The following is a 61220-nucleotide window of genomic DNA, read 5'->3' as shown; positions in this document are numbered from 1 at the left end:
CCACAAAGACTTTCCAAGAGTTTAGAATGCTACGTCAGTCCATATACATAAATAAGTATATAAAAATAACAAGCTCAGATTGTTAGGTATAGTAGGGGTTTAGCAATCAGATGCATGGGATAAAGTTAATATTGGTACAAGGTCTAATTTTTCTCTTGGACGACAGAAGACAGAATTGACTAAAGGAAATTTGAACCCTGCAGGGAGCCAATGACTTTTTGGGATCCAGGATATCATCTTTTAGTTTCAAGCACAGGGATGACTGATAGCATCCTTGACTTGCAGAAATATGTGGTAAAATCCTGCCATTGAAGTCAATGGCGTCTCTCCAACTCTCTTCAGCATGATCAGACTTCCACTGGTGAGATTAGTGCAAAATATGGACATGAGCATACATGCTGACAAGAAGAAAGGACTAGGCCTGTTGCTATTTTTACAGGACATTGTTGGAGGAAGCAAAGCCAGTCTGTCTCCATGTTCCCTAAGTTATATTTTAAATTAGAAATAAGTAGGAAAAAGCACAAACCCTACTCAAGGTACATTTTCTCTTCATAATAGGGTTAGCCACAGCCCTGTATAATAAAATCATAAATGAGGTAAAATCAGGTCATAGCTGTCCTTTTAAAATGAACATTTCTGAAGAATAAATTTAGTGAACTTGTAGGTCAGAATAACATAGCAGTTTGACTTGTTTGCATTTGTCTCCCAGTAAGGCTTGTGTTTATGCATATTACCACCTAAAAATATTACACTGGCCATCGTGTCAACAATGGAAAGAAGGATAAAAACATTGTACCCCTCAAGTGCAGATGTTGTTTTGCAGTGTGATGGGGATGTGGGTGGGAGTCCTTCACTGATGCATTCCTGTTGCATCATGGTACCAGAGGGGGTTGCCCAGAAGGAGGCTCCAGCCTGTGGAGCTACAACAAAGCCGTTGCTCTCATGGGTAAACTGCATCTTCTCTTGGCATGAGTGTTTCATGTTTCCCTTTTTACCTATGCTCAGGGTGAGGAAAGAGATGGAAAAATCTGCTGCTCTGTCTGTGGAGATTTCAACTCTCTCCAGAGGCCAGGTTTTGGGAAGGGAATTCGGCATAACTAGAATTATTTAGGATGATACAGCTCTTCAGTGAGTCCATCCCTCTTGGACTTCAGTTTCTCTGCAGTGACTATAGCAGGCCATGAAGAAAAAAGTGCTGGATGCAAAGACTTTTTATTTAAACTTCATACTGAACCATATTTAATGTGTCTTTCCCTGGATACTTGTTTGGAAGAAAGAAAGAACCCCTGGAGTCTCTCAAACTCCAATTTGAATTTGGTAATGTGCTGAAGCATCTGTATGAAACCGTATTTTTCTTGTTTATTTATTTTTATACATACACACAAGTAGGCCAGGAAAGCTGTAGTATATCACTTTGTATTCTGCATCTACTTGATCACTCTTTGCTATGGTATGAAAAACTAATGATATTTGACTTTCTTTTTTGAGGGAGGTAAGAGTACTTTTATAAGAGTGACCAGAATTTTTCAAGAATGTTTTAACCCCTCTTGCAGTCAAAACCACGTGTCCCTGAGGCCGTGGCTTGAGACCTTTTAAGCCATGCGTTACTACTGTATGCATCCTTAAAACTGAAATAATAGGAAGTCTATAACTGTTGTGGCGTGGACACATTGTTTCTGAGTATCTAAATGAAGCTGACCTTTTCCATACTAATGTTCCATTGCTGTTAATAAAAAAAGAGCATTTTTTTCAGAGATGGGAGTAGAAAGAAATATTACTATTACTTTAGTAAGATCTATGTATTCTAGCTGCAATGAAATGAGAAAGGTCAAATTTTCTCTCTCATCTTTTTTTTTCTTTGTATTCTCTTACTTCTCACCCATCTTTGTTGTACTAATGAAATTAAGATATCCTTCATGATATAACTGTGAGCTAGGGGGATCTAAATTACCTTCATCTGGCATCATTCCAGTATACTATAAATGAAGTAATTGTCCTTGACTATAAAATTTGCATTTTCAAGACTTAATTGCTATCATTACATCTTTTTGTAATTCTATTAATTTAACTGAATGGAGCATTTGGTTTTATGGTAAAAATTTGCATTAAAGCATGGTACATCTAAATAGAATTTTAATATTTGCGTCAAAACCTCAGTACAGTTGTCCCACAGGACCTAAATAATTTTGCAAGAAGAGAATAGGAAGCAGTTGCACTTTAGGTCAACAAACAGGTTTTCTTTTGGTGAATATTAATAGAACTTGCTGTAACAGGCTTCGTGTGCTGAAAATCTCTCCTGCCTGAGCTCCGTGAAAGTGTTATTAATCTATGAATTCCATACCATAATTCTTAACAGAAAATGTATTTGCCCAGATACAGAGTAGGTAGGATCTATGTTTGTTCTGTCAGGGAAGGATGTGTGCCAGTGAGCTCTGTTTTACCAAGGAATCACTCCTTCCCCCTTTGAGCCCTTCTACCCGTGTTAGGGGTCATATGTTTTACTACTGGTTGAGGAAGTACTGAATATGCAAGCAGCACTTTCTCTACAGTCTTATGTGTGCATGTAGTCACCTAGCCAGGACCCACCCTGCCATGAAACTAATTAAGTGGTCAGGATATGAGTATCTATTGCAAAAATGTTTGTCTTTGCAGTGGACCTTCTTCGGCCATTACATAGTTAATACTGCATAACCATTTAGACCTTCTTTTTTATTCTTCTTCCTTTCTTCATTCTTTTCTGACAACACAAGGTACTTTGCTCATACAAAGACAGTGGAAAAATGGTTAAAGTGGTGTGAGGAATCTGAACTGGCTGAGCACGTTGCAATTGTGAACATGCCATGTGCACATGGGGCCCAGTGGTAAGGTAAGACTGTTACTGAGTGTACATAATTTGAAACTGAGTCCATTTTTTTGCAGTGGATTTATGTGGTAGTCAGTGGACTGTGACCTCACATTAGGTCTTTGGAGGTATTTAGGCCACTAGATCCCTTGGGAATTAGATATCTTGTGTGTCCCACTCTGGAAACATACAGGCAGTCCCACTCAGGCACGTCAGGTAACCACTGACACATGTATGAGTAGAGAGTGTTTCACGTCGGTCAGAAAAGTCTATACTATTTTCCATTTTGTGTTAATAGATATCATCAAGTTGTATAACATATTTTTATGGAAGTAATCAATCCGGCTTTGATTTATATTGAATATGCATGTTTTTCTTTCAAAACCAATTTTTTTTTTGCAACATCTAAGTAATATTTCACAAGAGATAGAGTCTGCTAGTGACAGAAATCTCATTAACTACTCTTAATATATGTTGTGTTTACTGGACTTCATAATCATTGTGTAATTAAGCTTCACAACTGGTTTGTGAAGCAGAAAAGATGAAAGATGTCTCCATTAAAGAGATTTATGGGATGGTGAAATTAAAGACAAATTTCTGAAAGTATATAGGTACCCCTTTTTATTGGTTTCAGTGCCTAAATACCTCGGAGGGCCCTATGCTGTTGCAAAACTGCATAGTAAGGCTCTGGTGCCAGGTCAGGCCCAAATCTGGGAGCACGGGGTGAAGGCTCTGTATGAGATCATGACTTTTGGCCAAGTGCCACAGTCCTTGCCTTCTGCCCTTGTCTCTTGAATGGGAATCACACTTACTCACTGTGGGGACTGTGTGATGATTCAGGGTAGGCTGGAAATGCAATATAAAAGTGATAAGAGCAGTTAACCTGTTTCTTCTATAACCATCTACATATGCAATATTTCTGTATGGGTCTTGGTCTTTATTAGAAAATCTTCAACATCACAGATAGGGGGTAAAGGCTTGATAAGAGTTATAGCTCAGCCTTAAAAACATCAGCTCTACTATGCCACTGGAGTCTGCTGTGTTGTTCTAGGCATGTGCACAGAGTAAGAAGACTCACAGTGGATCTGCTCTACACAAAGACTGCATTTTTTCCACTTCAGGGAGGACCCTGTGTATGTTCTTTCTTAACGGGTAAATTCATTTGATGTGAACATTATGCTAAGGCTGAATTTCTAGGCAGATTATATGATAGTGCATTAGAAGAAAGAAAAAAACCCACCCTACCACCAACAAAAAAAGCCCAAATCCAAAACAAAACACATATTCTTTTGAAAAATCCAGGTCTAGCTGTTAGTGTCAATTATTTCAAACACCTACTGACTTTTCTGTCACATCTATCTCATTGAATCTTGGAAGTGATTTTATGTACTTTAAGCATTTGATCACATAATCAGCTTCTGCATAGCTTCAGCAAAGGATCCTGAGCATTGTCCTGGCAGATAGTCAAGTCAAACCTGACACAGAAACAAACATAAGGGAACAATTGTTGTCAAAACACATTGCATCACTTTGCATGCTAAAGCATTTGCTCTGGTAATCCACCATGCTGACGTGTCCCTCTGCTGATGCCATCTGAGCAGGGACTGCATCCTTAAAGTCGACATGTGCATCACATTATAGCAGTGATTTTGTTATATATCATTGGCATAATGGATATTCAGAAGAGATTCATAATCTTGAAAGGTGGCTTGAATCCACAGTTCTCATCCATGTTCTGGTGACTCAGAGCATTTTGGAAACTCATTTTATAATATCTCACGCTGGTTTGGGCAAAGGCAAAGTAAACAGTCGCCTAGGGCAGCAGACTTGGGAGAGATGCAGTCCAGGTCTCATTTCCTACCCACTCTCTGTTAACCATGACAGGAGTACAATCCTTTAACCTGTTTCTCCACTGTCCCTCCCACTCCCCTTTCCAGTTTAATTCTTATGGAAATCTGAAGACATCTTTTTGCCTCCTCCCCTTCTCTTTTTCTTATTCAATCTCCCTCTAAAACTCTTGCTGATTTCTCCTAGCTTTTCTCCTCCAGGGAGGTTTCACTGCTTGCTACTTGTGCTGTTCCAGGATTGTGCGAGGATTCCCTGTCTCCTCCCATCATTGCATTTCTTTCTGCAAACATCTATTTATTGCTCATTATTTGCAGCCTTTGCTGAATAGCCTCAGCCATCCTTGGGTTTTTGGTAGCATGAGTTATGGGAGCAATACAATCCTGTGATAAAGTATACCAGATAATTTGCCTGCTGATAGGCATTGTTTCAAAAGAGTTTTTTTATACTGGGGAAAAATCCAGACAGATGTAGAAAACTTTGTTATATTGCTTATGACTCATGAGATTAAATGAGACAAAAGTAAGATGGTGTCAGCATGTCACTGAATCCCTGGAAAGGTGTGGCTTGCTCTGTTGGTAATGCTATTCATGGAACATGAAATTAGATTGCAGAATTCATTGTCATGGGATGTTATAGAAGCCAAAAGGCATAATCGGCTTCAAAAGGGAATTAGGCAAATTGTTCTATCAACGACCGTCAAATGCAGTTATCTAGATGTAGCATCATGCTCAGAAAACTCCTAAAACACTGGTTGCTGGAAGATATTTGGCTATAGTAGTGCTAGGATCACCCTCTTCATGGACGGAGAGTTCCTGTTCTGTGTTAAGGCTGAACTTTCAGTCTCTCTCAGTAGTACATGCCTTGTGGTTAAGGTGAATTGCTGTGGACTTAGTCATCTGAAAGTTAACGTCATTTGAAGGTGAAGTTAAAGGAAGCCTATTCCAAGTGGCAGTTACTCCTGTCTATGTTGAAAACACTTTAGGATGAGATGAATTACCCAGATTAGGTGTCTTGTACTTATGACTTGTACTTTTTTCCATTGTGCTTGATGGCTTTTTCTGTAAAAATGAGCGGAGTTCAGAAAGGAGTTTGTTTTTCCAAGTGAGAAAGCAAGACCTCAGATAGTCTGTGTGGGTGTTGTTTGTATCTGAACTGTGTCCTTCCACACAGATATGTTTTTCCCCCATGCCAAAGGTTTGGATTGCCTTAACTTGCTCAACCTGGCCAATTCCATCTCCTTCTGGCACACATAACGTACACTCATTCCCTCAGACTACACTGAAAGAAGCTGCAGGGTTGTACCAGTTTTCTACAATGACAAAACAGCACCCTTTCTTGGAGAGTAGTGCAAGTTTCTGAAATCAGGAGACTGGCAATTTGACAAGCTATGACAGAAGTCTCTAGAAGGCTTCTTGCACATTGGTGCATGCACAAATACCATACATAAGATAGCAGCAGATCCTTCACTCATTTGATTTGTTATTTTTGCCTAAGGAAGTGGAGCTTACACATGTAGGCGTATATTTGTTTGGGGTTTTGCTGGACTCATTGTCTCATATCCCTACTGGCAGTGGTTGTTATCAAGACAATTTAGTGAAGGGAAGCAAGGAACTGTGAGTAATTTGTTAAATGTGAGGCCAAACATGATGTCTTAGCCTACTGCTCTCAAAATCTTAATTAGTGCAATACTTCCACTAAGTGTTGGGATCTCTTCAAGAGTCAAAATGGTTGTGGTGGTGGCACCTTGGCAGAAGTTTTAGAAAAGATGGGGGAAAGTTTCCAAGGTGACAAATAATACACTAACAGTTGGCAATGACCAATGGCTCTATGTTCTTTTAATGCTCTTCAGGTAGATTTCAAGGAGGCTAAGCAAGCAAAACTGAGGATAAAATTGTGGCCTGGTGTTACTGGAGCTAATAGCAGCTTCACAGTGCCTTCTGAGTACAAGGAGGATTTGGGACCAAACATGCCATTGGGGTTCTAGCAGGACCTTTGCTTGTGGCTCAGGGAGATTCAACTGGGGTTCAAGTAGACAGGGCTGCAGGGAACAAAAGTGGTACAAGGAAGCATTACCTATTTTTGATATCCAGAAACCATGCTTGCCATTTTGGAATTAGGTGAGCAGCAGGACCTTAAGGCTCAGGCAGCATCATTTAAGTTTTTTCTGTTCAACCTGAGGCTTCAGTGGGATTGGTATCTCAGATTCTTCTTTCTTATCCTTGTTCTCTATTCAATCAACTAGAAATTGGACTCCATATCTTTTCTTCCTTTAAGAAGAAAGTATCTGTAGATACAGATCTTCAAAATAAACCTCCAAATATTTGGAGGCTTATCTTTTATTTATTGTATATATATGTCTATCTTTTCTCTGTTACTTTCTAATCTCTTAAAAATTTTTCTTTTAGTGATAGGATTCATAATTCTGCAGGTAATGAATTGGACTTTGACAGACACTCAGCAAAGAGCCTCTGGATGTAAAAATGAAACTGCTGGTGTGAAAAAATTATCTGCACTAACCACTGGAAGCACACTGCAAAAATCCAGGTTGCTGAGCAATGTCTATGTTGTATAGTAAGGACACAGTCAAGTACAACAAACCCTGTGGTCCACTTGCCTTCACTCCCTACTGGAGCCTGTCAACTGCTGTAGCTGAGACTTAGATCAATTACACTACATATTGCTGAGATCGTGTGTTCTGATGACAGACAGGCTTGTATCCTACTCACTCTCATCCATCAGCCACGTTAGCAGCTTCAAAGGTATTAAAGAGTGAGTAAGCCTGACATTCTCAGCCCCAAATGACCTTGAGGAAATTTTATTATTTTTTTTTTTTTAATCTGTGTTTGTGTGTGGCAGGTGAGTCTATACGGGCACTATTCGTAAAGCTGGGTTGTTTTGAGTGCTATGCAAGAGTTGATATGTAGTCAACACTACAGTTGGCTCCACAAAAAGACATTCCGAATGAGGAAGTAGAATTTTTGAGAAGGTATTTGTAGATGCAGACTTTTCAGTCCTTGATATTGATCTGTAGAGTTTGGCTTCTCATGAGTAAATTTAAGATTTGTGGAAATGGTTAGTCTCAAACAGCATGAATGCATCCGTTATTTATTTTCTTTTTAGCTGCTTGATCTGAAATTGCTTCTCAACAAAAAAATTATATTAAATGTATTTTTCTTAATATTCTCTTCTCATACCATTCTGGTTTAACAGCTAAGGCAGAAAATTTGCACCCTTTTTGAAGTATTTAATGTTGTTACTTTAGAAAAAAAATTACTTGGCTTCTGGAAAGGTCTGTAAGTTTTCAAATTGCAGAATCACCAAACAATTATTTGTCTATCCATTTATTACTTAGCCCCATTTCCTGAAGTTTTCCTCCTATGTATGTTGGAGTTCTTTTCCATCTCTCACAGTGCTTTGTTTATTATTCTTACAGCTTAAATCTTTCCTCTTTCTTAGCCATTGGTTTGTCAGTTATGATCAAGTGTCAACATGAAAGCAAACATAAGCATCAATTATAAAAAAATTACATAGTCTGTTTGCATATTCATTTGCAGAAAGGATTTTTCTCTCAATGCATACCGGATGTGAACTGTAACTAGACATGTGAGTTGTCTTCATACTTATTCTCACATCTGAAATCTATCAGGTAGGCTTGGTAATCCTGCCAAGCATGGATTTCTTCCAGTATATAAGCAATACTTTTAAGTCTTTTAATAGTGGAGGTTATTCAAATATATTTTGAGTACCATCTTTTCCATAGGAAAAATTTTTTAGTTTCCTCCATAGGAAGACTGTTACATGATCTACTTTAAATTAATTTGCTTTTTTTTCCCTCCCCCTCCATCACTTTATTTTTTCCTGAACAAAATTATAGGCATTATGCAAAATTAAGGTTAAAAAAAAAATAAAGGCTGGAGCATCACACTGAAGAAGGTCACTTTTAATTTTGCTACCATGAAACAAAATCTTTATTATGGGGAAAAAGTAATCAAGCCTTTGACATTTTAGAATTTCTTTTTAACTTAACAGTTAAGGGAATTTTTTTTTTTTGCAATTCATCATTTTTTCTGTGTATAATCAGATTTTATTTTTCAGTATAATTACAATGAATTATAGACAAGTGTATTCTCTCTAACAGAAGAAGAAACAGTAAGTGGGGTAAACTGGCAGTTCTTCAGTTTTTTTAAGTCACTATAAATTTCAATTTGTCTGCCCCACTAATTTGTCGGGCATATGCTGCAGATGCCATTGTCGCAAAGCATTCTTAACCCTTTCTAGAAAAGCAAAGTTTCCTTCATGTTAAAATGTGCCAGCCTCTTTGATGCCCATTGGGTCTGCCCAACATAGGTTGATCTGCCCAGATGAGAGAAAAATCAAACAAAAGCGCATTTACAGGTACCCATGGGTTGTCCGTCTTCTCCTTGGCCTCTGAGACACTGAGACAATCTTAGCTGCTTAAGTAGGTCCCTGATGACCTTACTTAAGTAGGTTCACAAGATGACTTTGGAAAGTTCTTTGTGGCCGTTTCAGCATAAAAACGTGGATCTGATGGCAGGAATGTGACCTTAAACTGGTTTGGGCAATGATGCTGTTATTCTTTCACTCAATGAATGGTGGTTGAAATCATAAATGAATGCTTTCCACATAGATGGTAGAGAGAACAGCCGCTGCCTTGAGAAAAAAATAAAAATATTTCACTTCCAAAATATCTTTATAAATCCCTATAAATATATTTTTCATTTTGTGTCTCTGGGAATAGTTAAGCCCAAGCACAGTTAGGAGTAGAGTTGCTGAAATATTGCAGTGAGAGCTGTCATCAACCCCTTCTTAGTGTTTGGGTGACTTTGACACCTGCAGTCTTGAGATTCTGAAGCTTGCAAATTCAGCTCAGTCCAAATGCAGTCTGAGCCACTCCTTCAGAGATTTGCACCTCTGACAGGGAGTTCTGTTGAGACTGGCAGCAAGCCTGCTAATTTTTACCAGTTGTGGCAGATTGTTTCAATGTTTTTACCCTTAATATAAAGATGGTATGTTCGAATGCCTGGATTTTCATGTTCAAAGCCACTGAAACTTTCCTCACTAGTAAAATCATGTATTTGCTCTTTTGCTTAAATGCTTCCAGGTTGCCTGAACACACAATTGCACTGCAGCTCTGTTTAGATTCCTAATTTCCTTCTGTCTGAAAGCCGTTGAGATATCCAGCCATGCTTTTCCTTGGCCCTGAAATATCTAGAACACTCGCTGTCATCAGTGGGCTGCACGTGGACCTGGGCTCCATTTCTTATTTCGTTGCTGGTGTAAAAGGCTTGCAGAAACTCCTAGGTGTGGACAAACACGACAGCAGAATGATGGCAATCCCTGGTTGGCCAGTGGCCCCTCAGGATACTGTTACTATCCAAAAAAATACAAAACAGCCTGTAAGAACTCCTATCTCTTTTGGGTATGAAGGTAGAAGAAAGGGAACACATGACTTTCTTCTACAACTTACTGCCCCGTAAAAGGATTTTAAAGAATCTTTAGGGAAAAAATTTAGGCCTCAGATGCACACATGTGGATCTCATTGATTTCATAGGAGGCTATGCGAGTGTGTACATTAACAGACAAAATATTCCTTTTGATCTTTAAGAGCAATTAATATAACACAGGGAATTGCACTATTGTGTAATAAGATATTTTTTACTATTTCATTAAAAGTACTCCTCAAGCTCAAATACAAAACAATGTAGCATCCCAGGACATGGTCTTTTAATGGTATATCTTCACCAATGCTTATCACCTTTGGTGCTGTTTGTAAATGTGTTTGGTTGTTATGCTTTGAACTTCAGTAAAACATTTGTACTTAATAAATAACAACACCAAGCACTTTCCTATCCTCACATGTGTCCATGCTTGAGAACGGCACTGTAATTGGAAGAGATGGAGAAATAGTTGTCCTGACTATCTGCAGGGACTTCCCTGTGATCAGGTCTTTTCTGCTGCCATACAAGACACAACTGTGATGGCTAAGCACTTATTCCATAAGCCTGCAAGCACAGAGCATTTCAGCACATGCTTACACTTATGAGCATGTGGGTTGCCAAGTACCCCTTGTAGTTAATACCTTGAAGAGTGTGATGGTTTAAAAACCTCTACTGACATAGACTTTGCAGGGGTGTGCAAGACTGACAGCTTGAAGGTGGCTCCCCAGGGTCTATCTACACCTTGAAACTCCTGTAGCTGCATCTGTGAGTGGCTGGTAATGAAATGCAATGAACCTGAATTGAGGGTGTCTTTGCTTTTTTTTTGCCTACCTGAAATTCCCAGTGTGTTAAACTGACAGATGTATTTACTGTGAAATTGGAAGCAGCTTCTGACTAGAAAGGTTCCCACAAATAGATTAACAAGTCCAGGAGTGAGCAAGTGGAATTGAACAGTCCGTCTGCAACAGGTTCTTGGGTGGAACAGCAAGTGCTTCTTCACCGCAGAAACAACACAATGTGCCTTTTGAAGAAGAAACTAACATAATGTCTTTTCAGGTCTCTATTGATCTGTCAAATTGCAAATAAAAGGGAGATAAACTGTAGGAGTCACTTTGTCAAGGAAACAGTCTTGTGTGAATAGAAGGATCCTCGTTTCATCTCAGAACAAGAATTTACATGTTTCTTTTTGAAGTGAGCTGTGGTCTTGTTCCCTGCTCCCCCGTCTGTCGGTTACACAAGAGACTTTTCTCCTGAAAGGTTTCCATAAGTCTTCCCAGCCATAAGACTGGCTTTGTTCCTGCTTTCGTACTTGAGCATCTCTATCTTTTTGACTGAAGTACTCTGTATGTATTCACCTTCAGGCAGAAACTGAATCTAGAACCTTTCCATCTGATGCTCTAGCTAAGATTTTATGAAGTTGTGAACAATGGAGAGGAGGATAATAACAGTCCTGTTATGATAATGCATGCAGCCCTGGCCATAAGTGGCACTTGTATTTTAGCAATAATAAATAAGTGTCTTTGGCAGTATTTGTATGGTGCTGATTCTCTAAATCCAGTGGACTGAATATTTTTTGCTATTAAGCTTCATAGATTACAGCCGTAGTCATAGTATTCTATGAAAAGCCATTTAGCTCAATCAGTTTTGATTGTAGTTTTATTGCTTAGTTGACTATATCAGATGCTATTTATTCTATCCAGATCCACATCTATAAACATTAAATATTATTTTTGGTGACTCTAATTTGATGGGGAAAATGATTTTTTTGTCCCCTTCCCCATCTCTTCAAATAGTACTGCCGGTAAATTTTTGCTGAAAAATTGAAGCTGTAAAGATCTTGGGAAAAAAAACCACAACAACAAACAAACCAGAAAACCCACAAAAAAACAGAAGTCCAAAACAAACAAAAAACCACACCCCAAAAAACACCACAAACACCAAAACTCTGTTTTTTCATGCCTTCTTAGACTATTAGAAAATACTTATTTTGCAGAAGATTGCTACTGATGTTGAAGTGAGGAACAGAATACTATTGCTAATAGAAAAGTATTGACATAGCTGGAGATCAGGTACTCCCTAGCACCCATCCACTGTCCTCTTTGTAGTAGGGAGATATGCCTACAGTGCTTTGGAGAGGAGAGCAGCTGAAGCTAAAACACTCTCCATATAATGCTGTATTACAATGAACCTTTTCAGTGTGTTAATGCAGTAAAATCCCTGTTATCTGAATTCTATATTCTTCAATTACAGTAACTTGTGATTCAGATAAATGGGAATCACCAAGATATAAACTTGCAGAGTTTATTAACTCACTGGATATTAATATCTTCCTAGTATTATTTATATAATCTGCAGCATGATCTGGCACATAAGCACAGCAGGTTTAGTTTAGTTTATTTTACAAATTCAGTGCAAATTGCCTCTTGCACCAAAAAATGCATTCAAGTTAGACCTCAGGGTATAAATCTGAATTTATGTTAACCAGGCTTCCTATGTTCAAGTTTGTAAGTATATCCTAACAGATTCATCAGAAAGAAGGATAGTCAGTACAGAAATGCAAAAAAAAAAATATTATCTGTATTGCAGCACCCATAGAAGTGGAGATAGGATCTACTTTCATTCTTTTCCAGCTACAGGAAGATTCTAGGTAGTATTTTGGATTGCTTCTTTCTTCTGTTTATATTAGCAGAATGGAGTAGAGAAAGTCTTGGGGCAACTGATGCCCTATGGTGAATTGATTTAAGTAGGTGCAGATAGATTATTTGTGAATTTTGTTCCTGGCAGTACAAGCAAGAGAGGATGCTGAAGGTAGCTTTTCTAAGCAACAAAAGTGAAGATACAGTTTATTGTTCTGTGGGATGGCTTAGTTGGATGTAGAGCTGCTCCTTAAAGATTAGGCCAGCCTAATTAAATATGGGTGTACATTAAACACTTCAATCTACAGCTTCTACCCGTCTTTATGTGAGGCATTTGGTTGGTGCTGAATGCTTGTTTAATTTTTGGGTTTAACTTGTGCACGCAGCTGAAGTTTATCTAAGCTTATTTCCTTCTTAAGGAAAAAGTGGATACTGGAGTCCAGAATGCCTCACCCTCTTTTTGGTGCTGTGTTACCTCCTTGCTGACTGTCAGGGGTGGGAAGGGCCATAGGTATTGGCCCCCTTTAGAATAGGTGAATCAAGTATGTCTGTTTTTAGGTGGGAAAAAAAGTGTCATCCAATCCTGGTATTTATTTTGATGCTCAAAGATGACATAAAAGCGGCATGCCAGGGAGGAATGTCCATTGAGAAGGAAGAAAACAGCCCTGCACTCCTCTGTGATTGGGACTGACTGTGTTGTTGCTGGGTGGATGCTGCGTGATGCTGTTGCTGCTCCTGCTCCAGCACTGTGATGTTTCTGTTCCAGATTGTGCTGACTCACATTCAAGAAAAAACGATACATAGGCACAATGCACTGTAACTTTTTTCCTTTCCCCCAGTAACCTCGGTAAGTGTTTGATTTCTTTTTCCTCTCTTTGGCTAGGGTAGTGCTAATGTATCTTTACAGTTAGAATTAATAGGAGGGGGAAAGGCAACCTTGTAAACAAACTGGTAGCAGACAGATTAATCAAGGAGAGAGCATTTAAATGCACCCTGCTGTTTGTGGTACATCCACCTCTCTCTAAAGCTGATCAATCCTGATAACTCCTCCGTCTCTACAAACTACACTTCTTAAATGGGAGAAGTGCTTACAATGCCCATTTACAACTGTATTCTGTTTAATTAGTCAGCACAGCCAGTGCTGCAGGGACAGATCACTTGCCTTTAAAGATTTGAGAATGTTAATAGTACAGTATATCATTTTAATTATTATTGGATTAATGTTGTGTCTCAAAGAACATCTAATGCAAATCACAAGAAATGGCCTGAAGTGACCCAAGGGTTGTGCTTTATTAGAAAAGTAATAGGTCCATTGCTTAAATACAAAGAGAGGTTCTTTCTTCAAATGTCACTGCACTGGGCTTCTTCGTGTGTGTATGTAGAAATTAAATCCTTTTGCTTCCACCTTTGTCCACAGAAAGTTTCTGTAGCTCATGCACTAAATGGCTGAGACAGTAGCTGTAATACCAACAGATGAAGAGGAGATCCAAAATAATAGTGATGATGAAGATCGATTTCCTAATCATGATACTGTTACGGCGTCCCTTGGTTGCTCTACCAGCCCTTCGTTAGCCAGCCTTAATGAAGACAGGGGAAGCTCAACGGTGCCAGAAAGATTGTCTGTCCTCTCCAGCAAGGCCATGGCCCAGGTAAAAGCCCTGACTGGTCCAGAGGTGGCTAGTGGTGGCCAGGCCCAGAGGACAGCCTCTGGGTTGGCTGAGCATCATCTGACAGCTGTAGATGTATCATTAGGTGGCTTGTTGTACCCTGTGGTAGTCGGTAGCCTGCAGCCTGTGGACATTGCCGCCCTGTGCTCCAAAAGCTCGAGTTCAGAAGTGCTGCAGGTCCCAGGGGTGCTCTGTGAGGCTGGCGAACCCCCACAGGCTGGGACTGACCAAAAGGACTGCTACACACAGCAGGCAGGGAGTGGCACCAGTGGCAATACTGCCTCTTGTAGTCTGGGCCACGTGATTTGGATGAAGAGCACAACAGTAATGGAGACCTTAGAAAATAAGAAACAAGAGGAAAAGGAGAAGTACCGCCTCCAGCTAGCTATGTACCGACGGCTTCTGTTGTTGCGCTCCATCAGGAGTTTGCATAGGCAGCTGGAGCAACAGCAGGCCAGGTTGCAGGAATGCTATGGCACGGTAATAAATACCAAGAAAGAAGTGTTGAAACACATTTGCTCAGCCTCGCCCTCACCTTCGCCGTAATCATGTTGCTGCACGCAAAAATGAGCTTTGCAACGCCACCGGAGCCGCCAGCAAGCTTGCATGCTACAGGGGCGGTGTCCTCATACCCAAGGGTATGTGCCCATGTGCGCTCAGAGTAGAGAGGAAACAGCAATAGCAGCAGAGCAAGGAGAGATGAGAGAAGGTAAAGTGTGGGCCCCTGAATTTATCTGGAGGAAACCAGAGCAAGATTGAACCTGTGCAAGAAGTTGACTCCTGATGCACACTCAAAGCCTCAAGCTGAAATAGAATTTTTTTGGCATATAGGTTTGTAAAAAGAAAAAAATCATCACAAAACTGGGAACTTAGTCTGACATCTGATCCATAAAGGTGGTCAGATACAGGGTTGCTGCTTGCTGAATATGTGGTATGATGCATCTCCCTTCTACTTTCAGTGTAACAAAATTTGAACAGAATGAGGGTTTGTTTTCCTGCAAGAATACCTGAATCTAGAAAGCCAGGATATTTGGCTTTCTAAATTCAGGTATCCTTGCAGGAAACTCAGACTTGATCTACCTACCTAGCTGCCTGTTTTTCACAAAACTGCTAAGGCCATTGTACATTTGCAACCTCTACTTTCCTTTAAAATTTATTCGAACTGATCAGAAATTATCGTGGGAGGGTAGGACAGTCATACGCACAGGGAAACAGTACAACTGTCTAAGCCAGATTTCCTCAGGAGAGCAAGGTAAAAACAAAGGCCTTGTAATCTGACGTGGCATTGGAAACCCAGGCTGGCAGCACCAGGGGAATGTTTGAGGTCTGCACAATTATTAATCTACTGCTAACTCCCAGTAGCACTAGCATCTGCAAATCAAGCATATTTTGTGCCTTACTGCTGTCATTTAATGGAAGTTGGTGACAATTAGCACTTTCTATCCAGGTGTATTAGACATGTGGAAAACCCTGTAGCACTGTTTCTCCAATTGCAAAGTTAGGATGCCTGCAGGGAATTTGATGTCAGTATGCAACAAACACAGGGAAAATGAAAGCAAAAATATGCAACTTTTTTTTATGCATTTAAAAGGCAATATGAGTCCCTATTATTGAACAACAAATTGAATAGTTTTAAGATCTGAAGCAAAATATGATTCAAGAAGAAAAGGTACAAAAAATTTTCTCTTTCTAGGATTTAAAGTGGCATAGAAAAATCTCATTCTTCAGATGTTTATTTCTGATCATGCCACCTTTTCTTTTGCGGGTGTTTTTCTCTTTTAATAACTGTTTAAGTAGATGAACAATCAAAGAGTTTTTTGGTGGTTTTTGTTTTTTTTTTTCTGCATTGAAAGACAAGTCTATTATTAATACTCCTATCTTTCTAGAATTTCACATATATTCTAGAATATATGTGCTATATATAGGAAACTTTTTATTCTCACCTTTTTTTTTTTTGGTGCATATGGGAAAGGGGTGTTGGTCTGTGCATGCACACACACCTCCCTGTATTCAAGAGGTTATGAAAGGCTGGTGCTTCTTTTTTTTCTGTAGCAGAAGAAGGAATAATGTCTTAAAATAATCTCTGCTGTCTATGAGGAGTTTGGTTGATTAGATTCACATACACACATCTGTGAGCAAGGTATTGAAGTAATTCAACAAATGAAGTGCAGCACAACATTGTCATTATTCCGTCTTAGTATTTCTGTGCACCCAAAATTATGGAAGCCCCCTGGGTATGCGCAACCTTAGATAGGTTCATTCATCTCCTTGGGCCCTTATGTAGCTTCTCACGCAGCATGAACTAGTAACTTTGAATGCAGAATTACCATAGAAACATCCTTGGCATCAAGGAGATATTTGAAGGAGCATCCTCTCTGCCTCATTTGGGGAATTCAGGTTGCCAGAGGCCTTTAGTGGGCTACGGAAGAGAGCTGGGGGTCGCATGAGACTGAGAAACATTACTCCTGAGCTCTGACCCCATCTAGCTCTCTGCTCAGCCTTGGGAAAGCTGTTCTCTCTCAGCAGTGCAGGTTTCCCAAAGAGTGCTTAAATACCAAACTCATCTCAGAGGTAACCTGTTCTTTCTCGACGTACCTCTCAAAAAAGAACGTTGATCATGGCCAACAGGGCTATGTAAAAATTCTTTTATTTCCACATTTATCCCACCCCCCCACTATTTCGTGAACTGCAAAAGCCTTTCTGCCATTGGTTAAGAGTGAGTGTTATGTGAACCGAACACAAGCAAACCACTATTATGTCATCTCTCCTGGGGAAAGAAGTGTTGGAGAAGGATCATAACTCAAAAATATTACTGCATTTTGAAACAAAATATCAAATTGTTTCCTTTAGGAAGACAGTCAAAATGAATATTGTTGTTAATCTTGGTCAACTTCTTTTGGACTGAAAAAAATTATCTTCTAAATTACATTCAGGTTGACTAATACTATCATGTAACTTTCCACTGAAATAAAATAGATGAACAAAAATATATTAAAAAACCCGAACAAACAAAACTACAAAAACCTCTGATAAGACAGAGTAACTGCTGTGCCTCAGTAGCTGCTGAAGTACAGTATTGTCCTGCATTTGATTTAAGAATGCCCTACATTACTGCTTAGAGCTACCTAGAGTGTCATTTGCATTTAAGAGTAGCTAGAATAACATTAAAGAATACTTCTCACATAATACCCACTGCAGCAACAGTTAGTCTATCAACCTGTCCAATTGTAAATTCTTTGTGGCAAAACTGTGACAATCTTTGTTTTGTACATTTCATGAAATTTCTTGATCATAACTAGGATCAGTAGATGCTTCAGCATTATGAATATTAAATACTGAAAGATTTGTGCATGAGCAATGCTGTCTGATAGCTGGTAGGAAAATGAAGCCAAGACTTATTCTGTGCATGCTCATTCTTTCCATCTAGTACATTTATGGATACATGCAAAATAAATGTTAACTGAGGAAATAGCATCAGTCTTTGCAACAATTTGCTGTTTAGCTTGTGCTTCTGGTGTGGCTACTAATAAGTGAAGTTGGACAAACCAATTAAACACAATATGATTTTTAAAATGAGTTTGTTTTAGAAACTTGGAAAATGTGGCTTCACAGCTATGTTTTTTCCTTAGATATTTTTGTATGTTTTGGAAGTTGAAGGCCAGTGAGAAAGTGACAGAATGCCATGGGTAACTCATGGAGGTGGTTTCAGGCACACCAGGCAGAGCAACAGTCTTAGATTTGATGAAAGTCTGTCCTTCCAAATTGTTCAACCTCCTTATGTGTTTAAGAGGTTTGGTAGTTTGGATGAAGTTCAACTAAATTTCTCAAAATTTGTATATTTATCTAAACTCAACTCACATAGGTCTCACAGGTCTTGGGTACTGATGACAAAATAAGTAGTTTTGGAAGGGCCTTTCTCCCCATTATCTTTCCTGTCTTCCAGAGCCTTTCAAAACAACGATGTCCATGAAAAATCTTTTCTGCAATTTGACAGTTATGCTACCTACTTTTATAGCAAGCTTGAAGTTAAAGGCCTGAGCCTTAAAGTCTTGCTGCTCACCTAATTCTCAAATGGTAGAAAATAATAATGGGTTTACTATGAAAGAGTGGGATATTTAAAAGGTGTCAACTCTCTTGGAATACTTGCTACCACTAAAAAAGTTGTAGCTTGTGCCTACCTAAAACCAGAAATCTTCAAGAACAGAATGGAGTTATGGACAATTAAGTGATGAAATGCATTACTGATGTGTTCTTCCGCATCTCCAGCATTTCAGTTAGCCAAACTAAACTGCTGCCCTGGAGACTCTTCAGAACTGTGGTTTTGCTGTTTTTGTTGTTGACAGTTACGAGTCAGACAAGATCAATGGCCCACCTTAAAATGTTCAATTATTACCTCTTGTGATGGAGCTGTGCAAGGGATTAGTTCAGTTCCTCCTTCCTGAGATTTTCTTGTGTGTCTATCACATTCCCTTATTAGGACAGTGAAGATTTTACCAATTTATAGTAAATTTATGATATTGTGGCAAACTTATGAGCCATGCAATATTAAATGCGGATCACCCTGCATTGTTCTTTAAACATTGAAAATTATGGACTCTGGGCATAAGCGTACAAAAGATAGATTTAAAGATGAGGTTGTTTAAATCACCCCTGGATCAAGTAGGCTTGGAAAACCCTTTAGAGTCCTTGTTACAGTTTATTTCTATAAATGTTGTAAATCTAGAATATAAATGCATTGGAGAGCACCTTTTGTTTATGACTGTTGAAAGAAGTGCAGTAATGCAAAGGTGGACTTGGGATATGCTTGAATGGGACCCTGCTCCAAATGCAATGAGTAAGGAGTAAATGTTCCTTATTCTTAAAGCTCACAGATTTGGATGAGCATGATTGCCAAAAACCTGGAGGCTGATTGGATAATGGGAGTGACTGGAACTACAGGAAAAGATGTCTCAGAGTTTGATTTTTAGTGCAGCATGGAGAATTACACACTGCACAGGTTTTTTTCTTCAGTTAAAGATGACCTTTTCTTTTTCTCGCTCCTGAAAAAAGGCCTTTTGGATCATTAGGTTAGATGGTGCTAAAAGTTGTTTGTGTAGCTGCAGTACATAGGAGTTGACACCTATCTCTGAAGTTGAGTGGCATTAGTTATTGTTGCCAAAATTCACACGTACAACTTACTCCTAGACCTGGTTTCTATCTAAATTGTAACATACTGAAGTTGAGTGTCCTGCTGACTTTCAGTGACACTTGAACCAAGGTCAAGAGTTTGAGGTGGTATGCCTTGTTCAAGTCCCTTCTCAATTTTGATTAATTTTTATCTCCTGGTGTCTTCAAACAATGCCTTGTGTGGTACTAATCTTTGTCTTTCTGGCAAAATGTTTGGAAGACTTGAGAGAAGAGGAAAAAGGCCTTCCTATCAGTCTCTTGTGCTATTGAAGAAAGGGGAGGTAGGTTTGTTTTTTTTTAATTTAGTGAAAACTTAAAGCAGGGGAGGCTGTCCTGTGAAAACACTTTTGGAGGTTTCACTTAAATGTCTTGAAAATAACATTTCCTACAGCTGCAAGTAAGTTTCCTTAATTGTATTGTTCATCTTTTCACACAATTTTAGCCAAGTCTACAAAACAAACAAAAAAGTTGCCTCCATCTCTGACAAATCAAGTCTCTAAGTCCCCAGCCCAAATTGACTTCTGTGTGCATGAGTGGCAAGGCATTCTTGAGAATCTCAATAAAAGTTACATTTTCCCTTTGATGGGTGGGGGTTGGAAAGGAAAGGGAATGTGTGACCATTCATCACAGCTCCAGGCTCGTTAGTACCCAGGAACTTTCTACTCTAAATGACAAAGAGTTTCACTGTCACCAAAGAGAAATTGCTGCTGACCTTAGACCTCTTTTTGGAAAGTAAAATAATGGAGCACAGGAGCAGAGTTTGATATTTGACCGAATTCTACACAATTATCATGCATGTGTATATAATAAAATTAATTCTGTGTCTCTGCATTGTAGCCTCCGGCAAGCAGCGTACAATCAGTTTTGTATGTATAATAGATCACAGAGTTGTTCATGAATAATACAAATGCATTGAGCAGATACTAGTGAGTGAGGATGTTTGTCTTTGCATGGAATCGAAGTGAACATGTAATATTGTGATAATATATATTTGATGAATTCAGGTCTGACTTGCCTTTGCCATAGCCTGCTAATTCCCCGACAAGGGTTGCCACAATAATTGAGTTTCCAATAACATTATGATTATTTCCACATGATAATTTAATTGTAGGTATTTTTTAATATTGTAATAATGTAGATTTGTGATTATTATGCATTTGCATGCAGATTTTCATGGTGTCTTGGAGCACATCCCTACATTTATAACTTAATTTCCTATATTATTGCATATATATTTTGGGATGAACTCATTAATGCAAACAAAAAAAAGCAGGTCTTTTTGGTCATTTTGCCTTTATTATAAATGGCTGAAAGCTTTGCTCATTTTTTTAGACCAGTCTAAACAAGTGAATAAACAAAAGACAACTCTAATTCATGGATGGATTAATTTGAAATAATAATGTAATTACAAATCATGGCAGATTTGTCTGAGGCAATTGGGGTGTAGACTAGTACAAATTTTGCTTTACTGAAAAAAAGCTTGTTTAAATGAATCACCAAGTTTAGTAGAGGCTGTTTTCCATTCTTCCAAATCCCCTATATTAGGTGATGGCAAAGTAACACTGGCTCAAAATTCATGAGTGCCTGTTCAAATAGGTATAACAACATGGAAGCTGGAACATCTGTACCTAGTTAGGTATTATTTTGGCAAACAAAGTAAGAATAGAATTGTGTATACAGTCATGACACTGGTAGGGATTTTAATGAGTTAAATTGTCCACTCTGGAAAGAAGTTGGTTGCTTGCCTGATAACCACCTTCAAACTACATTAGAAAACCTTGCCTGAAATTTGGTGGGACAAAGGGAGGTAGAAATGAACTGTGTTCCCATTAATTGGGGCACACATTCGTATGATCTTGTGAGCATTCTGCTTCAAATCAGAGAGCTCTCTTCCGGGGATGTGGAAAATTCAAAGAGGAGAAAATGTCTTTAGCTAAATACTTCTGTTTTGAAGAGAAAATTTTCAGAGAAAGTGACACGGGCTTTGTGTATTGTTCATTCTTCTGGTACCTGTAGTTGGAGGAATGTTCACCTTTATCTGTAAAATCTCAGCTCTGCAAATTGAACTGGGGTCACAACAGATTTCTTCGTCTATCTGTAGCTGTCAGGTTGGTTTTCCATTGCCTTCATGACAGGAACATGCAACAGGAACTAGGCGAACAGGCCTGGTCCAAATCTTCAGACATGGAAGTTTAAAACCGGGGGCTGGAATATATAACTCTCTGCTATCCTTTCAGATTGCTCTTCAGTGAACATTGGTGCTATTGCTTCCAGAGTAGTTTGGTGCCTGGTTTCTGCTTTCAAACATATTCCTCTAAATTAACAACAGAAAAGACACAGTGAGATTAAGTCCCTTCTCTTTCATCTTTACTTGTTCTGTGGACTGAAGCAGAAAAGTGGAAGCCTGATTTAGGCAGTCAAGAGAGCAGTTATGATTCTGCAGTATAAGATGGTCTCTCTAGGTTTTGAAGCAGAATGACTTCTTGTATAGGTAAATTAGATTCTGTCCTGAAACCCATTTGATCCAAGTCTTTTGTAAACTCCATATCTTACTAAGAAGCACCTTGGCAACTGACTTCACTAGAAGCTGTAAAAGTATCAAAACATGAAGGTGGTCCCACCGGCAGAAGTTCACTAATCTGTACCCGTGCCTTGCTGAGATCAGGTGATAGTTCAACACAGGGGATCTGGAAGGTCAGTCTGTTATTTTTTTTCGTAAGGAGCCACCAGCATAAAATTAAGGATATGTTTTACCCTGTGGAAATAGATCTTAAATGATCTCAGGTGTTATTTGTCACAGGTAAAGTACCATAGACTATAAATGTATCATTCTCTCTGTAAGTCCTCGATGCAATTTATAATCCTTCTTGTCATGGAGAAACTTAAGGTTGTTTCAGATACGAGGTTATTTATACTTGGATGATTGTCTCCATTACTCTATGTTCCTGATGTTACTCATACAGATATGATAGGTGGGTACATAGAATTAGAAACAAGCCCGTTGAAAAGCACTGATTCATGTTATGTTCATAAGTAATTTTCCCTGATGAAATAAATTGAGACTAAAATTTTATAATACAGACAATGTAGCTGTCCTGGCCTCTCAACCATTCCAACATCACAGAGGTTAGGCCTTGGAAGAGCTCAGTTACTTTTCTACCTTTACCTGATGGGTTTTGAACTTGAGTCAGAATTGCTCTAACATTTTAAATTGGGGAAAGTGGTGTGGAGTTCCTCAGACTTTCCTATTAGTGCTGCTTCTCATTATGTAAAAAACCTGAATGATAGATAAGGTCCCTTCCAATCCAAACCGTTCTATGATTCCATGTCTTTTGCTTTTCTCACAATATGTGACAAGAAAATGTTTAATTTCAGGTCACTTGGAAGGAAGGTTTCTTTTGACACAAAATCATTTGTTATTGCTGCTTTGTTCTTCAGCTGAAGGGGAAAAAAACCCCACCTTCAGTTTTCTTGCAATTGTTTTTTTCCATTTGTGCAATTGTTTTTTTCCATTTTCCATCTGTGAAGCAGTGAGACTGTGGAATTTCTGCATGAGGCAGGGGATATGTTCTCTCGTGCACAGACCAACATTTCCCAGCTTATTCTTAAGGAAAGCATTCTTCAAAAATAATTTAAGTAAGGAGGTATTTATGTATTGCCCATCTTCTCTAGTGCTTGAAAAATGCGTGGTTCATGGCCACTAGTGGTTCTTCTCATAGTGGGGAAGGTTTATTGGCCATAATCCTGGAAGTCTGGCAGTCCCCTGTGTGTCAAATGATCACTGATTGTATTGGAAAAGGATGCTTCAGTGACAGCAGGCAGCCCCTGGGCAGAAAGAGGTGTCCCTTGTCCCTGAGCAATAACCTGTATGGATGATTGAGACTTGTTGATAGACCTCCATGGAAGTCTTACCTAGTAGTAAGAGCTTAGCAGTGTCTGACTTAGTGAAGGATCTCTCAGTACAGGATGCTTGAACTTGATTTGTTACTCTCATCAAGAGGGTATAAAGGTAGGCAAAAACTGAACATGCCTTGAGGCCCAGGCAGATGCAGTTTTTCCACAGCCTCTGTCTTATGGGAGGGAAAGAAAGAAAAGGCTGCTAGAATTTACAAAATATAGTTATTGACTAATTTCTTCATCAGCAAGAGCTGTAAGAAATCAGTGAGGTCTCTCCTGAGAGACCAGTGGTGTCACCTCACGTGTCCTCAGGGTGCCAAATGGTATAAAACACTCACTTTGAAAGTACTGCACTGTGATAAGCTTTAACACCCAAGGGATGCATTGTGTGTACATTTTGTTATATGTAATGACACACTGAAAGGGCAGTGAAGCTGTTAAGGGAACACTGCATGTCTAAAAAGAACTTATTTTTCTTTCAACCAATAAAAGAAGGAAAGACTCTTTCAGAAAAGCAGTTAAAATAATATCATTTAAACGTAAGAAGTGATAAAATACCAGAGAGAATTCACCTGTCAGATGAAGAAATTCAAAACATGAAGTCTTCTGTGTAACATACACATTTCAAATTGGACCATTTTCCTGATAAAGCAATAGAACTCTACCAAAAGCTTTTAAAATAGTTGATATATATACAAAATTTTAAGGCTGACACAACCATCAGAACAGCAACAATTATTTAAAACAGATTTGAAGAATAAGGAAAAAGAATGTAATTTCTTGTAGTCATTCTAGACAATGTATAAGAGGCTGTGATATTCAACAAGACCAAAGTTGGATGTGAGATTCTGGGAGTTTTTCAGCAAAGATGATTTTGTGGAAATACAGTTCAGTGCATATAAAAAATACCCCTAGAGGTGACTACAATGCTAACAACAATATTTTGAAACAAAGCTAAAAAAGACTCATATTCCCTTCAATGTAATTCCATGTGGACATATTCAAAAATTCTGTACAACCTCAGTGTGCTGGGGCCCATTTTCCACTAGAAATACTTTTATCTACAAAACTTATGGAAATGTATGTGAATGTTTTCATGTATTTCCAATACAAAAGCCTTCCTTAAACTTGACACAGAATGATATCTGACTATATGAAATCCCAGTCAGCAAGGTGACAAAACAATTGGGCAAATGCATTTCTGATGAACTTTAAATGTGAAATTTAAATTGGACAAATAATACATTTTATATTATTTAGAAATAAACCAAGGCTCATAAAAAATAGAAAAATGAATTGGGTAGGATGGTGCAGTTGCATCTACTCTTACCTCAGTTCCATCAATCACTGTCAGTTAATTATCATTAAGATTGCATAAAAAAAGGCCCCTGTGGGAGTAGGATAGGCTGTGAGTGTCATTCTTTCATTAAAAACAAGATAAACAATATAAGCCTTGTTTTAATTTTTGGTTTTGTTTGTTTTGTTTTTTTCATTTGGGTTTTTTTGTATTCAAAGAAATTATGTGAAAAGATGAATCTTGAATAATTGTGATGAGAGTTACCATATGGATTGCAGAGACAAGGCAATAGAACAAGGGATTCAAAATAAAGTTGGTTCTTGTCAGGAAAATTTTAAAGATTTTAAATTTCTTTCATTTTTTCTTTTTTCTTTCCTTCCAAAATTCAATAGGATTTCCCTTTCTAAGGTGCAAAACTTGCAGGATTTTTAAAAGAAATGCTTGCTTTTTAATGAGCTGTGCTGTTTTTACATCACATGGGTTTATACACGTAGTTTAGAAACCTTCTTTTTCAAAAAAAGTGTCTAAAATTTAAAGTCACATGACTCCAAAAGGTGATTCTTCAACAGAACACGAGCCAGCATGAAACTCACTATGAGTTGAGAATGCAGAAATTTTTGGAGCTTATGAGCTGATCTGTGGGGCTCAGCTCATGAGCACTTAACTAATGACAGAAATAGGAACGCAGTAGTGGGCAGGAGAAGATACTACTATTTCCAGGGTGCATCCCTGCACTGCTAAATAGCAGTTCACATTGTTAAAAGAGTCAAGGTTTATTGATAGTGCTCACCAGTATCCCAAACACGGGCTGGTACCTGAGCTCTGTGAAACTTCTGCCTTTGATATAAAATTGTTTCTGTCAGCTTGTGCTTACTCAGCCTGAGGATCACAAGACTCTCCTGGCCAAACATCTTCTCTGCAGAAGGTGGCTGCAGAGATTCAACTAAGATAAACTAGCTATGATTTTATATACTTACATAAATTTATATAACTAGAACATATATATATCTTATAAATTATAATTTGTTTATTGGCATTATTTTGACCAATTTATATAGATATATAAATTTATACAAATTTATATAAATACAATAACATGCATTTTTTGCATCTTTGAATAGTTATTTGTCATGGGAAAACATTTGTGTTATAGGTAATATCTTTTGTTTGTTTGCTGGGCTTTGGATTTAGTTTTTTTTTGAAGTCAGGCTTCACTGTTAACTCTTTTTTTCCTCCTAAATGACAGAAGTGCCTTAAGAACAAGAACAATTTAAAGTTTGAAGCCTTCAGGGCCAAAGGCTTCTCCGTTAATCAAAACAATGATTAAAACATCCCAAAACCTTGCACTTGGAATTAGCCACATTTTGGGCAATTGCTCAAATGAACCTCAGAGCTGGAGTCACGTAAATGCAAGTTTTCCCACACAGATGTCAAAGAAACAAAAGGCCTGTAAATGTCACCACCTCAAACCAAAATGAAGTCTTTAACACTGCTGAGTAATGGTTTCTAATGAGGACAAATGACTGACTTAAACTAGAGCAAAGCTACCCTATTTAGGGCTCTTCAGGCTGAAGGCAGCCCTTCAGGACAATTCATCTGCTCCCTGTCGACCTCCTCGTCCTCCTGGGAAAGCCTCTTTGCCCAGACCCTGACTGTAGACTGTACTTAGGGTGTGATGGGCAGCCAGATGGTCACAAGTTAGAGAGACCTGTGTGCAGATCAGGTCAGGCAACTCACGTTGTCCATGCACCCTATTTTATTTTATTGGGTATGTTCTGACATGTCAGGAAAGATTATGCTTTGGATAAAACCTTATCAAGTAAGCTCATTTTTACTCCCATATCATTGCTCCGTCCTGAGTGGAGTTTCTTCATTATTTAGTTGTTGGAGAAGGAAGGTCCTCCAATGCCAATTTCATTTTACAAGGTTGGGCCAATGTTAGCATGTCTGTAAACTAGAAGAAAAGGGAATTAGGCCATAGCAGAAAGGGACAGTGCATCTTGAAAGAAAACTAAGACTGAAACCCTAACCTCTCCTAATTTACATATGGTGACATTTTGCAGAAATATTGTAACATTAGCAGTGGCATAATGAAATTCTGCCTATCAGCCGTGGAAGGAATAATGTTACTGTAAAGGTAACCTGTCCACAGTTTGTTATCAAGGAAATATTCATGGCAAGAAACATACATATACCAATGAGTGTTAAGAACAGTAGTTTTTCCTTATATTTTTTCCTCATGGGCTATCCATCTTCCCCTCCAGATTTACTGCATGATCACTCCCTTTACATGCTAATTATGTGCAGCTCTGGTGAATTTGTTAGTAGTGACACTTTGGGCACCCAGTGGGACTGCAACTCATTATGTGGCAATGTCCAGATATATCAGATATTATTAGCTGTCATTAATCTGCTGTGGAAACATTGAGTGCACAGCCAAGAGAGAGACCAGGAAATAGAGTAAAAATGAAGTCTGCAGCCACCCTGGCCCCCAGAAGGTCAGAGGGCAAATCAGCAGGGGAGAAGAATACACCTTAAAATGGCCAGTGCTTAGCAGTAGATTTTTAACCCATTGTAAACCAGCATTTTTAAGAAGAGGAAAGACAAAAAGAAACTATACTGTTTGTAGTGTCTGTTTGGCTATGCTTTACTGATGGAAAAAGGAATACCACATCTCAAACTGTCTTTTTTATAAGCTATTTTCTACAACTGAATCACAGCAATAAAAGTGCGTGAATAGGAAGAAGAGTGAGCAACATGCAGTATCTCTCTCAGTGTGGATAGCCCTCAGGCATAAAGCTTTGAAATTAGGCACGTGTAACTTTGAATAGGATTAGGTTCCCCCTCCATTTGAAGGTCATATTTTATAGAACTGGATCTGGTAGTAGAGAAAATCCCACAGAAATGGAGAGGTTGCTCTCACTGTTCATCCAGTCCTGGAATTTGCCCGTATAGGTGCAGCAGTTTGCCTCTAGACTGCAAATGCAGAGCTGATCGACCTCTGTTACGCAGCTTAAAAACACAAATCACAGTAGGTTGCATTTTTGGCACCACTCCTGAAAAACAGTCACTGGTAAAAGTTACATATATTTGTGCTTGTGCAGCATTTATTACATCTGCTTGGAGTGCAGAAATAAAAACGAAAGATTCTTCCCAGAAAACTCCATAGTCTTTGCGATCTCCAAGATGACTTGCAGAGTACTGCCCAGGACTATAAGAAGAAGCATTTTCTTTCTTTACATCAACTAGAGAGGCTGGAAGAATCCAGTCAGGTTTCAAGATGAGTCTTCTCTGGTCTGAAATTAAACAGAAAACAGCAAAGTAGAGATTAGGAATCTCTGAGTTTAATGGTGATATATTTATTACCTAGACAATTTCCAGAGCAGAGGAAAGGTAATAGGTTGGTTAGTCTGCGTGTGTCCGTAACTTACATGTGCCTTTTGCTACTGTCAAAGGGCACTCTGAAAACTCAGTGACCTTAAAATAAAAATAAATAATAAGATAGGGGGATTTGAGATAGAAAAAACTACATCTTATCAAAGGAAGTAAAAGTAATCTTTTGTTTCCAAGGTTACAAGGACCTACGCTCCCTTATCTAGAAGCTGCAGTGCTTTTGTTAGAAGGTTTATACAAAAATTAAAGAAAAGAAATCACCCTAAAATTCTTCAAAAAATGACAGCTTATACTTGTTCAGGGAAGCTGGAGTGAAGTTCTTTATCCAGTTGCTTGGAAATTTCTCAGTGAGCCACCCATCTGAATTTCCTGAAGGAATTTGGGAAGTACCGGTTTTATTCCCATTAAAGTGGTCTAATCTTATGCTTCACAATTTTTCACACAATTCACAATGAGGGTAATAACAGGAAAAAAAAGGCCTGATGTTTTATTTATGGACCTATCTTCAATTTGACAGACTCTGATAAACCCATGCAAAAACAACTACCATGGTTAAGCTTTAGGTTGTCTTAAATTCTGCACGATCCCATGAAATAGAAAGTAGCATTAGTATTTGGTGAAATGGTTCCCATTAATACTTCTCAAACTAACAGCCATTCACGAACTCAAGTTCTAGGAAAAGATTCAAAAGTCATTTTGGTGTAATTGTGGGGTTTGCAGAAATACCCTGAAGTGCTAGGAAGAGCAGTGTTAGCAATGGGGCAGGTGGCGAGTACCTAGGGAAATAAAGAAGAAGCACTTTTATCCTTGGTCTTGAACCTTTGCAATTTTGGTGTTCAGGAGGATTGGTTTATTTTTATGTGAGAACGATGTAATATCAAAGAAGAGTTACAATTCAATGGCACTAATGTGGACAAAAAAAAAAGGCATGAGACATTCGAAGTGCTGTATGAATACATTCAATAAGTTGGTGATTCTTTTTTAGTCTTTTTCTAGTGTTTATAAAATTCTACAAATACAGCATACCTTGCCCTTTTTCCAGTGGAGGGGAATAAAAATTTATTCCACTTTCTTTTTCCTTTGAGTTCTTTGGATAACTGAACATGAGGTGAATACTGTTTTAGCAGTAGGTTAACGAGTGTTAGGTCAGGCTTACAGTGGAAAAATTGCAGTCAGCCTCTGTAGTTCTGTGTTTGCCAAATTTACACTGATGTTATGGTAGGCTCACCTTCCCCCCCCCTTCCCCTGTAGAGGAACATATTTGTTATTTGCCCATCAAGATTATGCTGTCTTTTCAGTGCCTATGTTGCTCCTTAAGATCCTGCAGGCACTTATTTTCACATTTAACATGATTCGCACGAGTAAGCCTCACTCAACTGGTAGAATTAGTCAGGTGTAAAACTCTGATGTGTGTACTCTGTAGGGCTGGGACCTAAGCAAATTCCACACAACACAGAAGTGTGTTACATTTTACAAAACTCCATCATTTCATATTCCATTGTTCGTAACAAGATGAAGATGAAGAGTTAGGTCTTATCTAGAGAGACCTGTATCAGCAATGCTAACAAAGATATCTGCACAGCTGTCTTTGATATTTATTGTACTGAAATGGTGCACTAAATGTTAAGTTCAGTCTTTTAAAAGATGATATATATATATACTCTTCAATATATATATACAGAATTGTTTTCAAAGTAAAATCCTAGGGATAGGTTTAAAAAGATTGATAAGTTGTAACATAATGGCAGGTCATCACTTGAATTTGGAGTGTGCAGAGTGCTGGAACTCTCTTTTCCTCGAGACTCAGAAAATTCAGAAGTAGAGTGTAAAAAACCCTAGCAGCAATTTTATCTTCCAGGATGAGCATGAATACCTCTAGGAATATCCCACTGATTTGGATTTTTTTTCCTTATCTGCTTTGTAAAAGTTAGTCATAGTTATAGATTCATAGTGTATAAAGTGGGCAAAGTTAGTTGTAATTAAGACTATATTCATCTTTCTGAAAGTTAAAAGCGACGTCAGCTCTGAACTGATATATCTGCCCAGGAGCTGCGTGTGAGCTGTTAGATCATTTGCTAATACTGTCAGATACTGTGAGAGAGCTGTGCCTCCTGAATTTTAGGGTCTACATTTCCTCTGCAAATGCCTGCAAGTGGCAGGGCTCTGTCACAGCTCTGTTCTTCTTACCTCATGCAGCACTTGCCATGTAAACTTACCCCACTTCATGTAAACGGCAATCATTGCTTAGGATGATTCACTGTTTTTGCGATGTTTGCTAGGTGAAAATGTAAGGAGAGATGAGTTAAGCTTAGACTCATTGCGGTTTTCCAGATGTTTCCTGGACATTTATTCATTATCATTGTCACTCATTTAGGTGACTTAGACTCCTGCAGAATAAGGTACTAGTTAGCATGAGTGAAGAGGGGAGAATCTGATCTAAAATTATGGAGCTGTGAGTTGTCATTAACATTTTATTTAAAAGGATTCTGGTGCAGCTGAGACAGGAACAAGGAAATGCAACCAGAGCAACAAGACCACCAAAGCTCAGGGCAATATTTCAAGGCCACTTCTTGAAAAATCTAAAGATTTTTACTATATTTTCCGAAGTCACAGATGTTTTTTATTATTGCTAGTATTTTTATTTCATTAGCACTAAAAGAATGGAAATCAGAGCCCTTTTGCTGTTTTTCTATCTAGAAAAAAAGGTAGGAGTATTTTGAACCCCAGGAAAAAATCAACTTAAATGGATAAAACATTATCCAAGATTAAACAGAGACTGTTTCAAGTGTGTGGAATGATGAACATTTGAGAATTCACGTTTCATCACCACAAATCATTGCAGAAATTTTGTTGCACATGTCTATGCATGTGTCTGCCTGTTTACATGTGCAGAAAATACATATCATTGGATCAAGAGTGAATAACAATTCGACAAGCCTCCACCAGACAGTTGTAACTATTCATTTCAGATAGAAACAAATTATTTCACAACAAAATACAGATAAACAGACCTTTAAATTCACTTGAATTTCTTTTAGAGAGAAGTCATATTATGCAGCACCAAAGCATAATAGTTTCCTAGATTTATTGTAATATGTTTCTAAACACATCAGGTGTTTACTGAGGTTTAGTTTCCTTAAAAGCATTGTGGTTATGCATTCAAATTTTGACCCTTGTTTCCAGTGTTGTAGAATCAACTGCCTCTGGAAAAAAAGAAAAAAAGAAAGAAACAAACAAGCAAAACCCCCTGAAGCAACAAAAAACAAACACAACTAGAAACTCCAAAACAAACAAAAACACTGCTGAAGTTTTTTCAGGAGAAAAAGATTTAGAGGTTTTGGGGGACTTTTTCTATTCCCATTAACAAAGCCAAGGTTCTGCCCTGGTGGCCTGAACCTGGATCAATCTAGCATAATGCTGCATTAGATGGATGCCTCTTCTGGATGTGTTAAAGATCCTAGTGATCTCTCTCACTTTCTTCCTCCACTGTGTACCCAAATCTACCCTTGTTTTGACAGCGTCCCCTTTTGAACAGCTTTATATGATTGCTTCCATCCGCAGGATACTTTATTCAAGTGGATTTGCCACAAGAGCACTTGCCCATTAGCAATCTCTTCTGCAGCCTGCTTTAAAATCTGCTTATAGTTATGGCCAGATAAAAGCATGTGAGGTCAGTTTGGTAGAGCAGAGACAAATACTTTAACATAAGGTTTTCTATTCTGTGCGAGCAGCTAATAAAAGTGCCTGCAGGTGTTGAGAATTATCCTTCTCTTGGAGATTTCTTCGCAATCTGAACCTAATCTTGGCAAAAGCTTTGGCAAGGATATCTGGCACATTAATTAAATTACTTTCCCACCCCCACAGGTCTTATGCTGTAGCTTTGATTAACCACCTCTGTGCCCAGGATACAAACTGCAGGATAGACATTATCAGTTTTGCAGGTGTATGGATGCTAGAGATAATATGGGATTCCTTCTTTATCTGGATGGATGCTCCTTACTGTTTCAACACTACACAGCTTTTCCTTTAGCTCCTGCTACTGGGATCCTGCAGGCATATTACGAGATTTTAGTATGAAGACCTTTTTATTCAATATGTATCTCTGGATGGCCTTTGCTGAGAAGTTTCAGATCCTTAGGGGAAAATGTCTTACTCCTCCAAAGCTCCCCCTCTATTTAAATGGCTTTTCCTTGCTGCAGTATCACAGCTGTGACACATCAAAGCTAGTAGCTGGTGTGGCAGGACATGCATTCCCAAATCAGCCTCAGTGACGAAAGGTGATTTGCAGTGACAGGTTTCATATCTTACGGTGTCATTTTCATGAATGACTTGGTTAATTAAATTTAATGTGGAACAAGAGCTTGCTTACATTCTACCAGGCTTAAGATGTTCTTACTCACACCTTACTTAAGGAACAATCCCTACTGTTGAATAAGGGCTCCAGGATTTAGCCCTCTGTTAGCAGTCTTCCATAAACCCTTTGTTTTCCTAACATGTTAAAAACCAAGGCTTAATGGGTTCACGATGACATCAGTTATCAAGATTTGTGTGGTGTTGGCAGATGTTGAATTTTCAGTGGAAAACCATTAAACAGATTTGAGTCAGGGCAAGTTTCATAACATGCACGTATTATACCGGTGGTTACATGTGTTGACTTCAGCTTTATTTATTACAAAAGAAAACAGGCCTGTACTTATACAACAACAGCAATGAGAAATTAATCTTCTGAATAGGAAAATCAGTCTTGTCTTGTTAAAGGTACTCAAAGTTACTTATTGAGCATGCTGAGTTTGCAAAAACTATGTCTGCAACTTTCAGATTTAATAAATCTAAAATTAAATATTAAAAAAAATAAGAAAAAATATTTTTGGAGACCTGGGGTTGTTTTTTTTTAACATCTAGTGTAAAGAAGGCCCTATTTCAGAAAGTATTGAATGTTTCATTCTTTGAGAAACTTTCTTTCCAAAATGTCTCAAGTTGAGTGTATGTTATTTTCATATCTGATTAGATTTTTTACTTTTGAATGGTCATTGCCTATCAGCTCAGAACATATCAATTCTGTACTATTTCTAATATTCTTCAACATTAAAAAGTGTCTTTTTGTCGTATGACAACAAAGTTTTCCCAGTGGTATTGTCTAGACCATCTAGTGATGGTGTCCAGGCCTACATGTGGCGTGAAATGCACATAAGAAATATATTCCAAACGTTGAAACAAAAGACATGGGGAGAAATGATTTTTTAAATAAAAGCAAGATCCTATGTAGGAAAAAAAAAAGAAACCCCCTAACAAACCAAAGTGATAACAAAAACAAAAATCAAAGGAGAGCACTTCCATTTGGTGTATATAATAACTTGAAAGGAGATGTTTTTAGTTGCTGCAATGTTTGGTTCACACATTAATTAGGACTTCAATTTGGAGACTTACTGGTGCAGTGTACTGAAACAAAAATGTATTGTGTCTCACTTTCTATTTGACTGTAAACAAGTTGGAGACTGTATTTTCTTGGAAACTAAAATTCATTCAGTTGTTATGAATTACTTCAGATTCTGCTTATGCATTAGAGGCATCTAATCAGTCCTTTTTGTTTTACCATTAAAGTTGTTCTTATAGTGCACCTTTTTCACACTTGAATTTGGTCCTGAGCCTCTGATTGTTAATGCTGCTGCTAAGGCATGAAGTTTTCTGAATGCCAAAATTCATGCTGACAGTAACTAGAAGGTTACAAGGGGTACATCAATTTTTTTCAGTCTTATGGTGCACTACATAGAGAAACATTAGAACATCGAGGGGCAATATTGCACTTCTGTGTGTTTAAAAGTAAATAATTAAAAAAGAAAGGGAAAACCTAACATTCTGTCCTTTTAATGAAGGACTTAATTTTCTATTGGGTTTTTTTAAAATGCTTTGAAGAAATTTTGCTTTTGAATATGCTGATTAATAAGAATTGAAACACTTTCCAATATGACTTTTATTCAGAAAATCTTAAAAATAATTTCACATTGAAATATTGCTTTGATATTGTGGGATTCAAACAGATTTTTAATTGTTGTCAGCTTTTCAGTTTATTTTCTTCCCATTTGTCTTATTCAACATTATAGCTGCACAAAATAAGATCAATGTGTTTTGAACAAGCAATGAAATTTTCATTCAGGGACAACTTCACCATTTTAGGTTTTGCTCCGGTTTGGAACAGGGCCATTTTCTTCTACCCTGAAGTCCTGAATAAAATAAAACTTTGACTTCAGTGGAGGGCTGTTTCTCATCAGGCAAACAAACAAACAAAAAAAATCCCTGACTGGGTGCACACAAGGCCGTAGTTTCTTCATCAGCACAACTTTCCAGTTTTTACACGAAACCAATCACCCGATAAAAAGCTTAGGGCAGATGATGAGCTTTGAATTAGGACCTCAGTTTTCACCAGCTAAAGAAAAAAATTATCATCCTCAGATGCGAGCGTGCAAAAGAAAAACATTCCTTCCCAAACTTTTCAAGTAAAAAACAAATGATGAAATGTTGGATAATTATGATTTCATGAGTTACATGATCTCCTATTTATTACAAATGGGTAAATAGAAAGATTCTGATTATTTACATTGCTGCCCTGCCTCAGGTTTATGCCATTTATTATAGTCAGTAATGTTTATAGCAACTTTTTTCTTAACAATAATATTTATAATATTTTAATATGTGTGTATGGAGGGAAACAGTACATGAAAGAGTTTCAGTGCAAATAAACCTAGAACATTTTGCATTTGGAACTCCTCTGTATTATTTTAGGGCCTCAGTCCTCAAAACAGTTATGCTTAACTTTATTCACACAATTCCAATGGAATACTCATATGTATAAAGCTAAATATTTTCTTAAGTGTTTTCTTGTACGCTTTCCCATCCCACCCTTCACTTCCTGAGATGCATGTGTATGGGGGGGGATAGGTAGTCTAAACAGATTCCTGAACACACTGAACTCTCTCTTCCTTCTCTGGAGCATGTAATTTTCACGAAATAAATATGTAGGGTTTTGTGCATGAATGAATGTATAGATATTTGTACAAGTATTAATTAATTTATTCCTTGGGCACCAAGGAATTATCCCTTTTGCTGCAAGGGCAATTTGCTGTCACACTAAGCAGAAGGTAGTCCTTTCCCAAACAAAACAAACATAGCATCATTTTCAGCTATGTGCTGAAATGTGTTATCAGTATTAAAATGTGTTAAGCATGGCATCATTACTCTAAAACCAGCCACAGAGATATAAAATGCACTGTGAGATTGCAAACTGAGCACAGTTTGACTGTAGGACACCCGGGTAGAGGGGTTTTTGTATTAGAATATACATTGCATTTATAATGCCTTCTTCTCTATAATGTAATTAGGATTTTTTTATGAACTGGTAAAATATAGTAAATAAAGGACTCAGGGGATTTCCATATAGCCACATTTATTCCCACACATCCTTCCAAATCATAAGTGGTTGTCTTCCTTAGAAATGGATTAGGACAAATTGCATTAGGACACGATTGTGAATCTGATTAAGGTGGAACCATGATCAGGTTTTTTCTTTTGGGCAACCATGTTTTCTTATAACAACCAGAAGACAAAAAAGCCTTTGGCAAGATGTTTCAAAGGCCTTTCTCATATACACATAAAAGCAGTTTTCATGCTAATTCAAGAATTGGTCCACACCTATAATTTCTTTATATAGCCAAGACAAAGCTTTGGGCAAAATTTTTCAGTAGTATATATTTCAGATACAGATTTGTGGTTTCAGCAAAAGCTTGTAAAAAGGAATTTCCATGCATAATTTTCTTAAGGAGAAGACTCTGAAGGCAAACTGCAAGAGAAGCGAAAGATCAGGCATTGATTCCAAATTGGTTAACGGAGAGGAACACTGAGAACAAAACAATCCTCAGTGGAAAACTGATGTAATATATAGAATAAACACCTTTTCAAATGAACACACTCTTAGAAAGGCCTCAGCCTCTCCTTGTCCTGTGTTAGCAACTGGCCCAAACAGTGCATATTATGTGCACAGAAGGAAATTAGCATGGATGTGTTCCGTTGATACACAGAACTGGAAATGTTTGGAAAAATCACAACTTGGCAACAAGGGCTTTTAGTTTCTTCTCCACTTCTCCTTATTTTTTTTTTTTAACAGTATTCTCAACCCCATACAGCTAAAGAGAACTTAATTGCAGTGTTATTATCTTTGTGCTGTAGTCAAATCTGTTGAAGATCTGTTCCCACTCAATAGAAAATCAGGCAAAGGAGTCCAGGAAACCACGTTCGTTTGCCTCTTTGCATCTCTGTGGTATATGAATGTATTGGTCTCTTGAACTGACACATAGGATTCAGCCAAGAAGTAGGACTCCACCAGAAGTCTATATAAGTCTATATGAAGGAAGAAATTACCTGTCTCCAAGGTCTAGTGTTTAGTATATGAAAATAAGGAGAATAGTTGGGTCTAATGAATAAATTCTGGAAGCTAAAGGAGCTCCACAACCTTCATGCTTACAGTAGTATCAGTAATTTTACACTGCCCAAGTAACTCTAGCCATCTTCTTTAGGGCTAGGCTTACTGATTTTTACTTGTTTGTTTGTTGGTTTGGGATTTTTTTTCCAGTTTAGACCAGCATCCAGTGATTTGTATTTTAAATTGTTCATGTTCGACTTGATATTAGCATTGTTTTGGCAAATATAAGTAAGAATCTGAATTCTTCAGGTGTATAAAGCAGGCAGAGACCAGACAAAATAAGAACAGATCTGAACCATGGTCCAAATTTCAGGGTGTACCTATCTGAACTAGATTTTTCCTGAGGATGGAAAACATCTAACTGTCTCTTGTCTGTTGTTGTTGGCAACTTACTCTGGTTTCATCCAGAAGCTGAGGGCCTGACATGAATGTGTGTGGAAGCTGGAACTATTGACCCAGCAAGTGAATCCTCACCATTTTTCCAGGCTGACAGTCCTTGGGTACCCTTCCAGACTTTGCAGTGTTTATACAAACTGAGTGTCTGAAGCATTTGGAATTAGTTACATTATTTCATAGTCTGGTGTAATAATGACCAAATGCAAAAACTTTTTATTGTCTTTTTCTTCCCCTGGTACTTTCAAATGGATTTGCTCACACCTGGAACTGTGAGCACAGCTAGAGGAAGATCCTATTCAGAGCGACTGAAAGCCAGCAGTGGTGGGGCACACTTCTGGATTTCTTGTCTAAGATGGGACTGAGTTCTGAAATACAAGTATGCATGTTCTCCCTTGGACTCTTCAAAGTAGAGGTTCAGCTACATTTCACAACAGTAATTCTCAGCTGAAACAGGGAAGGTACAAAAAGCCTACCCTCATATTCTCAATCCTTCTCTTTTACAATACCCTTCACAAGAGAACATGCTGGCCCATGCTAATAGAGTCATGTCTTGTTGTAGAGTTCAGCCTTACCACTAAGGAATTCTTACACTCTCAGCATCTCAAGCTCTAAATTTATTCTGTAGCAATGTCTAATGCAAGTGTCTGTACAACAGTGGTCCTAGTACATCCACTGAAATTGGGAACAGATCAAGAGAAAACATATTGGAAAGAAAACGAAGGTCATGGAAGAAGAGCCTCAGATAGTTGATCTACAGACTTTGAAAGTGACTGGGAAGAAGGCTGCTAAATGACTGAGTGAAGACACATCACAGGTATGTGTTAAATAGCGTGTGTATACATGTAGATGCATATCTGTGCATGCACAAGTAAAATGTGATTTTTTCTTCCTTATTTCAGCAGTTTGTTTTGAAAAACAGAAATTTAGATCATCAAGTACACTTTATTTAATCAACTTACAATTACAATATTATATATATTAAAATGTAAAAGATAAGTTACTAATGTGGGTCAGGCTGATAACATGAATAAGTACAAGAATTTAACTGAAGGTTCACACAATGTCTTACAGCTATACATTGTTAGAAACAGTGGAGTTTTCTGACAATACAGTTGTGGAATAATTATGGGATTAAAAAGCTGGAATAAGGTTATTTAAAGAAATGGTGTAAGGTAATGTGAGCCAGAAGTCTCAAAGTCCCTTAATAGGTGCTCTTTACTCAGTGTTAATACTTTATTTAACATAATGTGCTGTGCACTTTTTAAATTGTTAGCTTGGAACAGATGATTTATATTGCTCTTGCATCCAAACAAGAATTAATGCTCTGATCCTATTTGACCGGAATTGTTAAATACTTTTGTTCTCAGGCTTGTATCAGAATGATAACAAAAACATAAAATCAGCAAGCTTTTTAATGAACACGGGGTTAATTTGAAGTGCCCTGATTTACAGATATTAGAGTAATTCTCTCTCTGAAGTGTTTACTGAGGTGTTAAAAAGTTTGTGTTCACATTCAGCTCAAACAGTTAGTGTACTTCAGTCTGCAGCGTCTTTGTTTCCAACATATTAGAAAGTTGTGGTTAAGAGAGTTGTTGGCTTTTTTTGCAAACAATATCTTTCATAATTTTCTGAGGGAATCTGAAGTGAATGCCACAGGTAATTCTTCTGATCCTACTCAGATCTTGTTTTTGTAGGTTTCCGTTGTTTTCTAGGCGTTGCCTTTTCCCCTCCTTCCAATATTTTAGCTTAATTTATGTATTTCATACCTGCATCATGGTTTACTCATTTACTTTTATTAGTTTTACTGGCTAATCTTGGTACAACAGGATTTTGCTAGCATAAAAGACAGACAGTGCAAGCACATGACTGAGAAAGTTACTTGTAAGTATTCACTAACAGGTGTGCAATATTATAGTCAGTTGTACAGAGGACTTTCACTCCAGCTTATTTTGGTTTAACTACAGGAACAAATGCATGCACTTTCCTTTCTTTGCTGATTATTGTCCCTGTGAAGTTTGGCTGGTAAGAGCAGCAAACAGTCCACTGTTCTGCTGCTGGTGGTTAGAGCTGTTTAAAGGAACTAAAGAACAGGTTCATCGTAAGTTTGGTAGCATTGTCAACGTTTATGAGAAAACCTTATGTCCAAAATGTTAAGAAAAGGTGAGCTGTTTTTATGATCTGGAATGTAAAGCAAGGGATATTTTCAACTTGGCATATTTTTGACTTAATAAAACGTCTAATAAGAACTATGTAGAGCCCTTAAGTGATTACATGCTTACATACATTATTAAAAAATAAAAAAAGAAAGAGAAGAAATGTCAGCTAGTGAATGTTTAATGTCCACACAACTAAAAGGAAGAAGGTGGCAATAAAAGTTCAAGCAATGGCAATGAGAAATGACATTTCCTATAGGCACAGTAAAATGGAGAGGTCATACATGGAGAAGTTCAGTGAGAACCCAAAGTGGCATCACTGAAATTGTTCTGAGATAAAAATTAGAGAATATCTAAAGCTGGTGGGATGAACACCAACAGAGAGTCTGATGTTTTTCCAAGCCCTATTAGAGCACTTCAGCTTTCCATGCTCTGTCAGATGTGCCTGAATATTCACCAAAATGTGATTTCAGATGATTGTGAAGGTTGATAGCCCACCTCAGCTTGAATATGAGCAGGAGAAAAATTGGTGACAATAAAGAGTAAGTATACATTGTGTTGAAATATCCTAAAATAGCTAATATAGCAGATTAATGAACTTTGTTCTGTTTGTATTTATAGTCTGGTATAGTCCTTCCTTTCTGGATTGATTCTTTCAGTCCTAAAATATGTATTATTTATTTAACACTGCAGTAGAGTGAGATTGCAGTTACCAATTTAACCTTAATATCTGGGTTTGAGAGGATGTTTCTTATAAATCAGTGCAAGTTTCTAGCAAATGTGCAAATCATTTACTATATAAAGCATATGTATAAAGCATATTACTTCCCCTAAGTATGAAGATTTTCAACTTGTTCAGCAGTTTCGTTACTTCTTCTGCCTCAACCATTCCAAAATAATTAAACCCCCGATTTGAAAGCTGAGAAGCAAGGGAGAGATGAAACACCCTTTTTTCAGTTTTGTGTCCTTCAGTTGTTAAATGCTTCATGTCATTTCATGGGAAGAAATTAGATGGAAAAAATCTGATATTTCAGACCTACTATGTCTCTCACTGGCTTCTTCTGGATGACTTAGCTGTCTCAAACTGGTCTTCCAAAACTCTGGCAGTCCATAAAGACTTCTTGTAAAACTCAAAGTTTTGTGGGGGAAATCCTGGAACAGCTAACAAATCATGCTGTATGTATGTTACATCAAATAGCTCTAAAGCCCTGAAAACACCAAGATCCAGAGATTCCATAAAGTCCCTTGAGAATTTTAGTTTTACTATTGGTTGTACATGCAAAGTAGTCATATACTCTGGAGATGAGAAGTAGAATGAAAGCCTGAGGAAATAGCATCCGTTTCTGAAAATGTTACAATAAGTGACTTTGCCAAGGTCGTGCAGCAACTGCGAGTCAGACTGCATAAATCTAAAGTTTTTAGTCAAGCTAGCCCTCCAAAAGCAGACTTTTTTTTTCTCTTCCCTTTCATCTAGAGCTGCCACAACCACATTTACATTCTAGATGATTTTCAAAAGAAAGGATAAATAAATTTTCAAATTTTCTTTCTGTTACATCATCTGTTTTTCATGCACCATGTCATTGCACGTAATGCCAAGATGTAAAATGATTCAGGGACTAATGTCTTCAGTCATAACGTGGGAAAACAGAGAAGCAGTTGGACAGTAATTTCTCACACTATTCTACCATGGCAGTTCTTTCTGCTGTGATTTAAGGAAGTACAGGCAGTGGAAAAGGTTCCCTTTGAAAGTGTTTTAAATGTCAAATATAAGATTCATTTCTATACTTCTTTAATCCAAATGGCAGAGTTCTGAGTTAATCTATCAGTCTGACCTGGACTTCAAGTGCTTTGTCTATCCAAACAGCTGTCTCTTAAACTAGAAGTCCTACTAACACCAATGAAGAGTATCATCATATTTTTTAGGAAAAGACAACCTTCATTTCTTTGTGAATATATATCGTGGCATCCTTAGGCTTGTTTAGTAGGGCTGTTTGTGACAGGGCTTTGGATATGCTGTAGCTGCATTGGGCCTTGTTGTTATACACTAGAACAAGAGGCTGTGAAGCCAAGACTGTGGGAGGAAAGAACCTCTGGAATTGTTCAGACAGTGGGAGAAAATTGATAGTGTCAGGGATATTTCCTATAGAGATGCTAAGTCTAGATCTGATCACTGCTGTCATCAGATATGGCCTATGCCACAGGGACCCTGAAGCTGGCTCTGGTGTATTATCATCTGCTGATGGTCTGCTTGAAAAGAGCAAGTCTCTCAGAACATCATTCAGCTCTGCCTGTGAGTGGGTCAACTGTTACTCAACAGTCTCTGTTCAGTGATTGCAAAGGAATATGTACCCTTCTGAAAAATATATCCCCTCCTCTAGCTCAAAGTATAACTTCTCCCTGCTTTTAGCCAGGAGGTGCTACTTTCCCTTAGGATACTAGATCTTTTCCTCCAGAAGAAATTTACACTCTTCTCCCATTTTTGTCATATTCATCTCCTAAAATTTTCCAATTATTTGGCCCATTATTTATGTATGGACAGTGAAGTATATTTCAGTACTAGTCTTTATTACCAGATATGGGATATGGGATCTAAAATATATTTATTTATAATTTACCTAAATCATAAGGAGTACATTATGGTTATTTAGCCAGTCTCCTTCCAGGAAGGACTGCTCACTAGTTTTCTGTTGCAGGAAGGTAATTACATTCTGTGGGAACCAAATTTGAGTCACCAGTGTGGTGATGGCAAGGAAACATCTCAACAACATCTTACTGCACCAGTTTGTCTCACTTTACAGTGTCTTCTGTTTCTTAGTACCCATCTTTTAGCATGAATATCCAGTTATGATTGTTTCCAGAAATGCTGCCAGGTAACAGTTATTTCCTAAGGCTACGTTTGTTAGAGCAGGCTGTGTAAAGCAATCATTGACATGGGTTTCAGAAGTGACCTCAACAGTGCTCACCTTCTTCCATTTACTTCACAGATATGTTCTGTCTCCCAAACATCTTGCTCATCAATCCCATACCTGTTGCACTTGGTATCGGTATTATCTCCACGCAGGCTGATTTGTTTCAGGTAAGTCAAGCTGTCATAGTACTGGTTAATGAAAACTGAGGTGAGTCGCTCAGACTGAAATTACATTGACAATTTATGGGCCATGTCTTAGTTAAATAAAAATATTTTAGATCCCAAACTAGTGAAGTTAAAGTAGCTACAGTTTAGAATAGGGTCTACAGAGGCCTCCATCCAAATACAGTTCAGGATCTCTTTTTGAAGAAGACAATGGGATCAGAAGACCAAACAACACTCTAGTCAGGAGCAGTTGCGTTTTGTATTGACATGTGGAGGTAAAATGAAAGAACTTTTGTTTTTGTTGAGCAGGACTGTGCATGTAAAACTATCTATAAAATGCAGTCATACTCTTGCAAAAATAATACCATAAGTATTTGCTATTTTTCTCTAGTGAAATCAAATAAAAAATTAATTAAAGGTTTCAATCATCTTCAAGCTTTTTTTAATAAGCAAAGTGCCTTTGCAGAAGTTCTACGTAGGCATGGTTAAAAGAGGAAGGGAGGGATCAGATTATTGCACAAACTGTTCAAAGTTTTCTTTTGACCACAGTAAAATTCAAAGAGCCAATCTAAATTTTATGTAGCAGCTTTTTTTCATGGGAAATGTGTCATCCTTGGAAATTAGAATGTAAAATACTGATCCTATAAAATAACCTTGAACAATTCAAATGACTTAGGAAGGTCAAATATTCATCCTGAGCAGCTAGATTCATATTTGAATGTCTCTATTACAAAATTCAAGATTAGACATTTGTTAAAGTTCTTAATTTTTTCCGATTTAGGTTTAGCACTTGGTTTTGGAAGGGAGTGTTATACAGAGATTGACTTTTATGTGGGTTTTAGAGTAGGAATAGGAGATCTGGGAGTTGTTTTCTTTTTGTTGCCGGTGTTATTTTTTAATCAATGTTAATAAAAAAGAACAAAGAGTTTAAGAGTTCTGTATTAATATTCCCTTGCTGCTAAGTGTGATCTCTTATAGATATATTTACCCTGATATGAAACAAAACAACCAGTAATGCAAAGATTGCCACTTTCAAGGAAGTACAATAGTACATTTATGCTGCCTTAAGATTTTTCTACTCTCCTAGCTCTCTAGTTTGAAAAGCTCTTTCTCTTTTTCCTTTTATTTTTTTTTACCCTTCTTTAAGCAAGGAGTTTTGTAAAACTAAATACTAAGTGTAAATCTTGTGGTTAACAGCAATTAAGGCTTGAAGCATGTGAAATCTGGCAAGACACAGAAGTTTAATTTTTTTTTGCTGGTTTGGGTTAATGTGTAGTTAAAATGCAATATGATGATGTTTGGAAAGCCAGCTCTTCCTCTGGGAAATCCATTCAAATAGTAAGCATAGCCATACCCAAAACGGGACTTTTGGAAAAAAAAAAAAAAAGATGATCATATTCATGCCATTGCAAAGGAAAAGAAGTAATCAGAAATGTTTGGGTTTTTAACAGAGAAATTCTCTCAATCAAAAGCCAAACACAATGCAATAGGAGGGTTAAAGGGCCTTATCTTGTTGATTTTACTCACACAACTAGTTCCATTGAATTGGGCAAATATACTATGTCGAAATGTACTCCTTTCTGGGGGTGGAGGGGTGAGGAAGTGGAAGGGATGGGGGACAGTGATTAGATGGTTCTATTAGAAAGCAGTGCAATCTTTGGCAATGGCAGGAGGAGTCCAAATTTCCTTTCTAAAAGACAGGATAATCAGTAGCAATTAAGAGGCAAAGTAGCAGACTAATAAAGTATACTTGTCACCAGTTGTCATCTTAGTGATCAATTCACACCTCCATGACAATAACATCGACCCTTCAAGTGCTCTAATGACCCTGAATCCCTAAAGTGACAGGAGGATTAGGGCAAAGATAATGTGCTGGAAAGGTGCTAATGAAGTGATGGGATTACAAAATGAGTTTCATCCTTAATAGACAGTAAAAGGGAGTGTTCAGTTCCACTCCAGCTATGAGGTTCACATGGATAAACTCTCATTGACTTCCACATCCAGTGAGGATCAGGACCTTAATTTAATTAATTAAGGCTTTTCATTTCTTAGTTAAATATGAAACATGTGACTGTGGCAGCTCTGTGTTTCCTGTAAGTGGCAGATATTTCTTAGATAATTAAGTTTACTTTCTTATGTTATCTTTTATCTTATCTCTGCAAGTTGTATGTTGCAGACATGCCTTGCTTGTATCTTTTTAATTCTGTACAATTAGTTTTAGAGAGATTTAATTTTTTTGAGTATGCAGTATACAACTGCTTTTCCATGAACTGTTTTAAGAAATGAGAAATTGAGCATATAATTAGAATATAATGTCATGTGTTCAGTAACAAAATAATGTCATTTTCTTGCTCAGTGTTACAAGTGCTTAGATAGATGATAGATAGATGGATAGATGGATGGATAGATAGATACTGCATGGCAGTAGCATTTCGAGGTGCTAAAACAGAAATGGTGTTCTTGTAGATGTTGTTGAAAATGCATATTTTAAAATGTCCACTATGTTTACCATGTAATTAAAACAATCCTGTTCATTAAATGCCATCTGTCTCTTGTTAAATTATACTTGAACTATATCTGCAACCCGTTTCAAAAGAACATTAAAGTTGGGGGAAAGGGTACAACAGGCTACTTTTGGTATTTTAAGTCCTGGTCTTCATTAAGCGTTACTTTGCTGCTTCGCTATAGCTAATTAACTTGTATATTGAAAACCCTTTGGAATGATTTGATACAGGGAGATGTGGGAATACATTGTGCAGGGATTAGCACATTTATATTGCTGTAGCTCTGTCCCTGCTGTTTGGGTGATGGGGACGGTAACCATTTACAAATTTAGCTGTATTGGGATCATTTTCAGGTGGTATAAATTCTACTGATAGCAATTTGAACAAAATCTGCTTTTCGTCAGTGACAGATGTACAGATAGATAATTTGCTGCTGCACATTCTAGTGCCAGAGTCTGCCCTGAAAGAATAGTCTTGAGAAGCTTTATTTGTTATAGTTATTTTGTGATTTGGGGGGGGCAGGGGGTGTGCAGAAATAAAGAGGTTTCCAAATTCTGACATTGAAGAGTTGGATTTGGAAACAAGATACTGTAACTTCTTTGATAATCAAAATGAAATTTTAAATACATCTGTGTTGTGCCCTCTGTTCCCCTAAAGATTTTGAAATTCCTGGTTTCAGGCTTACAGTTAAGCATTCAAAAACTAGGTGAGCGTGCTGTACAAATTTTTCCTTTTATGTACTTTATACAATACACTACTATTTATAAGTCTGTAAAATATTGTATGTGTGCTAATTAATTAACTTTTCATAGAAAGCTTAGCTTTCTGTTGAAAACTGGCTCTCAAGACTGAGGCTCAAAATTTTTTTTCCAATTTTAGTAGTAAAAAATGAAAATTGATTGTAATACAGAACACAGGTGTGAACTTCTATATGCTCAATTCAAGCCAAGGAACACGGCTCAGGCATTTACACGAAAAGCCATGAGTGACATGTTTCAGCACCAGTTGTACATCCACAGAGTAGTATAAACTTGAACCAGGAAGGAATGACATCTTTTGTTATGTCAATAAATCCTTCTTTTTAAGTACCTGAATTATATTATAATGCATTTTGGGTTATTCTTAAAAATAAAAAGGCACTTCTATTGCAGACTTTGACCTAAGCTGGCAGTATTAATTTTGAGGGAGTTGCTGTGATATGTCATTTCTTTACACCTTGGAAGAAAAATGGAGCCACAAGACCTGTTTTGTATAAGCTACAAAAGAGTTTTTGGAGAAAACTGACTTTTTGTCATTGCCAGTCAGGGAGAGAAGAGACCTGATAGTCTAGCCTATGAAGGCAATTTCTCCTTGCCAGTTCTGATCCACGAATCAACACACCCTATGAGAGGTACATCCTGAACTGAAGGTGTTTACTGTGGGCTTTTTATATTTGGGTTGTACAAAGATGAGATCAGATTCCGTAATTTGTAAGGCTGTTGAGTTCACTACATGCTGAATGTGAGATAGGCAGCAAGTAAAGGTGAATATGCAATAGTAATCCTTATTGCAGGAATGTGGTCTGAATTTAATATTCTATATCCATTCATGTGAACCTTGTAATTTTCTCTTACAGACCAGATTTGTTCTTTCTTTATAGTTGCAGTACACTGGGGTAGAGGTACTTTTATTTCACTTTGATATAGCATGGTGAGCCATTTTTGAAACAATATGTTCAGTCAGTCTTTTATTTACTATTTCCTTTTGTGCTTAACAGATTGCCCATTCAAAATGGAAGAGCATGAGCACTGTTGCCTCATCGGTCACCTTGCTGTGAAATTGTAATGTAGCAAATGGCTAATGTATGCATACATGTGGGGACTGTTTTAACCCACATTTCACACTGCCATAATCAATTCATTGGTTTTGAAGAACAAAACAAAAACAACAGCCCTTGTCCAGCTGCAGCAGGCAAGAGTTAGGACATATGCTGGTGTGAAAGAGGGAGTAGGGCAGGAGACCCCTGCCGAAAACATCAGAACAAAGGGGGAGCAATCGCCTTGGCAAGGCATGGGATGACTTAAATACCCTATTGTATGAAATATGAATGGGTTGGCATTGTGAATTGCGGTGTGGGGGGCTCCTCCGTGTCACCGATTAGCCACACGATTACCCAGATTACACGGGGAAATGGCTAAGGTAAATAAGGCCAGCCTTCTGCCACCTCCTCCCCGGGGCCAGGAGCGGGCCGACCCAACCTCTTCCCTGCTACTGGGAGCTGAAAGAGAAGGGGGTGGAGGAGAAGGGGAGTGTAGTCATAAGTCCTGTCGTTAACAAAAATAAGGATTTCAAGGGCAACAGTGTTAAAAGGCCTTTCTGCTCAGGCGATATATGGACATTGTTCCCTGTTACATACAATGGGCAAGTAAATTACTTGGTCAAAAGGAGATCTTGTATCCTCTCCTTTGTCTCTTTGTCCTCCCAGGATAAGGGACAGCCATTGAGTGATGATCACAAAGAGTGTGGTAGGTGCAATCTGTGTCCTGCAATCTTCTCTCCCTTCCATAATCTTGTGCACAGATTAGTTCTCCCCTCTCTCCCCACCATGCAGCTCTTATGGCCATAGGGTAACATTATGAAAACTGTGTTTATCTACCCCAGGGCAGCTCAAAGAGAGATTATTTTCCTGTGTTGGAGTTGTAAGGCACACATAATCAACAGTGATCCAACATAAAATCATGTCTATATTATGGAAAGTGAATGAAGTCACATCAGAAGTGCTCTGCAATGCTGTGTACATGTTCACAGTATGAACTGTATAGTGTGAAATTTGTATGTTATACATGTAGACTTAATCTGACTCAAAAGTTATGACATTTTTGTCTCAAAGAAGCTGCATCGTATTCTAGCTTTTCAGTTGAAAAGGCTTCTAATGTTTGTATGTTTTGTAGCATCTTTTACAGCAGTGATCTCTAGCTCTTTTCTAGAATCATAGAATTGCTGAAGTTGGAAGAGATTATTAAGTCCAACTGTCAACCTAGCACTGTGTGTTCACTACTAAACCATATACCCAAGGGCCACATCCACACGTCTTTTGAATTCTACCAAGGATGGTGATACCACCACTTCCCTGGGCAGCCTGTTTCACTGTTTGACCATCCTATCAGTGAAAAAAATTTTTGCTAATATCCCGTCTAAACCTCCCCTGGTGCAAATTGAGGCCATTTCCTCTCATCCTGTCGCTTTTACTTGAGAGAAGAGACGGACCACCACTTAGCTACAACCTCCTTTTTGTTAGCTGTAGAAAGCAGCAAGGTTCCCCGTGAGAGTTGTAGAGCAACAAGGTACACCCCTATCCTGCAGAGAGTTTAACTGAAGGTGCTGTGTGATGTCCCATCTCATTGCAAAGGTACTGTCGGTGCATAAATGAAGACACAGCATCCTTGCAGGGAGGAGTCTTTACACCAGGAGCTCTTTGATGCAAATGATGCTCCCAGCTGCAAGGCACTCAAAACCAGCTGGGCTCCCAAAGGAGACTTCAGCTCCCTGAGTGTTTTTAGGGAGATTTTGGTGTCTATAAGTTGCAGTTGCTTAGAAAGTATTTAATTGGGTTACATGGAGACCTGGTTTTCCTTAGAATGGAAAAGAATCAGTTTGAGGCAATAACTGGGAACGTTGTTTAAAATGAAGGGAAAGGGGCGGTTTGACTTTTCTGATTTTCTTTCTTTTTATTTTCAGGTGACCTACTAACAAAATTCAGCACAAGTTTATGAATAGTTTGGCTTGTCCCAAATTTGCGTTCTTTCCTAAATAAAATATTCAGCTGGAAATTTATGCCAAAGACTAACCTGGGCTACTACATTGAGGTTATGAGTTAATGGCAAAACAGATTAAGAAAGAGGCTAGTGACTGAGAATGGTAACTCATTAGTATTTAATGGATTTTTATTCATAAATATTCAAATAGTGCTCTGGTATGAAAATATTCACAAGTCTTAATAGATCACAGAGAAAAAAGTGTAACTTTCACTTTTGCTTTGATTCACAGCTGGAAGTAAAAAACCTGCTCCATACCCTGCCACACTCCTACAGAGAGCAAACAATTGAAGTGGGAAGAAAAATACCAAACCTAAAGTGAAAAAACACTCAGCAGAAATTTAAACAACAACAACAACAAAAAAAGTGAAGACATTGCAGTTCGTATTTTAAATCTTCACATTTCTAAATGGTGGAGAAACCCCCCAAAATATAATCTCACAAAATTTATTCTCTGACCATCAAATGGACTGCTTGTAGTTTGCCTAAGGTTTCACTGAAAGTGAGCTCCTTGCCCTTTCTGTGCTGCAAGTACTGATATCAGCGTTCTAACCAACTTGGCTAATTGCATTATTTTATGTAATCTAAACAACTTCTTTTTCACTTCATGCCATAATCTGCTGAGCATTGCAACTTTATCTAGTTATATGCTAACTGTGTTTCATCCAGGATTGGATTCCTGCTCATGCTGAAGGAGTCTCTGGATTTGCACCTGTGTATGTCCTTTGTACAGAAGGTGCAACCTCTCCGATAAGTTGTGCTTTTCTAATGCCATACAACCTTACATTTTGGATTTGAAAAGACATCGTGAATGTACTGAGCTTTATTGATGGTCTTCTGGTCAAATGAAATGTGCCTGATTTACAGCCATTCTTTATTTGAAGACAATTTTTTTCTTTCTTCATAGCTATCTCTATTTGCAATCTGTCACTGTCTAGAGCTTTGGGTATGGACACTTCTTGTTACTTTTATCAAACTCAATCAGAATAGTTCAGTGGCATAGAATGGTTTGTAAAAGCTCTATATTGTCCAAAAATGGAGCTGTTTGTCATTGCATACTCAATTTTCCATTTTTTTTTAATATTGTGAAAGTTTGCATGCGCTTTTGGTGTGACATATAATTCCACCACATATCAAAACAGTTGTAATGTTATTGGAAATAAAAGCTCAGTTCTGATCTGTCTTTTACCTTCAAATCCAATTCCCTACAGTATTGTTTTGAATGTTTCCATGCTTGTGCGCTCAGAAGTGCCTAGTGAGCCACCTGTATGTAGGTAGCATGCCAAATAAAAGGAGAGAAACTTCCTAGGCAGGTTTCTTTCCACAGACCTGTTTGCTGTGTAGGAGATGCAGAGATTATCGATTGAGCAGCGAGAAGGAAGGGTGATCGATCTGATAGTGAAATGATGCATTTTTTGCTGAGAGGAGGATTTTTCTAATGGAGAAAGAACAAATTGACTTATTGGTTAATTGAAGGACAGAATTGACTGGGAGAGGCAGTGAGAATTTGATGAATGTCAGCTGCAGGAAAGAAGGGTTCTTCAAATATATGCACAAAAATTTATTTATTTCCTCATTTGTCCTCATTACATACTTTGTATGTAATGAAGATGGGTGGCTTTGCTTTGACTCTTTTTGGCCTTCTGCTCATTCCTCAGACTTCTGCAAGACAGGTAGGCCTGGTTTTGTCTGAAACTTTTTCTCCTTTTAAATATGACTAGAAATGTTCCTGCATTGAAGTCCGCAAAAATTTATTGCCGCTGTTTTTTCCTAAAGCTGTTCCTACTGTTTCAGTTTATTAAGTTTGCCAGTTTTATTGAGTTTGTCATAGCTGCAATTGCCTAATCCAGGCCTGGGTTTTAAGGCATGCTAGGCACCTAACTCCCACTGACAACAATATGAATTAATAACTTTTCCTTTAAATAATCTTCCAGATTTCACTAGGTAAGTCTCTGCATTGGTAGAACCAGAACTGCTTCCATAAGTACAGTCATTGCTCCTTAACCCTTTGGAGAAGGGACAGTGACATGTTCTGTCAGGCTGGTGCAACAGTGGTTGCACTACTGCCCTTTGCAGTGAGGGCTTCTAAGTGGTACAGTAATAAAAAAAAGTATTAAAATAGTAAAAGTGATACCAACAACACTCAGTAGTAATAAATAGGTACATATTGGTGCCATATAAATATTAATTACTCAAATATTTAATTTAATTCTAATTAATTTAGATTAATTTCCTAATTTCTGTCTGGATGAGGTTGCCATAATCTTCATATGGTGCCTTTAGGAGACCAGAAGTGTTTTCATTCCCATTTTATATGAATGGTGTAGAAGGCATCCAAAACTGTCTTCTAAGGACTCAGTGTGTCCTCAAGGAAGTTTCTGTCCTCTCCTTGGGAAGACAGTGTGTTTAATAGTGTTAGGGAAGGAGCCTATTCAGGAAGTTTTCTGTGTTGTGGGGTGGCAAATGGCAGAGTCCCCAGGGATCAGTGTGGTTATGGGAGCTCAGTGTTGTAATGTTATAATAATTTCCCTCTTGCAATGGCATTACCATGGCGACTGTGGGGAAACCGAATGCTATGGACTGATTTGACTTGTGAAGAAACTGTATCTGACCTACTTCCCTTTGTACCCTTCCAGACTGCTCAGATGTGTCATGGCCTTATTTTGTCATCATTAGGTAAGATTCAACTGCATTTGCAGCAGGGATACTGTAGGAGTGAGCTCTGTGAAGAAATAATAGTAGAGTATTTAGGCTCCCAAGAGGAGGAGGTAGGACCTAAAATTAGCAAATAATAAGCTTAGTCCATAAACTACACACACAAAAAAAAGAAAAAATAAAGTCCCCAGGCGTCAGAAAGTACAGGAACAAGGAAAAAAATCTTCAAATAATTTACACATAATAAAGAATTTTTGTGTAGATTTGGCATGTATTGCATTATTTTGAAATGCATTTAGTATTTTAAAAATATAGGAACAGCTTTGCTTGAAGTCCCTCATCCCAGACAGTCACACTTACATCTGTATGCTTTTGAAGCAACACCAGAAGTAGGTGAGTGGAAGAAGGGTATTTGGGGAGGTTCACGAAGCTGGAAAAGATCTTTAAATTTAAATTCTTAATGGGAAACTTATAAACACACCAGAGCCGAACATATATTTCAGTGTGAATAATTTATATGATAATACTTCTAATAATAGCAGACTGCTCCAGTTCTACAGTACAACTAGCACAGTTTGACTGACAGAGGAAGAGAGGTGTCACCATCATATGATAGCCCTTTCTTTTTCTTGCACCAGCTGGGATATCACCTTGAACTGAGCCAATCCATCATCCTGCTAAAGAAAAGATAACTGGGTTTCTCCATAAAAGCAAAGGATTTGACTGAGGGATGTTTTTCTCCGTCTTCCTCCCTAATAACTTAACAAGTTTTCCCTTGTAAAAAGTGGAACCTTAGAAAGTTTCCTGCAAAATCAAAAGCTTGCCCACAGATTGACTGTTAAATGTTCAATATACGTTTGTCAGGGATGCTCTAAGTGGTACTGAAGTTGACAGAATACAAGCAGGAGCTGACAGCTTCACTCCAGTTACAGCTGATTAAAGGCTGCAGGGGCCTGAGGGCCCCATCTCGATGAGGACCTCTGCAAATTCACCAGAGCAGTTCCAGTCTGCACTTTTTCCGTCTGCTGGCTCAGAGTACTCTAGGTATTGTGCTTGGTAATCGACTTCTGCCTCCAGTTTTGGAGTGATTAACAACAGATACAGACAAGGAGTTAAAAATGTAAATGAGAATTACCTTACATTATGTACACACATTACAATATGTATGACAAATGACAGTGTAAAATATAAGTATTGCGTATTTGTGTACTTTTAGAGACATTTGTGGCTCTAAAGCATGGCTCAAATCTTGAAGTTGGGTCTTCTCACAGCCTTCTCCCCATTCCCATACCCATTGTGTAATATTGAGCTCTTGTAGGCTGAGCATGCTGGCTGCTCAGTTTGGGAGCTCTCCCTGAGGCCTCGTAGCCAAGATGTTCAAGTATATCTAGAGATACAGCATGACCTAACCAGAATTATTTAAAAAAAAATAAAAATCTCTGTATTGAAGAGTACTTGGCACTGTCTGGAACCACATCTTTTCTGAGTGTTCTCCTTTATAATTTCCAACTCCTAGCAAGTGTGCAGTGCTTGTATATGCTGTATATACCTTGCACCTTAGCCTATACTGAGTGAATATCTGATTGGGGACATGTTTTCCTCTCTGTTCTTTCCCAGTCAATTTTATATGGTGATGTTTTGGTTTTTTTTTTCCAATCCTTCATTCATGCAAAGAGAACATCCCAAACAAGTATCTCCTTCCAAATATAGATAATAAAATACCACTTTTTAAAAAAAAATTTACTAAAATAGTTAAAGATTTTTTCCCCTGCATTATTTCTATCAAGAGCTTTCTGTTAAGCACGTTTACCCCTTCTTCCCTAAACTTAAATTTCAGTCTTGTTTTATTTGCACCAGAGACCAGATTCTCGAAACTACTGATTAAAAAAATCCATGCAATCTTTAGAACACTTTGGCAAGGTACTTTTTAAAACACTTGATAATCAAGCATAACTTGTAGTTTAATAATCAGAACTGCAGGCACAAAATATAGTAAGTCAAGTAACAGACATCTGTTAGCATTTTTTAGGTTAATCCACTAATATATTTTTAGAATTACTAAATATTTAAAGCTCCAGACTGAGAGCTATTCTTAGGGTGATTTCTTCCCTTAAGTTGAGCTCAAGTAATGCTTTTGATCTCCATTTCCATTCACCTAACTGGAAATTAATTTTTCAAAAATGAATATATGTTGAGATGAAGACCCAGAAGATATGCCTCCAAATAAAAGGAATTAAGAAAATATATTTATCCTGATCCCTTAATTGTTTATAATAATTTAGACGAATGGTTGAACAGTGTACCAGTATATCAACAGAACCTTTTCATAGTCTGAGTCCTCTTGTGCTGATTTTTAAAAAAGGCAGCCTGTAAGTCCTGAGGGCTTTTAAACTGCAGAACTCAAGAAATTTGCTAATTTCCTCTTACTGAGGATAAGGAACCCCACATAGGCATATTTCCATATGTATGTATGTATGTATATATGTATGTAGCTCTATGTATGTATCTGCATGAATTTTTATATGCACACATGCACTTATTATTTAAGTACATATATACATATATATAACACATCATGTGTATATAAAATATATACCATGAGTGCAGACATGTTACACATATGTGCATTTTCTTTGCCTCCTTTTCTCACAGTCTTCTTTGAAACTGTCTTTATTTGTTTTACATTACTTTTTGGCTCAATTAAAGCTCTGCTGGACCCACTAAATTCTGCCTCACTGGAATATTTTATTTAAAAAAAAACCCCAAACCAAAACAAAAATAAGAGACATAAATTAGAAACCACACATTAAAAATGTGCCCACTCCTGAAGGTGTTTGACTAGTATTTTGACTAGGATTTTGACTGCCAAAAAAAGAGTATGAAGTGAATGCAAGAGAGATTGGAAAAGAGAGAGCTTTGGAGAGCAAATGTGCTTTGCAGAAGTAGTTCAGTTTGCATAATTTATTTTAAATATGGATCCTCTCTGGTGTGTGAGCACTCCCTCCCTCCCCACCTCCACGCCCCTCTTTTCTTTTAAAAATAGGAATTTCTGTGCTGCTTGTGTTCCAATATTCCAGTTCAAAGAGCGTGCCTGACAGTAGCTCAGCACCTGTGTACTTGACTACTTACTGCTGAGGAGCCTTGCTTGCCGGTAATCTAGATTTATGGTAAGTCTACCCTTTCCCTTCATCTACAAGGTCCAGGGACACTCAGGTAGCCAATCTGCCCTTAAATATGTCTCTGAGGAAATGGTGCTAATTAGTATTGGAATTTACAGCCTTCCATTTTATTGACTTGTCCTACTTTCTTCGATAATTAACTAATGAGTAAAGTAATGAGCTATGTTAGTCAGTCATGATGTTCAATTAAACAGCAAATCAATTATTGAAAATAGTTTCGGACAGCTCTTGTGTCGTCATGGTGAGTGCGTGTGCATGTGCGTGTGGGTGTGTGTGTCCACATTTGTTTTAAATGCATGTCCTAGATGTCGCAGCATTCCTCCCTGGAGGATACCTGGCTGCAGGAGGGCTGTGTGGTCACAGCCAAACCAGACCAGTGATGCTTCTTGCTTGCCTTTTCCACCCCCCATTCGACTGTGCTACATAGCGCCCTGATGCCGCACCTTATCTGCAGGGGTCCCCAAGGCCTGAGAAAGACAAGATTGCTGTAACATAGGGAGCGGTTTTCCTGATGGAGAGGTCGGCAGAGGGATGCTAGGAAGCAGTGCGTCTGTTCACTGATGTGACCCGTCTGCCTCTTTCTTGGCATATGTAATCTTTCCCACTGGTGGGCAGAGTCACTTGTCCCAGAGCTCAGCATTACAGCAGCAGGAATTAGTACAGGAGTATTAGTCCTCAAACCCTTAACCTCTCTTCTGGCCACAGCAATATGCAGGAACAACAGAGAGGGTGGCAGGGAGTTAAGGATTTTTCCCCTGAGGGCTTTGCATACCAGTCTGAGCAGCAATTGTCCATGGGAAGAGGCTCCTAGGACCATCATATTGCAAGTACCCTGCACTAAACCTGAGGAAGCACTTCAAACACACTCCTGTGTGGCCACTGGCAGGTCAGGTCACAATTTGCTGGGGCAAGGGATTGACACTGACACCTGGACTCTATATAGCACAGATAGCTTCATTTGGCATGGGCTGGGCAAAGATCTTTTTTGGCAGGATGAGAAACAGACATTCATTATCTCACTAATGTTTTGAGTAGAGATTTGCCTAGGAAATGTAAAGGGCAGTTCCAGTAAAGAAAGGTGTAGCTGACATCATCATTCATTAACTTAATAGCTTTCTAGGTTTAATTATTCTTTCATTTGACCTTTTTACCCTTCCTGTTTCCTTCACGTCTTTTGCCTTCTGTTTTCTGCTTCAGGAGATGGTAGCACACCTGCACCTGCTGCCCAGGACTGCAGGCTTTCACAATCACCCTCCTGGTGACATCCAGCTTGTTGCTTTTGCTGTTAGTCTTAGTTCTGTTTTTGGTGTTAGAGTGTATCGCAGCAGCATTCCCACATCCAGGAAGCCAACCTGTCCTGAAACTTCAGAAGTTTGGGAACAATTTTTACTGTTCTATGCTCTACTCATACAAATAAGTATTGACTCGCCTTGTCAAAAGACCACTTCACTATGGGCAGCAACAGCTTTCAGAGACGATAGTAATATTGCATTAAGTAAAAAAAGAAAAAAAGTTAATGTTATTAAGTGGAAAGTCGGGTTTGGGATTAAAATTTTAATGTAATATTATCAGTTATGCTACCAGAAATAACACTCTTGCGTGGTTCCATTTGAATAGCAAAGTCGCACAAATAATGGCATGCCATGCTCTTAGGCTCTGTAATCATACAAATATTATTCATTATTTGTAATAGTCATCTTATGATGATTTTTTTCCGAAGGTAGCAAGCATGAAGAAAGCTCCCCCCTGCCTTCCAAATTCAGAAGGAAAAGCAGGCCAGTGAGCAAGCTACGAAAATACAGAGAGAAGAGACTAAACGCATCGGCCTTAGCCATCCAATTGAATCATGATTCATTAGAGAAACAACAAGCCAAAAGAAATCAAAGACAGTTCAAAAAAGGCAACATAAAGTTTTCATTTCCAAACAGTTTTAATTCGCTGTTTGTGCTCTTTACTGAGAATATGCAAGGAACACAAACATTCCCATATGATTTAAATTACAATTTACATATGAATTACATTAGAAATATGAGCTACGCTAAAGAGATAATTAGTGCTGTCCTGGGTTATGTGAGCACAAACAAAATTAAATAAGAACAATTTCAAAGCCAAGTTTTGCTTTGCCTTTTCAACTAAGCTGGTTTAATCAGTGATAATGACCGAAATAAATCCACTACATATAAAACAACGCTCAACATATCATACTGTGTGAAATGTCATTACTACATCCCATGCCTTGGTAAATCACGCAGTCAAAAAGGAGTACAATATCACCAATATGATGCTACACAAAAGTTGCCACCTCTGGGTGCCCAGCACTGGAGTTGGTGGTCCCTGAGGCTTGCGAGGAAGCAGGACCCACAGCAGGCCGGTGTTATTGCACTGCTCCAGAGAGAGTAATGGGGAGGGGGAGCTGTGACAGTGTGCACCAGGGATTTTTCTTTTTTTTTTAACATGACATATAAATAAGAAAGAGCTGCCACAGGAAAAAAAAATGCCAGTGTTAGCAGAGAGCAATGAGAGGAAGGGAAACTGGAGAATCGGGGAGGGGGGTAAGGCGGGGGGATGAGGGTAGAAGGGGAGAAATTGAGAAGGATAAAAAATACCAAGCAGAAGCAAACTACCTGTGCATTAGTGCCTCAGCCCCTAAATAGAACTATGGTTTATGACTACTTTGCCTAATGAGCTAAACTCTGGTGACCATAAAACTGAAATATAATTATGACATTAAAGATGCCTATATTTGAACTTAATTATTAATTAATTTAATGAGAGAATAGGAGGTTGTAAAATTGCTAATTAAACAGCTCTGTAAAACTGCAGACGGCAGAGGATTTACCAAATGATGAATCCCACAACAGTATTTGGGCTATATCAATATTCTATTAATATACAGTATGCCAGAGGTACTGGCTAGTACGCTACTCACAGTTAAGCCGATGTGACAGGCATATAGAGTGAAAGAAAATGAAGGACATAAAATTCCAGATGACAGCAACCTTGAAGATGATCTCTGCCCCCACCTCTGTGGCAGTTTCTGAAATCAGTTAAATAAACTCAGAAATGCAGGATAAAAATCAATCTTACCATCGCAAATGTGAATAAATTGGCTTGAAGCAAACGACCCACCTATGGTCTTAGGCACCGTCATGTTGTGTCGCTCTCTGCTTGTGTGCAGGAATGGTCAGAGCAAATCTGGACTTCAGTGCAACAGAACGGGAGGGATGCAGCGTGAGTGAGTGTGTGTGCGCGCGCGTGTGTGTGTGTTAACGTGCTTGCATGTGAAAGAGAAGCTGAGCAAGAGCAAAAAATAACTGTCCCTGTGTGATTAGTGAAATTAAACTCAAGTGAACCTTCAGGGGCTGAATTCAAGCCTACAGGGGACAATTTTAGACATTCCCACACTGCACTATTAGCATGCAAGGAATTTCACTGTAATATTTGAGTGGCAATGCTATTTGGATGACATTCATTTAAAGATATAGAGGAGGGGTGCAGGAAAATGTTTTCTCTTAGCACTGAACCTAATTCAAGGAACGTCAAAAGAAAATGCACTGGGGTACCTCTTCTGCATATCTCTAAAACTCAGTCATGACTAATTACTGGAATAAAAGCAAAAGAAAAAAATTCAAATATCCCTTTTGTAAGAAACAATGAAACACCTCTGGGCAGTGTAACACAAAACATGAACAACACTAGGGTAAATTCAATATTTTAGTATTTGCATGAATCCTTAGAACTGTTACTTTTTATACCTGCCATGTGGCATAGCTTTTCCTTTATATAATTTGTCTTATAAATGCCCTGTTGACAGCCATAAGAAGGAATTTAGCAAATAACATCAAGAAAATCACTGGAAGGGGACTTGCCTTCCACCCTAAGGGAAACAATATAGTCATTACAGTAACATCTCCCATTTTCGAAAAATAGGTGGAGGATCTTGAGACCAAGGACAGGAGTTCTATTTCCATGTCCTTTGTGAGTTCTGAGGAAATTGTGCAAACTTTCAGTGTCTCAGTTTCTCTTTCTAAGCTAGGCATAACAACAGTTTTATGCCATTCATCATTCATTTTTCAGAACAGTAAATGGAAGCTTACAAGTAATTTCTGAGCAAGTGGCTCTAGAAGTCTAGAAGTTGCTTTTTATTGACTGGTTTGGGATAAGACTTTAGAAAGTGTCACTTCTTCCTTTTGTGAGTTTTGGGGTTTTTTGTTTTGTTTTTTTGTTTTTTTGGTTGGTTGGTTTGTTTGTTTGTTTTTTGTTTGGTTTGGGTTTTTTTGTTTGGTTTGGTTTTTTTGGGTTTTTGGGGTTTTATGTCCATTTTTGCATATATGAATGAGATAATTTAAAGGAGCTATGTTCTCCATGTGATGTGATGGTCTTGTTTACCTTGTCTCAAATACTAATACAGTTTTCTGTCTCTCGATGCTCAGAAACTTCACAGTGGGTCTTGTATGAAGATCTACAGCTAAAAGAGCTGCTGCTTTAAAAAATCTTGATCCCAGTTTAGAAAACTACTCTGGCTGGTTTCTATCTTCTAATATGTTTAATTAATAAATATGAAAGCTTCTATGCATTTATGATCATTGTATCATGCCCTGCAGTTTTATAGATCCAATTTCTCAAAAAATGACTTCATCTACCAGAAATAAAACCAGACAGACTTCTTCTATGGTATGACCAGTTATCAAACCGGCCCCTTGATTGGAGGCTTTTGTAAAATCCAAATTGTGTTCTCACGCAGGTTTCAAAGCCCAGCAAGACAGGCAATGAGTTAAAAGTTGCAACTGGTAGGTTTTTAGTAAAAAGGAAGTTCCAAATAGCTCCTCATCACCACAGTGCAGGTTACACATTTAGAGCATCAAAGAAATTGCTCTTTATCTTTCCCAGAACTAGCATATGATAAACTATATTACAAGTAAGTCTCACTCTTTGCTCAAGAAATTTAACATCCAGCACAGGGGGCAGCTTGAAACAGAAGAAAAATAAGACTATGAAATCTAGGGATGCCTTTATTTCCAAGTTCCCTTGATGCAGCCATTGCAGCAGCTCCCTATGAGAAAAAAATATTTGAGAAAGGGTAAATATTGGTTAGAGTTATTGTCCAGCCAAAAGCCTGTTGGTTGTTTTCTGTGATACTTACTGCCATCCAGTTATGAGGAGATCCTGGACAGTGATAGGCAGGGACCTCCTCATTGCAAGGAGCTTGAAAGTTCCAGCCAACAGCTCTGAACCTGAAGTTCATGGTCATCTTTGCAAGACTGGTCACTTCAGACTCTGAGAGAAAATTATTTCATCACCTTGCTGTGCTCTGAGGGCTGGAGGCTGGTCACTGTCACCCATCAGTGATTGTAGGGATGAGCAGGGGCAGTCATCTCTCTGAGTACCAGGAGCCATGGTAGTAGTGCTGCTCCCAGACTTGTGTCACCTATCACCCTAAAGTGGTTCACAATCGACTAGTAGCAACTTGGCTAACGCTTACACATATCACAATTTGAAAACCTCTGGAATTGCACATTCTTTAAACACTGTGGGTGAAATCCAGCTGTGACCCAGACCTAAACCATGGAGGTACCTGCCAAGCTTGATTACCAGGAGAGAGCTCCAAAGTAAGAAAAATTGTGATTAACCATTACTGGTATTGCAGGCATATGTCAGTCTCACTGCAATGTGTGAAAAGGGTGTAAAAACCCAAAGCTTTCACTGATCTGATTTAATTCCCAAAGATTTAAATTGTTTGTTTTAATTGTGATTTAAAAGAGGTTAACTTGGTTAAACTTATCTGTTACTTTTGTTTGCATTTGTCCTTTTTTGTGCCCTTTAAAAAGCCTTCCATCTTCCAGTTGGTTGGCAAGCTGTAAAATATCTGACTAGATACATCCTATTAAGTAAGCTGCTCACTTAGTGTATTTGTTGCTGAACAGAAGCATATTCTATATCTTTGCCCATTCAATTAGAAAGTTTTTTAGTTTAATATAATTTAAGTTCTTCATTTTTCACCTTTACATAATGTTAGAATATGGTGAGTGCTATAACTTCTTCATTAGGTGAATGCTATTATTTCTTTGGTATTTGTGTTACAAATATTTATATAGACGTCACAACATCTCTACAATTGGAGAAAAAAGCACTTTAAAATAGTCCTCACTAAGTAAATAAATCCATCTTAATGGATACGTAGAAGGGAAAAATATGTTTACTTAAACAGACTTTCTTTTTCACTTCAAACAAGCATATTAAATAAATGAAATAGTGTAATGGCATAGCTAAATCAACTATTTCTGTTCATAATAGCCATTGAGGCCTTCAAATTGGAAGAGCTCAACCTTTCATATCTACTGTATGCATAAGAACTTAAAGAAAAAAGAATAAGATTTTTTTAAAACTTCCAGTTGGTTTCTAATGTTGATTGAAGTATTCTTTGATAAAAACTATTGAATACTTTGAAATTAGAAAAAAACTTTTATAATTCCTGAAACAAAATTTCTGCCATCAAAAATTCTAAACCGAGGTAAATAAATGCTGATTTTATTTTTTGTTGCTTTACTAGTAATTTCACAAGAAATTTTAACTTTTTTTTTAAAGCCTCAGAGTGAGACTAGCACTGCTTACAAGTGTTGTGGCATTGCAGAGATAAAAACATAGGGAAAACACACACAAAAAAGTAATAAAAAATAAGTTTCTTACTCGAGCCTGAAGTCTGCAGATGTGAAAGTTGTAGTCTGAAAATAGAGGATTACTGTATTTATCAAAAGGCAAAAGAATTTGCATTAGTTCCTGTTACTGCA

General features: G+C 37.9%; 1 protein-coding gene and 1 long non-coding RNA gene across 3 annotated transcripts; both read left to right on the top strand.

Moving 5' to 3' along the window:
• Positions 1-13419: 13419 nt before the first annotated feature.
• Positions 13420-37413, top strand: LOC114000641. Of its 2 annotated transcripts, XM_039386752.1 has the most exons (3): positions 13420-13632; positions 14203-14932; positions 37354-37413. In XM_039386752.1, the coding sequence occupies exons 2-3, from the start codon at positions 14228-14230 to the stop codon at positions 37381-37383; spliced, it is 735 nt and encodes a 244-aa protein (XP_039242686.1). In that variant the 5' UTR covers positions 13420-13632; positions 14203-14227; the 3' UTR covers positions 37384-37413. The 2 variants fall into 2 exon arrangements, with proteins under 2 accessions (XP_039242686.1, XP_027600896.2); XM_027745095.2 differs by lacking the exon at positions 37354-37413 and having other exon boundaries at positions 14203-20544.
• Positions 37414-37506: 93 nt separating this feature from the next.
• LOC120324374 lies at positions 37507-44921 on the top strand. Its single transcript, XR_005565644.1, has 2 exons — positions 37507-37888; positions 42212-44921. It is a non-coding gene; the product is annotated as an uncharacterized LOC120324374 (long non-coding RNA).
• The last annotated feature ends 16299 nt before the right edge of the window (positions 44922-61220 follow it).

Source organism: Pipra filicauda, unplaced genomic scaffold, assembly GCF_003945595.2.
Source record: "Pipra filicauda isolate LSUMZ 115617 unplaced genomic scaffold, ASM394559v2 scaffold101_size5749837_pilon, whole genome shotgun sequence".
Classification (NCBI taxonomy): Eukaryota; Metazoa; Chordata; class Aves; order Passeriformes; family Pipridae; genus Pipra; species Pipra filicauda.
This window is presented reverse-complemented; position numbering and strand designations above follow the sequence as displayed.

Coding starts and splice junctions, on each gene's coding strand:
- LOC114000641 (XM_027745095.2), top strand. CDS start 14,228: ATGGCTGAGACAGTAGCTGTAATACCAACAGATGAAGAGGAGATCCAA.